General features: G+C 41.7%; 1 protein-coding gene across 1 annotated transcript; it reads left to right on the top strand.

Moving 5' to 3' along the window:
• The first annotated feature begins 14,827 nt into the window (after nt 1-14,827).
• On the top strand, nt 14,828-68,415 carry LOC142100757 (G-protein coupled receptor 83-like). Its single transcript, XM_075184543.1, has 4 exons — nt 14,828-15,748; nt 17,135-17,260; nt 34,175-34,308; nt 67,308-68,415. Exons 1-4 carry the CDS (start codon nt 15,359-15,361, stop codon nt 67,900-67,902), a joined length of 1,245 nt encoding a protein of 414 aa, XP_075040644.1. The 5' UTR covers nt 14,828-15,358; the 3' UTR covers nt 67,903-68,415.
• The last annotated feature ends 3,674 nt before the right edge of the window (nt 68,416-72,089 follow it).

The raw sequence follows: 72,089 nt of genomic DNA, 5'->3' as shown, positions 1-72,089 counted from the left end.
TCCTGTGAATTATGTTCGCAATTCAAATCCTCCCGCAGAACCCCAGCAGGGTTGCTGCGACCACTACCCATTCCGTCCAAACCATGGACCCATATTAGTATGGATTTCGTTACTGACTTACCACCTAGTAAGAACCATAACACTATTTGGGTGGTAGTGGACAGATTTTCGAAGATGGCTCATTTCATCCCTCTGTCTGGTTTGCCTTCCTCGTCTATCCTGGCTGAACATTTCATTAAAGAGATCTTCCGTATCCATGGATGTCCATCTGAGATTGTGTCTGATAGAGGAGTACAATTCGTGTCCAGATTCTGGCGAGCCCTTTGTAAAACCTTGGGCATACGATTAGCACTCTCATCTTCTTACCATCCACAATCCAATGGACAAACCGAACGTGTCAATCAAGATCTTGAGACTTTTATAAGGATATTTTCATCAGCCAATCAAGACAACTGGGTAGAGTTACTCCCTTGGGCTGAGTTCGCCCATAACAACATGTACCATGAGTCATCATCCAAAACTCCATTCTTTGTGGTCTACGGTCACCATCCGTCTTTTCCGGAATTTCCTGCCCTCCCGCCCACCCAAGTTCCTGCGGTGGAAACTGTTTGTCAGACCTTTAAAAATATCTGGTCTCAGGTCAGAACCTGTTTAAAGAAGACATCTGTCAAATATAAATCTTTCGCTGATAAGAAGAGGCGGGCTATTCCACCACTAAAAATTGGAGATCGTGTCTGGTTATCCACAAAAAATATTCGTTTGAAGGTTCCATCCATGAAATTCGCCCCTCGTTTTATTGGTCCATATAGGATCATTCAAGTTATCAATCCAGTATGTGTGAAACTCCTTCTTCCTAAGAGTCTTCGGATTTCTAATGCCTTCCATGTATCTTTGCTCAAACCTCTTATTATCAACCGTTTTTCAACTCCTCCCTCAGCTCCGCAGCCAGTTCAAGTTCATCAGGAGGAGGATTTTGAGATTACCGAGGTACTAGATGCAAAAATTTCGCGAGGAGTCCTCCACTTCCTCGTTCATTGGAAGGGCTTTGGTCCTGAGGAGCGCTCTTGGATCAAAGCTGAAGATCTTAATGCTCCTGCCCTTTTGAAGAAGTTTTACTCCAAAAATCCGGACAAGCCCGGTTCCAGGCGTTCTGTGCCCACCTTTAAAAGGGGGGGTACTGTCACTCACCGGACCGTGAGTGCCTCTTCCCGGACATTTAGGAACCGTGGTCGTCCACCATCCTGAGGGTCTGCGCATGCGCAGCCCTTTTCTATACTTCAGTGTATACCCCTTTAACTCAATTGGCAGATCAGGCAACCTCCCTATATTAAGCACCTGTGGTCAACACCACGTTGCCTGATCTTGGAGTCTCATTCTTCGTGAGTCTCTGAAGGTGTTCCTGTATTCCTCGTGTATTCAGCGCTGCTGATTCCTGTGGTTTCCAAACCACTTCTATTCCTGTGGTTTCCATACCACTTCTACCATCAACTGTATCATCAGGACTGTATGCTGATTCCTATCCGCTGCCTCCGTGCACTACAGCCTTCTAAACCACTTCTACCATCAACTGTATCATCAGGACTGTTTGCTGATTCCTATCCGCTGCCTCCGTGCACTACAGTCTTCTAAACCACTTCAACATTATTGTATATCAATGTGACTGTTTGCTCATTGCTATCCGCTGCCTCCGTGCACTCCAGCTTTTACTTCACTCACCTGCTTCTCATCAAGTCTGTTTGCTGATTCCTATCCGCGGCCTCTGTGCACTACAGTCTCCTGCTTGCAACTCGCCTGTGTTCATCATCGTGACTGCCAGCTGACTATTATCCGCTGCCTCTGTGCACTACAGTCTCCTGCTTGCAACTCGCCTGTGTTCATCATCGTGACTGCCAGCTGGCTACTATCCGCTGCCTCCGTGCACTACAGCCTCCTGCTTGCAACTCGCCTGTGTTCAACATCGTGACTGCCAGCTGATTACTATCCGCTGCCTCCGTGCACTACAGTCTCATCTCATCTTTGCTGTGGCTTCCTCGAGACTGCCGCTTTCATTACCATCTGCTACACTTCGTGATCTACAGCTCCTGCCCTGCGCTGCACTCCTGTTTCCCATCGCTGTTGGTTCCTGTGGTTGCTACTGGTTACCTCCGTGTGCCGCTGAGTCCTGCCGCTGTGGTCAGCGCTATCGTCCATCTCCTGCTGATCCACTCTCCACGCCTTCACGTGTTCCACTGGCCTCTACCCTCCTGTCAGCATTGGATTTGTATTTCATCTACTACCCTCTGCTGGATCATCTCCATTCTCCTGGGTCCCCTATGAGTCCAGTTCCACGTGTTGCTGGCTTCTGTGGATTCGTGTCCCTGCCGGTCTACTCATCTGTGCGCTGCACCTGCTAGACCGCTGCCTCACCTATCCAGGGACTTCCTATCCAGTCGGTCTCCAGCCGCTCAGGTACCGCTGCAATCCCATCTGACTGCTACTGCTGAACCACGGTATGCATACTTCTCATTGATTGTGCTGTGTATTGCATATCTTGCTGGACTGTGTTTGGTTCTCTCTGGAGTCTGCTATCCGCTGAGTCTATTGCCATCATTGACTGTGTTATCATTGTGCTGGACTACTTCAAGAGACTTTCTAGGTTGCAGACCTGCTCAGTCATTTATATCCATATATATATCTATATTGTGCATATTACTGTGGATCGTGTATAAGGTGCCTGTGTATATCCTGTGTTGCAGTCTTCCCCTGTGCACCTCCTCACATATATATTCAGTGGTACAACTTGCTGATGTCAGACCACTGATCCCTGTTTCCGGTATCACCTGTTCCATCATCCTCTCACATAGCAGTGGTACAACTTGCTACCGCAGACCACTGACTACCTGGATACCTCCACTTGGATTCCATTCCTTCACTCAGACAGCGGTGCAACTTGCTACCCGCAGACCGCTGACTCTCATCACCTCCTTGTTTCTGTTGGACATTCCTACTCACTATAGCAGTGGTACAACTTGCTATCGCAGACCACTGACTACCTTCACGTGTCCTTGTCCATACAGTTCCTTGTGTATTATTACCTCATTATTACCAGTGTTGCTAGTCATAGACTTTCCTGAGCATCTCATCAGCCATCATTTCATGTTCCGTGATCACCCAGCTGCCAGAGTACTCTATTACCATCTACATTGCTCTGGTAAGCCTACCATCTGGTGATCCCTGGGTAAAGACTCCTAGTGCCCGTGACAATGTCAAAAGAAGGTGAAAGCAAATGTAAAATAAATCATAAAAATAATCAAAAAATATAAAGAAATAAAAGGAAATAAATATTAATGTACAAAATAACTGTGTGACTCCTATATAAATTCATTAACCAACAGTTATAGTGATTAAAAACTTCCATTTTGGTCAGAGTAGGTCTGGATGCCTAAGGTAGAGTAGTTTGCCAGTCTGGTTGTCTGTTCAGCTCCAACAATGATTTGCTATGCTCATTGAATGAATTGTTTCTGTTCTGTGGCAATGGAGAGCAGGGCTTAGAATCTGCCATTAGAGGGCAGGAGGGCCAGCTTATTGCATGTGAATGAATGTGACATGTTGATGATGTTATACCACACTCATTGTAAGCAGATGAATCTAGGATGCCTGTGGTAGCCTGAACACATCCACAAGATTTGATGCAAAAAGCTACTTACTGTTTCAATGAAGTGGAATGAATTATTACAATGGTAACACTAATTTTTTTGCCATAAAACAGCGCTTTGGGGTAACTGTGTTTTGCTAATTCTGAATATGACATTAGGTTTGCTAGATTGGCTCTAATTTCTGAGATAATTGGTACCTCATTGAAAAACATAAAAATCCAAAAAATATAATGGTCAGACAGAGCCTACTTACAAATCTCATTGAAATTGTCTCAAATCATACAAAGTAAACGCATTAAATACATAATAGCATTGTATGCGGTAACATAACAGATAAACATAGTAAGCTGATTCAGATAATTACAAGTAATGCATAGTAAAACACTGTATGCACGATTTTCTTTTATGTGGGTTATCAGAACAATCACATAGAAGGCTCAAGCAATTGTCAGCCACCATGTGTCTGTCCCATCTGCCTTGATACCTGTCCTTCCTCATCTTTATATCTTAATGAAACCTCTCCCCTTGTTCCTCACATAAAATCACCAACATTATCTGGAAATATGTCTAAGTGGCTATGGAGAAAGTGTACCTTTATACTCATGTTAGTACACCATTTCTAAAATTTGTGAGCATGTTTTGCACCAGTTCTTCATAAATTTTAGCTCTGTGGTTACCCAGTAATTTCTTGACAACTGAGACATGTCTGCACCGGGCAGAAGCTTCAACACCATTCATAAATTTTGAGAGATTAAAATGCATGATAAATAGAGATGCTCAGGCTCAGTTCCCCAAGAACCGGACACACCCTAACTTAGCAGATCCGAATGCCGGGCCAGCTCGGTACTTTCGCGCGCCCACGGATTTGAAAACGAGGCAAAACGTCATTGTTACGTTGTCGGATCTCGCGAGTTCTGGATTCTATAAGTACCGCCCCCTCCATGGCGATCCAGCGCCATTTCACAGAGGGACACAGAAGGGGCAGCACAGTTCTTGGCAGTCGCTAGTGCAGTTGGGCAGCGTCATAGGTAGAAAAGAAAGAAGAAGGGTAACAGTGTTCTTCAAAGTCTCCAGTGACATTCAGGAGAACTCCATTGCTCCATTGATAATTGTCATTGCTGAAATAGAAATAATAGGTCTGGCAGGCTTGGTCTTCTAAATCTGCAGTAACATTGTACTATTGTCACAACTAATGCTTGGGGTGGAAAGTGCAGAGTCTAACGTGCTCCCTGGTTTTCACCAAGAACCCCCGCAAGGGAGTGTGGGCTTTGCTGCAGGGAACACGCAGGTTGCAATCCTTCACTGAGTCATATAGCGAGGTACAGAATGAGAATAGTAAAGTAAGCCAGTTCAGTAACATGCTAGCAACGAGGTACACAGGGAGGAATCCAGGAGAAAGGTCAACAAGCCGATTCAGTAACTTCCAGGAGCAGGTAGTACACAAGGAGAATCCAAATAGAATAGTCAAACAAGCCGGGTCAAATCAGGACATTAGAAAGCAGGAGAAAAGTCAGGACAAGCCAAAGGTAAACAGGAACGCTGGAGCAGGATAGACCTGATACTCTGGTACTAACATGGTGTCTGAGGCTTAAATAGGGCAGGTACACAATGAGAAGAGGCGGCGGCGATGTCATCATCCGCCGCCAGATATTCGAGTGGCGTCCCATTGCCTAGCAACGGAACGCACATGCACCGAAAAACCGGCAGTTCGGACAGAAGTATTGCATCTGGTTGCCTAGCTAACACACCAACAGGACATCTCCATTGCTAATTGTCATTGCTGAAATAGAAATAATAATATACTGTGCCATAGCCAGAAAAAGGAGAGGTGGCAGTGTTTAGTGCCGAAACAGAAATAGAAATAATAGGGCTGGCAGTGTTATTAAACGTCTCTAGTCACATCTTACTGTGCCATAGCTCATACAGAAACAGGAGAGGTGGCGGTGTCCTTGTCACTCTCCAGTCTTCAGTCACTTTGTTCTTGTTACTCTCCAGTCTCAGTCATGATGATACTTATCCCTCTACCACATGTGCTAAAGCCTATGTTCAAATGCATAGTGCTTTGAAGTCAGGGAAAAAAATGTAAATAAAAAATTTGTAACTTTTTATAGAAAAAAACACCTCTCTATAAAAGGTGAAAGTTTACTGTAGAAAAAAATAAAAACACGCCATTCTACCCAAAATATTACCAAGCATACCAGTATCAGCTATCTCCCTCTCTCTCTCAGCTAGTTCTCGGCAACTGCAATCTACAATGTCATGATATTCACCCTCATCAGTGTGTACATCATCCTCAAACAATACTAATTTATCCCCGCTGGAATCCACCATTACAGAAGTCTGTGTACTTTGATGTAATTGATGGTAATGGCCTTGCTCATGGAATTTCTAGTTCATCTTGCGGAAGAGCTGTCACGATCTTCGGGAAATTCTTTTAGACCAGACCAAATGTCAAAATGTTGTGCAGACTCATCTGCATTACCACTGGGTGTCTTGGGAAAGCTAAATTTATTCCTAGCAGCAATTTGTAGAGAAACTGAAGTAGGAGACGTCAATGTGTCATGTATCACTTGAGCTGTCAGCTTGTTGACCAGGAGCTCATTGCGATCTGGGTCAGTTGGAAAGAAAGAGAAGACATAGCCCTTAAACCTAGGATCAAGCACAGTTGCCAAAATGTAATGATCCGATTTCAAGATGTTGATAACTCTTGGACCCTGGCGAAGCGAATAAAGTACTTAATCTACACGTCCAACGTAATTAGTGGAATTGCTTTCTTTCATTTCCTCCTTCAATTTCTCTTGCTGCTTTTACAAAAAGTCTTAATAGGGGAATCACTTGACTCAAGCTAACAGTGTCTGCACTCTCTTCACAGGTGACTACTGCAAGTGGTTTCAGCACTTTGCACAATGCTGAAAGTATTCTCCACTGCGCTTGACTAAAGTACATTTTCCCTAAATTCTATTCTTCTTGCAGCTGCTGCATATTCCTACATGCTGTTGCAGAATCCCTAAAATGACCCTAAATATTTTGGGACACAGACAGCATCTCCTGCATGTCATTGTCATTTTTTTAAAAGTTCTGTACCACCAAGTTGATTGTGTGAGCAAAACAGGGAATGTGATGGAATTCCCCCTGCTGTAATGCTGTAACAATTATGTAGCGTGTACAACAATGTAGCAATGTAGGTAATAAATATGCAATACTTGCCATACTCTAGATCAGCGCTGGCCGGCCGGTGGTGCGGAGTCTAACGAACCCCTGGTGTTCACCAAGAACCGCCGCAAGGTGGGATGGGCTTGCTGCGGAGGATCGCAGGTCGCGGTCCACTGGTCTGCCTCTAGAGGTAAGGATGTAGGAGGTAGCCCACGATAACACTGGAACTGGAAGGTAGTATCAGGATAGCCAATGTCTGGTACACTTGGAGTGGAGATAATACGTAGTCAGCAAGCCTGGGTCTGGTACACGTGGAGTGGAGATAATATGTTGTCAGCAAGCCTGGGTCTGGTACACGTGGAGTGGAGATAATGTCTGGAAAGTCTGCAAGGAACTGTTACACGGAGAGACACACGAGAAGCACCTAGTCAGGGAACATAGGAAGTTGCTCTGACGCTGCCCAGGCGTCAGAGCAGGCCTTTAGTAGGTTTAAATTGCCCGCCCCGAGTGTCACGTGACAGCACCGCGGTGACCAGGAAGAGAGAGAGGATCGCGGCGCTGGAGCGAGGATAGGTGAGTTGTAACAAATGCTCTAACAATATTGGTGGCATTATCAGAAATCACATATACACAGGAGAGTCCAAGCAGGATAAGCCATGTTGCAATGACATCCTTTAGTTTTTCAAACAGTTTGTATTACCTCTGACCTGCACCTTGTTTCTTCTCTGATAACCACCACTCACTGCAGCCTTCAAGACTTCTCCCATACTGCTCCCCACTTATGGAATTCTCTACCACACTAAATCAGACTTTCCCACAGCCTTCAAATGGGTACATGCTGCTGCTGTTCCTGCTGGTGAAGGCGAATCACCAACCCAGTGGGCTGTCACAATCATATAATCTTTAGTTTGCCCAGTTCCGCTTATCCACATATTGGTGGTTAAGTGTACAGTGGATAGAATTGCATTTTGTAGCCCACTAATTACATTTTTACCTTCTGGTAGAGGTGAGGAATAGTTTTTCTAGTAAAATGGTGTTGTGATGGAATTTGGTAACAGGGACAGAATACCTCAAGTAACTGCCTAAAACCAGATGCATTAATAGTGGATATTGGATGCAGATCTAATACTAGCATAGTTGCCATTGCGTCTGTGATCCGCTTTGCGACTGGGTGACAGCTTTCGTACTTGCTTCCTCTTGCAAAGGATTGTTTAACAGTCAATTGTTGTAAACTACTAGTAGTCTTCTTCTTAGTCTGCTTCTGGGTTGAGGATCCACCCCCAGCAGCAAGAGCAGCAGCAGTGGGCCTAACGCTCAAGGATTCTTCTGAGGAGTGCTGAAAAGGGGAGGGGTCATCTCGCCTTAGAAACTTGGATGCAGGACTAACTCTGATCACTTGTGAGGATATTGATGATGATGGTATTGGGGGTGTAGAATGCATTTGCTGGGATCTAGCTGACAGAAGGGAGGTAGCTGATGCTAGTTTGCTTGTTTTTATTTTTTAGCATAAATTTTTGATTTTCACAAATACTTTCCATGAACTCGCTTCAAATGGCGTAAGATGGATGAGGTTCCTAGATGGTTAAGATCTCTACCTCTACTGACAGTGGCATTACAATGCTACAAATGGCTAGACAAATGTTGTCAGGATTTGTGTAAAAATATTTCCACATATAAAAAGTGGATTTTTTTATCTTATGCCCAGGCATGACAATGGCTTTCTTTTATCACTGTCAAGAACTGCTTCCACTGGTGCATGACTTTCTACAGTAGAGTTCATTAACAGCACTTTTTGCTTTGATGCATTAAGCCCATTGTTAGCTTGCTTTGTGGGGGCTCAAACAAGCCATGCACTTCAGCCACAAAAGTGGCACTGCTTGTTGCTGGAGTGCTTGCTTTGTTAAACTGTACATGTCCTTTTCAATATCTTACATAAGGGTGGGTGGGAGGGCCCAAGGACAGTACCATCTTGCACCACTTTTCTTTTGTGCCACTACTGTTTGGCAATATTTCCTAGATGTGATATGAACTGCCGAGTGTTTGTGTCATTGCTCTGTCAGCCAGGTCGTTGCAGTCTTTGTTTGAAAGTGTATGAAATAATATTGTGACTTTTGGTCAAATTTGACTGCAAATGACTTGAAATTAGTGTTATTGAGGTTAGTAATGCTGTAGGAGAAAAAAAAGCAAAAATATGTGATTTTAGCAAAAAAAAAAATCGGAATTTTAGAAAACAAAATCGGGATCCAAAACCAACCCGAAAAGCACGCAAGGGCGGTTTTGCCAACACCAAATCCAAAACACTAAGTTAATCCAGATCCAAAACCCAGGGCCGTAACTAGGGCTGTGTGACAGGGGCGACCACCCAGGGTGCAACGCTGAAGGGGGGGCGCAATTTAGGAATATTTTAATTTAATTTGGTTAAAATTGAGGGCTAGGAGGGCGGCATTTGTCTTTCTCGCCCAGGGCGGTAGAATTCTAAGTTACGGCTCTGTCAAAGCCAAAACCAGAACACCGGGATCAGTGAACATCTCTAATGATAAATATAAATATATGAATTTGATGGTCATCAAAGATTGCAGCTTTTAGTTTTTCCATACTTAGTCCAGGGAACGATATACAAATGTGATAAAAACACAAACCAAATAGAATATTCAATAAAATCAAATGCTGCCGATGGAAGGGGTGCGTTTTTTTTTATAGATCTGCAAATGTATTTGAAGCAATTGTTATAAGGCCTTAACAAATTTCTTCATTAGTCACAGTTTGATATGGTGTGGTGGGAGAATAATTTTTCCTAGTTAACCAATGGCACATTAATGATGTATGCTGCCCCATACAGTCAGGCTTTCTTACTACAACCACTCCATATGCTACTTGACTTACTTATATTAATTACATGTTGAGAAATTAGAATATAGAAGTCATCTAATAATGTGTATTGTGCCTTTATGATTGCTTCAAATATAATATAGATCTCATCTAATAATGTTTATTATACCTTTAAGAGTGCCTTACATTTTAATTATATTTTAAATAATATAAATACTGTATGTGTTGAAAAACAATAGACTTTAGTTTTATTAACAAGTTTCAAGGATATTGAAGAACTGCAACTATGATTTATAACAGTTATGTCCAGTTTCACAGGACATTTATATCTTTCTTTGTACTTTGTAATACTTGCTGATGTTTGATTTTGTGAATCACGCTTGTACAGTGCTAAAATGTCTATGTTACTGAAACATTATATGTAGATGATGATTTGTTTTGATAAACTCAGAGCATATACTACACCCTACCTGTGTGTGTGTGTGTTTGTGTTCTATTGGCCTAGAATGAAGTAAATTTTCCTCTGTTTGTGTTCCAATGGTAATATATTTTGGATTTAATAATGTATAAAAATATATTACACGGACGAGAAACAAGAATAACATAATAGACAATTCGAACCACTCAACTGCCAACTGACTGCTAATTTGGTGAACAATCACTTATTTATGGAAGGGGAATATCCTAGAATGATCATGGAGTGAACATCTAGAATATTCGCTTGTCTCATCTTCTAGAATGTTCTGGTAGATTGCCATATTCACATGTTATGACTAAGTTCCCTATTAATTGAGGGTATCCATTATCTCATGAACTAGAGCCAATTCAAAAAAATACTTACAGTTTTGAATTCAGCAACCACAAAATACCCTAAATTTGTTCAAATATCCTTAGCAACTAAATATTTATTTATCCTCAATACAGACCCCATATCTGTGCAGTTGCAAACAAATCAGCAATCAAAATCTGCCTAATATAAAGCTCATATAAGATTTGATGGAATAAAATTTAGGATAATGGAATTGCCCTATACATTCTAATCAGAACCACAGAACTGTTTAACAATTGGTAGGAAAAACTGTTTCAGGCCCAAATGAAAGATAAGCCTAATAACTGAATTTAAAAAATGTAGGCAGCAACATTCAGCATAAGATCAGTTATTGATTGGAGCATTTAGAATTAAATCTTTATATAAATTGTACTAGAAGACAACAATATTTGAACTGTTACTAAGTTGAAGCTCAATTGATACATAACACTAGTTCTGCATTTTTTATTACACCAAAATATTTTTGTCTCTGATAAATAAGGAATAACATATGTTCAATGAATTGTTAAGATTTAATATTTTAGAAAAATTTTAATAGATCCCACACTGCACCAAACAAAGCTAATTTATTCTCTCTCTTTTTTGTATTGTAATTCATTTTAAAGCAAGAGTGTAATTTCCAGTAAAAATAAATAACGGGGATCAGGCCAGAAAATATGGGTCCCTCACCCTAGGATTAACCAAACCAGTGCTGATAACACTTGGGCTGTTCCCACACCTCTGCTGCGGAGGGTGGGTGTGGTGTAACTAAGTAAATGTTGAGTTAATCTTCCATTTTGTCCATGGTGCACTATAGGTCACAGCAAGTTCACACCCCCTTTAAGTGTTTGGGCATGCTGGTAAATGCAGTACTACAAGTGACAGCATACCCATGGCTGCCAGGGCCCACTGGTACCTGTGGTGCATCAGGGAAAAATGTAGCTCACATACGCATTTAAATAAACAATCATTTAATTGAAATAAAAATAGACTGAGAAATAATCCTTTTTACTGCGTATGTTCAATAAAGAAAAGCAGCTTTATCGCTTGTTTGGGATTTGCATCCAACTCTACATGAGCCTCTCTGTGACTGATTCTGTAGCAAAGGTCTGCATGTTATATGACCTTTTTCAGTGGTTATGATGCCGCTCAATTTACCCATTAACATCATATAAATAATATAAGGTTAATGTCAACATGGCTTGATAATTGCATTACTCTGTAAGACAATGGTTTGGTAGTCAATCTAACGTGGCTCGATTACACCACATATTAATGAATGAAAGCACTGGAATGTGTTATGTTAGAGAAGTTCCTCCCACTAGTATTGTAATTGGCTGCTGCAGTCACAAAGCTCCACATGTTTGCTGGTACTAGTGTGGAAAGATACCTAGTAGCAGCTGGCATGAGCTGTCAGCTTTAGGAGTCTCTGCTGGTTGACTATACAATGCGCTGTGCTCACATATAGGTAAGTGTTCTTAGTGTTTGTATATCTCTATCTAAGATATGTACACTCTATCCATTAGTGTGATGTAAGTGTGAAAGATAATTTCAACAGTATGCTGCTACTGCTTTTCACAGAAATATAGTATAAACTGAGTTCTGCTTTCTTGCAAGCATTCAGGGCTGTGTGTATACAGATGTATGTATGTATGTATGTATGTATGTGTGTGTGTGTGTGTGTGTGTGTGTGTACAAATAGCCCTGACCCCATAAGAACTGACAATGTGATCAATACAATATATATATACAAATTTCCTAAAATGCAATATACATGAACACACAAGGGCATCATAAAGTATGCAGTTTTTTTGTTTTACTGTATTGTTTATTTTGTTTGTAAAATACATTATTCAAAGGCCATTCTTAATATAAAAAGGTGTGTTCTGAAAAACACAGTATAAATAAATGTGTGTCTGTGTGCATGTAATCACTGGACAAGCTACCTGCTCCGATACATAATGTGTTGTGGTGCTTTATCGTGGAGGTTGCATTTTGGAACTACAACAAATATGTAAAAAAATGTTTTAAGAAAACTACTGCTACTGTTTTGTATAAGACTTGAAGTATTTCCCTTGATCCTGCACACAGCTGCTTTGACGATGACAAAATCATAATATGGATTTAGCAGCAGCAGTCCTAAATGCAGCAGGCACAGTACAGAACAGATACATTTTGTGTCAGGCTGGTACCTAAAAACTTATCACAATGCCCACTGCAGCATCTGGGTGCTGCAGTGATTGTTAATATGATCTCAGACATATTCATTTCAAACCCCATTCATATATATTTTATTCATATCACTCTTTGTTTGTATTTATCATGTTTTCCATGCACACCCTTCCCAAATATGTCTGCACATCGTTCTAATAAAGGGAATTTAATTGACCATTGTCTTTTCATCCTATGGTAATTGTGTCAGTATGAATTTTTGTTTGTTCTGAAGGTCAGTTTTCTTACACTTTTGTACAATGTGAATTGTGTATTTTATTTTGTGCCTTGAAGTCAGTCGAAATGAGTGCATGTAGCATGTATGTCTGGTTACACACATTACGTGTCCATTTAAAAAGTTAAAAACAATGTAAAGCTTTGATTAGCAGAAATGTGATGTTAATATACTATAGTGCAAGATAATATGATAATACATAATTTTTTTAATAATCTAAGTGCTTCTTTTGTCATGTAGTAATTACATTTTGCATTATGGACAATATTTGACAATTGAGTTAAATAAAAAGCTGGAGGCGGTTGTCGCACATCTCTCTGTTCACTTGCAAGTGGAATTAATCTTCTGTCATTAATCCATCTGTACAGAACAGTGTGTACATGTACCACAAATATGGAGACTATTAATTATGCAGATAAGACAACAGATAAACTTGCGAGATATCTGCAATTTGAATACAAAGCAGAATTAAAATGTTAAAATATTGTTCTTAAATTTTCTATTTTTTTCTTATGTCTATCTGGATGTGCTACACTACACTCACTAGCTGTGTTACATTTGCCTCAGTCAGTAAAATCTTTAACATATAATTTTCAGAGTAATATTTACCCAGACACTCTGCCTTGGAATCTCATGGTGACAATGAACATGAACAAGTCTTTGCATAAGGTAGTTTAGCAGCTATACAAAATATGGCATGCTGTTCCTCATAGTACCTTGAAATACATGCAATTGTTTTGTCACACACCTGCTTGCTGTTTGCAGTATAAGTAGACTTCATAGTTGTATAACATAATGCTGTATACACAGATATACTGTATTCTATAGCAACTAACTAGAAGTTTGTCCAGCATGATAATGATTAGCATTGCTGCCTCACAGCAATGGGGTCATGGATTCCAGTACAACCATAGTGTGTTCGAGTTTTCTTCCACAATTCAAAAACATAGCGTTAGGTTGATATTGTGTTTCTGTGATAAACAATTTAGGGCACCATTTATTAATGGCCGCATTTCTCCACAGTTACTTATCTCAGCGATTGCTGCTATTTATTAAAACATCATCTGTAGACCTGACCTTTAATGTGCATGCGCGACTTTAGATTGTGCAGGTACAGAGTCAGTTTTATTATTTTATGGTGGGAAAAGCATTAGCGCTGCCAGAGAGGGATCCAAAAATCCCTCTTCTGCCATGCTCTCCCCATAGGGCAGAATGGCTAACTCCAACTTCAGATGATGTTAGCCATCAGAGTCAAACTAGACTTTTTGCAGTGTGATAAATTGGCCCAGAACGCATTCCCCATTAAGAATTGTTTAATGTGATATTTAGCTTAATGCAGAAGATATTTATTATACCATCTGCGATAGGCTTTTGTTAAATAACTCTGATACTTAAAAATAGCTAAACCACGTGGGCAATGCCATTTCCGCATGGTTTAAGGCTTAATAAATTGGACTGTATGCTCCACTGTGGCAATGACTGATGTGAATGATTAAACATACTTTATAAAGTACTAGCAAATATATTGGCAGTATATAATTAAAGGATATTAATAACAATGCTTTCTTATTCTATAATGAACAAGAAACATTATAGTTAGAATAAGATTACTATGGCTCTTTGAACTGCATTATTAAATAAACCCCTACGACTTGCATGATTTAAAACATCAATTTCTACTTGGGAACAGAGCATATGTAACATACTTTGCGGTTAATGGCAATAGAGAATATTGTACATAAATGCTTGTCTTTTTTCATCCTTTGAGACTATTATTTGAATCTGCAGAATTTATATATTTCAAGTCAATGGTCAAGTTTTTCAGTGTATTCTTAAGATCTAAGACCCATATAATATGTATTCCATGACCGCGTAAGTCACAGTATTAATACACTTTTGCTTTTGACAGATGATAAATCCAGGGGATGAGATGCTTCTGTCACAAGAAAAGTATCAATCAAACTGCTCCGACAGACAACCTACTATCTGAGAACAGAGCGTGAACCTTTTCAGAGGATCACATCATGAATGGGAAACAATCTACCCCTAAAAAGAACCTCAGAGCAATACTGGAGTGTCATGTATGCTGAATAATAAGACACAGAACACTTCAGTCAAAATGCAGATGCAATAAAGTTGACATAGAGTATGCTGCCCAAGAGACTAAAGCAAATTTCATATGCACCATCAGGGTTGTGTACCATCTCTTCTGGTAGCCGATAGAAGATGTATAGATTTGTCAGACTGATGCAATCTAACATTTATAATAGATTTTCTCAGCTAAAACCCTTTTTAATTAATATCAAGATTTAAGTTCTGTAGATTTTTCTTGTAAAATGAGGTTGATATATCTGTGGGAATGTTGATAACAACTGGAATGTTACCATTAACTGCATTCCAGAGTCCAGTTTGAGACAAGAGGACACATTTTTAACTTATCTGTTTTACTGATTAAATGTGGTTGGGTTTGGTCAATCTGAAGGAGCTATGACTTACTCTATACTTCCATCCTTAAAGCAAATTCCAGGATTCCAAATAACTTGGGAGAAACACAACATTAACTCATCATTTGGGAATTTGTTATCCAAACTTCAAACCATGAACAAGACATCATTTAACTGGACAGATAGTAGGATTGGCGAGTGGGAAAGATTTGCAGAGCTGGCAAAATATGAGCCTGATTCCCAGAAGCCCACAGTGAAAGCCATGCTAATTGTTGCCTACACTGTTATCATCTTTATGTCACTTTTTGGCAACATGTTGGTTTTCCATGTGGTAATGAAGATCAAGAGAATGCACTCAGCGACTAGCCTATTCATTGTCAACCTCGCTGTCTCAGATATCATGATCACCTTGCTCAATACACCTTTCACTCTGGTGAGATCTTTGCTGAATATTCATATTTGTTGGTCATGGACATGGTGGGTAAATTGAAACATAGTAATTAAGATCATTGAAGCAGCTCAGTAAAATGTACAAAAATTCAAGATTTTTGTTTGGTCAACTTCTGTTTTGACAATAGATTATGTTTTGCACTTGATCTAGTATGAACCTATTGTTCGGTAAACCCACTTCCAGGCATTCAGAAAATTTAGTCCATTATTTTGCCCACATTACTCATAAATATGAAACATATAAGCAAATGAAACAGAAATAGAAAATGGGAAAATTAAAAGGGACAAAAGATGTTTGACTTAACTTGTTTTATTTTTGCATGAATTAACTACTAACAAAGAAGACTTCTTGTGCCTGCTCCCCAACTGTAGTTGACAACCAACAATCCATGCCTATTTGCATAATGTACCTCTTGTAACAGGGCCAGGAAACACCGTCTGTTCACTCTGTATGATATCACTTTGTGTATGGAACCATACCTCAGTTTGAGGTTTACCTCATACAAGCGACTTGTCAGTTCATATGGAATTTGTACAAATATTGTAGCACATGCCGCCAAAACATGGATTGCATTTGTGTTTGGGCTAATGTTATGTCTAAGGTTAATGCTTAGGGTCACTTCAGATTAATAATGTTGGCAAATGTTAGGGTTATGTAAGAGGATAAAAACTATTTGGTTGAGGATGAATACTAATTCATTAAAAACAAAATAATAATTTGACCCAGGTGATTTTTGAAACAAGGGGTCTTCTAATTTCCTTGGACATCAGAGGGCTAATAGTGTCCAGATAGTGGCCAGTCTTATCTCTGAGCAATGTGACTTTATTCCTATTTTTCCACACGTGGATTGCTGAATTTCGAAATCTAAATTCTTAAATCTGATGTTTTGTGAAGTGGTTAGGGGCCTGTTAGAGCTTTCTAAGGGATACCGACTGTTTATGGGTCATACACAGTTATATTGGCCTGCTATTGCCTTGCTTATGGCCACAGTAGTTATAATAGTTAATTGGTGGTGCTATTGGACCTCATCTACCTAGGCTTCATTACTAAGAAATCTAATGTTTGTTCACTTGTTGTGGGGGGCCCAGGCCAAATGTTCCTTATGCTTTTTTTTTTTTATTAAAATGGTCCTGGTTCCATTGTAGGGAACTTGAGAATGTTATTGTTTATAAGGAAAATGAATACTATATTATATTCATCGGAGGCTATGATTGGGGATGAAGAAATGACTGTGCCCACACCTTATTTAAACAATTTGTTTAGGCACAAAGTGTATACTCAGTAAATTCTGTGTTTCAAATACAGCAAGGAAAGTTTGTGATGTAGAGTGTTAGTAGCCATATTAATTTTTCAATTTCCTCTCATTAGGTTCGATTTGTGAACAGCACCTGGGTATTTGGGAAGGACATGTGTCACATCAGTCGCTTTGTGCAGTATTGTTCCTTGCATGTATCTACTCTCACACTTACTGCAATAGCATTGGACCGACACCAGGTACTGTAGGATTAGGATTATAATTCCACTTTAATATTAAATGTACATTTACGCGTTTAATGCTGTACATTACTTTTCAAAGTACATGACCAGTATAAGGGTTCAGAACCTGTGAAAGACCAGCTTAGAAAACAAAATATAAAATATATAAAAAACAACTAGATGTATAAAATCATGTATTTAACAATATCATACCAGTCATTAGACAGAAAAAAATAATTTGCATTAGAGGGTTGATAAGTAGAGCTACTCAAACTGGATACAAACTGTTTCTCTAATAACTTCTTGTAATCGGTACAAAAATGTTAATTTTCTTGAAATTTAGACTGATTTAAAAAAAATTAGCTAGATTTGAGTGTAAATCTTGAATGGTGAGCATGAACAGAAAACCTTGAATGGCGAGCCTCAAACGCAGATGTGAGATGAAATCCGAACTGCAAAATCTAATCAGGGTCTGTTGAAGATTCTACCATGGCCATATTAAAGGGGTGAAATTCAATCCAATTTCAAATCTGTTTGAAATTTTAGAGCATCTCTAATTATAAGGAACTGGAGACCCAGGTTTTTTCTATGCTGTTAACATAATTTTGTTTTATTTCCTGTCTTAAGTATTTAAGGGTAACTCTTTCAAAAATTAAATGTTTAATTTCAAATAGGGTTCAGTAAGTTAATTAAAAAATGAAACTGTATATTTCAATCAACAGATCTGCTGGGGTCTCTGATGTCTGTTACATTCCCACTTCACACTCTACCTTTACATTTTGTTTCATGTATTTCTTGCCATTTGCTCTTAAATGATCACCTAATGTACAGCCAGGTCCCTCATTTGCACAAACAGAAGGCCATTGCCTGGGCTTACATACTTCCTTTTAATGCTAATAGATAGTGTGCACTCCCATACATAGCAAAAGGGCTAAAACATATAAAATAAGTAACAAAGAGGAAAGTCTGTCACCACTGGAGTACTGTTATCCAAGACACAGGCCATTGAATAGGTATGAAATGAAAAAAAGACTGACGTGAATGTGAATCACAATATCTAACTTATGCAAGTAAACTGCAGGATTGTGATATAGGCAAAATAACAAATATATACAATAATTATATCTTAAGAAGTGGGTTGTAAAATAACAACATTCCTTGCTAATAAATTCATGTACAATATTTGGTAATGAATTACAATGACAGCTGTTCAGAGAGCTAGATCAATCTCTTATATCACTGGAGACAAAACTAAAAACACAGTGCATGATTATCACACACAAAGAAAACTAATGCGTCAAATGACACAGGAACACAATAAACCCATACTAGAAATATAAAGAGTAAATATATAAAAATTAGGGCATAGATAACATAGCCGATGACTGGAGTCACAACAGCATAGAGTATACTAAATCATCAAGTTATGAGTAATAGGGAAGTTTAATGTGGAATAACCTTGACTTCTGAAAACAAAACACTTAATTGCAGTGATTCGTAACTAGTGTATAAGGACTCTTTTTTTGTGTCACAAGAATTTAAGGGCAACAGGGAAAACTCTTAAACGTGAAATGGGGTTTATATGTGAATTTTATATTAAATGTACATGACACAAATGAGCTATAATTTACTTTGGATTTTAAACATTTGTGTAGTTATTTTTGAGTTGTAGTTATTAGAATACATATAAATTAATTTTGTGGCATCTATATCAGCAGATGTGTCACAACACCAAAAAGATTGGGCGGCAATGTGTCACAGTGGTAGGGACAAGGGATTGATTATGACCAGGACATTGTCAATGTGAAGTTTATATGTTCTCCCTGAGTTTCAGGGGGATTCCCCTGGGCTCTGGTTTTCTTCCCATTACGCTGTATACGATAGCAACGCTATACAAATAAACAATAAATAAAGAGTGGTTGGGAACTATTTTTTGGGCAGATGACTGTACTTTAGATCAGCTATGTGCCCTACCTACCACACCATTATCTCCTCACAAATGCAAAAGTGTTAACAACTTGTGATGGCAGTGGGAGTAGTACCAAGTAGTGTCTTCACATCAAAAAGCTCTTTTGAAGATCTACTGGTACAACATTTCAGATCAGCTGATGGACCCAATGAGCACAACTGTCATTTATGTTGTAATCTCTGTTCCTCATCTGTGATCTCTCCATAATAGCTAAAAATTGGGGAAAGGGCGCAATAGGATAGGAAAAGGGGTATGAGGAAAAGGGAAACGATCAAGTATGGGCAGCACGGTGGCGTAGTGGCTAGCACATCTGCCTTACAGCACTGGGGTCATGAGTTCAATTCCTGACCATGGCCTTATCTGTGAGGAGTTTGTATGTTCTCCCTGTGTTTGCATGGGTTTCCTCCGGGTGCTTCGGTTTCCTCCCACACTCCAAAAACATACTGGTAGGTTAATTGGCTGCTAACAAATTGACCCTAGTCTGTGTGTCTGTCTGTGTGTCTGTGTGTGTGTTAGGGAATTTAGACTGTAAGCCCCAATGGGGCAGGGACTGATGTGAGTGAGTTCTCTGTACAGCGCTGCGGATTTAGTGGCGCTATATAAATAAATGATGATGATGATGAAGTGTGGATTTGAATAAGATTCAGTTTATGAGAGGTGGGATTGATGGCACTGCCTGAATAGAAGGCTAGTGGTTACTGAAACAATGAATGTACATACACAAAAATATTACTACTGTCCTGTCCAGAATAGATTTAAAATTCCAATGGCAAAGTCTGCACAAGTGTTCCTAGATGCAGAAGCTCCTGGTTAGTATTTTTCGCCTTTGTTCCTCCATTAGCATAACATGTAAAAAAGCGAAATGGAGCATTTAATAGTGTTATATCGTAAAAACAATTTATTAAAACAAATTTGTAAGCATAATGGTGCACATAAAGGTTTCTTTAAACCCTAAGTCTGGAGACTTTTAGCATGGCGTGGGGACACGATAAACATCCTCCTCACACAGCTCGTCAGCCGTTGCATGCTGCTCTATGACTCTGTTACTTTTGGGTTGTTGCTAGGTAACCTTTCTCGATTCTAATTGAACCCTACGCGTTTCGTCATACTGACTTCATGAGGGAGTGCCAAATCTCCGCAGTTGTGCTGTTATGTAGTTGCTTAAACCAATCATATGGATGACATGGTAATACAATTATATATTTCTCATGGAGGTTTGCTAATTGAGAATCTCACTACATTGTAAATACAATGTCAGAAAAAGCTGAACATACCATCAGGGATCTCTGCAAACTCATTGGTGTCTGTAGCTGCCACCACCACTTCTGTAGACCTGGGGAACAAGTATCCTGGTTCTGTTTTCAGATGCCAATGAAAAATACCGGCAACACAGCAACTCCAAGGTGGCATACAACTACAACAGAGACTGTGCAGCACAAAAGAGAAAGCCCCTCCCTACCAAGAGCTACGATTGCTTTTCCAATACATTATGTAGCAATTGTTCTCCACACTTCTTAGATTGTAAGCCTATTTGGGCAGGGCCATCTTTACCGTCTGTTTCACTGTTTGTTATTTGTTTGCATTATGTATTCTGTAAATATAAGTAAAGGATAATGATAATAATAATGAAAAAATGAATGTTGATGATGATGTTGCATATTGCAGGAGAAATTAACCTTAATCAAGATTTGCACCCAAATGTAAAATTATATTTTAGGTGCAAACCACAAAGTCATGTAAAAATATACATACGGTGCTGTAATCATCTGAGGGGGCAACCTTAAAGACCTCCAGCATTGCTCTGGCTTATTTTCAACAAGGAGTGATGTTTTGGATGCCTCTCATCCATAAACTTCCTATTTCCATAAATGAATGGGATCTTCACAGGATGTGGTATATACACCACTGCCTATGCTACTACAAACAAGAGTTCTTTATGAAACGCAATTTTTGAAAACTATTGCGGGAGGCAACTACTTGTTACCATTCCAGAAGAGAAATTTTTCTTCTGCTGAAACTTGCAAATAGTGCATTACAATACTGGTGATCAGTTACAAAAGAGATCACAATAGAAGGTATTGCATTGAATTATTACATTATCCTCCATTTTTTTAATTTGTTTTTGTAAGTGCTGTTGTTAAATGTTGCTTTCTGTGTCTTACCCCCATACACACTTTCATGCACACTTTTTTCCGAGGCATTTTGGAGCTATCCACCAATTTCTGCCGTTATTTATTCATATTTTGGATCAATTTCAACATTTTTGTAGCTTCCAAGGAAGCATCAAATAAAAATAACTCAACATGTATTTTATGGTTGTAATAATCATAAAATAATCTATAATATCCATACTTGACAGTGATACTGGGCAAGATGGATATTACTTTTTTACTCTGTTACTCAACTTTTTCTCTTCCTCACATATGTATAGAATAAATAATATATTTATTATGCATCATACATGTTATATACCAAGAATGCTATAACAGCAGCTCCAAGGTTTACAAAGTTGTGACATAAACATAGTTATCAATCTCAGGTGGTCAACTTGCTTGGGATAAAGATTAAATTAATGAGCAAGTTGTAATTTTAAATAAATGAAATGCTGAAGAAAAGTAATATTTCCTGCACATTATATGTTTAAAAATATTTTTTGTAGACAAACAGGAAGCTCTATTTGTATTACTCAGAAGAGGGAAGTTAGTCTTTGCTTGTATTATTTAACTTTAGAACAGTCACAGTGGATTTTTTTACATAGCAAAATGTATCAAGATTGTCTGTATTTAGCATACCCAGTTAGGCTTTGGAGAATTGTATTCTAACAGTGACTAACTGCGCTGTCTGGGATAAGTTATCATGCTAACAGCTGTATTAGTGGACATACATGTTTTATGTTCTGTATGAAGAAATAAATCCCTATAGCCATTAGCTTTCTTATACTGTGTTTATGTTTTATTTCAATGGGAACATGTATGGTGGGGTTTTCTATATATTATAGTTATAGGTATGTTAGTGGTGATCAGGTAAGACCCTCTTAAATATTGGTGTTAATAATAATGTAATTAAAAAAAAGTACTTTATTTATGAAAACATGGGCCATAGGTCACAAAATCTGACAGCTCTTCAGATGGGAGAAAGTTACGAATTGGGATTCTATAGGTTTGAAATGCTTCTAGTACACCTCTTGGTACTCCTATCAGTTGTTGGCAGACCATGCTTCCATCATTACCTAATATATTTTCTATATCGCTGCCCATTACCTTACACTGACCACTTCCACTCTCTCACACATATACTCTATACATCCAGCCACCAACTTCATGTACAGATAGGTGATTTCTAGATTTGTGTGGGCAATAGTTGTAGTTATGGTTTTTTTATTGTTATAGTTTATAGTTTTAAAATAGCAATAAAAAAAATGATATTTATCAATTTCTTGAGGCCCAACTGATCACACATTACTACAAGATTTTTTTAAGTGTGAGATCTGTGTCTTGTAAGTTAGATAAAACTTGTTGATTGCAAATGTTATTTTGTGTGGGCTGCATACTAAGTTTCCTATAATTATAAAGGGAATGTTGGTTGTTTACTATAGTCAGAGAGGTTTAGAATTGATTTTGTTATTTTATTTAATAATGCATAATCATCATCATCATCATTTATTTATATAGCACCAACATATTCCGTAGCACTTTACAATTGGGGACAACCATAGTAAACTAATAAACAAACTTGGTAAAACAGACAAAGAGGTGAGAAGGCCCTGCTCGCAAGCTTACAATCTATTGGACAATGTGAGTTTGACACATGAGGTTAAGTCTGCTTTTGCAGTTGGCCCAGCCAGACTGCAAAGGTAAAAGTGACTCATAAGCTAAATCATCCTGTCACACAACAATGTTGGTCAAGGGGTAGTTGTATAACAGGTGGTAATAGGGTAATGTATTGAGGTTAAGAGGGTGGTTGAGGAATATTATAAGCTTGTCTAAAGAGGTGGATTTTCAGAGAACGCTTGAAATCTTGTAGACTAGAGGAAAGTCTTATTGTGCGAGTGGGTGCAGCCCGGAAAAAGTCCTGTAATCGGGAATGGGAGGATGTAATGAGTATGGATAAGAGACGCAGACCTTGTGCAGAACGGATTTGCCGAGTTGGGAGATATTTTGTGACAAGAGAGGAGATGTATGTTGGTGCAGCTTTGTTGATGGCCTTGTAGGTTAGTAAGAGTATGTTATATTATATTCGGTAGAAAACAGGCAACCAGTGTAGAGACATACAGAGTGATTCAACAGAGGAACAACGATTTGCAAGGGAAATCAATCTTGCCGCAGCGTGCAAAATAGATTGTAGGGGTTTCAGTCTGTTTTTGGGAAGGCCAGTAAGGAGGGAATTGCAATAGTCAATGCGGGAGATGATGAGTGCATGAATTAAGGTTTTTGCAGTGTCTTGTTTGAGATATGTGCGAATTATGGAAATGTTTTTTAGATGTATGTAACATGACTTAGATATAGAGTCAATGTGGAGAACGAAGGATAGGTGTGAGTCAAGGATTACACCTAGGCAGTGAGCTTGTGGGGTGGGATTTATGGTCATGTTATCAACAGAGATAGAAATGTCAGTTATGCTCTTATTGGTGGGTGGGAATATTATTAACTCTGTTTTACAAAGATTAAGTTTGAATTGGCGAGAGGACATCCAAGATGAAATGGCAGAAAGACAGTCAGTTACACGGGACAACACAGATGTCGAGAGATCAGGAGAGGATAGATAAATTTGGGTATCATCCACATAGAGATGATACTGAAATCCAAAGGAAATTATTAGATTTCCAAGAGAAGCAGTATAGATAGAGAACAGCAGAGGACCTAGCACTGAGCCTTGCGGTACTCCAGCTAATAAAGGAAGTGGAGCAGAGGTGGCCTCAGAGAAATTAACAGTGAAAGAGCGATTAGATAGGTAGGATGAGAACCAGGATAGAACAGTGTCTTGAAGCCCTAGGGATTGCAGCGTTTGTATGAGAAGAGAGTGGTCAACGGTGTCAAATGCAGCCGAGAGATCCAGGAGCATTAGGAGAGAGTAATGGCATTTAGTTTTAGCAGTGATCAGATCATTGACAACCTTAGTCAACGCAGTCTCTGTGGAGTGTTGAGAATGAAAGCCAGACTGAAGAGGATCCAACAGGTTGTTTGCGGAAAGGAAGCGTGTGAGGCGAGTGTAGGAAAGTCTCTTTAGAAGCTTGGAGGGGCACGGCAGCTGAGAAATGGGACGGTAATTTGAGAGAGAGTTTGGGTCGGAATCTTGTTTTTTTAGAATAGGAGTAATCACTGCATGCTTGTATAGTGACGGAAAGATGCCAGTAGAGAGCGAGAGATTACAGACTTTAGTTAGAGGTGAGATGAGCACTGGAGACAGGGATCTACCAATTTGCGAGGGAATAGGATCAAGAGGACAGGAGGTAGAGTAGGAGGATAAGAAGAGAGTAGACATTTCCTCTTCATTTGTGGGGTCAAATGAAGAGAGGGTGTCAGAGATTGGTGGGAAGGAATTGAACCAATTGCTTGTCGAGGAAGAGGATACCAATTCTAGTCTGATCTTATCAATTTTGTCCTTGAAATAGGAAGCAAGATCCTGGGCACTGATAGTGGACGGAGGGTTTGGGGTGGGAGGATTGAGAAGAGCTTTAAATGTCTTAAAAAGGTGTTTGGGGTTGGAAGACTGAGCATAGATATGAGATTGGAAGTATGTTTGTTTTGCAGTGTTCAGAGCATTTCGATAGGAGCGGTAGATAGTATATGTGAAGAAGTCATTAGAGGTGCGAGTTTTACGCCAGTGACGTTCTGCTTTATGGGAAAGTTTTTGAAGATTTCACGTTGCTTTAGTGTGCCACAGCTGACATTGAAGTCGACGTGTAGTATGTAGTGTCGCTGGAGCCACTTGATCAATGGCCGTTACTAAGGTTTGGTGAAAATGAGGTACTGCCATCTCAGGGGAGGAGAATGTAGAGATAGGGGAGAGAAGGTGTTGGAGAGAGGTGGAAAATTGTTGAATATTAATAGAATTAAGATTTCTGCTGGTATGAGTAGGCTTGGTAGAGTTAGACAGTAGAGAGATTAGAGCAGTGGGGGTGAGCGTGTAGCTGATAAGGTGATGATCCGAGAGGGGGAAGGGTGTGTTAAGAAAGTTAGAAAGTGAGCATAGTCTAGAGAAAACAAGATCAAGGCAATGGCCATCGTGATGAGTATATGATTCAATCCACTGCTAGAGGTCAAGTGAGGAGGTTAGAGAGAGTAGTTTGGAAGCAGCTTTGGAAGGTGGGTTATCAATGGGGATGTTGAAATCACCCAGGATGAGGGTGGGGATGTCTGAAGATAAGAAGTGAGGGAGCCATGCAGAGAAATCCTCAATAAATTGTTGGTGTGCTCCAGGGGGACGATAGATCACCGCAACATGTAGAGAGAATGGATTAAAAATGCAAATAGCATGTACTTCAAAAGATGTGAACGTGAGTGATGGGACATTTGGTAGAACTGGGAACATGCACTGTGGGGAGAGAAGTGGTCCAACCCCACCTCCTAGTTTGCCTTCAGGTCTGGAGGTGTGGGTGAGTTGGAGGCCACCATGTGAAAGTGCTGCAGGTGAGGCAGTGTCTGATTGCATGAGCCATGTTTCAGTTATTGCCAGAAGGTTGAGGTTTTTTGAGAGGAAGAGATCATGAATGGAGGTAAGTTTGTTACAAACAGAGCGTGCATTCCAAAGGGCACATTTAAAGGACTTTGAAAGAGAGGGGAGGCAGGTAATGTGTTTGAGGTTTGCTATAGAGCAGTAGTGTTCTGATGTATGTGTGTGTGAGAAGTGTGGGGGACCTGGATTAGGTGATATATCACCGGCTAATAAAAGCAGAGAGAGAAAAAGATAGGTAAGGAGATTGTAAGATGTGTGACCTTTTATTTTCTGGCGACAGGTGGAGGCTTTAATAAATAGTTCATGGGTGTTAATTAGAGGTGAGTGGAGTAATGAAGGTGCAATGTAGACAAATGTTTGTGTTGGTGGAGGGGTGAAACATGACACAGTCCTAAAAATAATGCCATGAAAAGAGACCAAGAAGAGCAATTTGTTAAACATTGTGATGAGGGTAAAAGCAAAAAAGTAAGTTTTTTTTTAAAGAATTACCTCTTTGCAGTGTTCCGTATAGATAGACAAGTATTGCAGAAATAGACTTTGCAGATAGAGCTTTTTCCTATGAGTATTCCAATGTAGTGAAATGTTTGTCCAACTGTGTTGTCTAACTGCATTTTCGTCCACTTTGTGAGAAAATCCCACTTAGTGTAGAAATCACACACGTCTCACCCCACATACGTCACCCCATAATGAAATTAGCTTCAGCCTAGTTGCATCCAAATTGCTGAACTGTCTCCAATGCCCTGTGCCACCATATACCTAATTTCAAGATATCAATATTGATATGACTGAATAAAATAAAAATACTGCTGACTTAAATTTTACATTTCCTTTAACACTAATTCTTGTAAGAAACAGTCATTGAGGAGAGGTAATAAGCTCCCAACATATGTCAGGCAAGAAATCAATATACCATGTTTAACTAGTTCTCATCTACCTTAACTTCTTAGATAGCTGTCTTGGCAAAATTATAGTTAAGATGTGTTTTATAATGGTGCCTTTAGAACTGAGCTGTAATGATAGGTAAACAAAGCACCTAAGGGACTATTTTTGAAGCACAGAAAAGCCCTATGTTCATCATAAAGGGTGTTTTGGACAGAGATAGGACTTCTTCCTATACATCAATAGCTAACATCATGCTATTGATAATTATGCACGTGTTGTCGCTATCCAATAACGATTGTCGAATCTCGATTTGTGTTTCCAACGCACAAATATTTATTCTCAAAAAGTAGCAGAATAATTCAAGCAAAATAATAAGTACAGCCGTTACTTATCGCAGGCACTCTGGATCCAGTGAACAGTCATTCAGGTATGAAGTCTGTGGTCAAGATGACTGAACACTAGATGAAAAGCTCCTGCTTATATGCAAACAGAAATACAGTAAAACAATGCAGATGGTGTGGCTTGCTTCTATTGGTCCAGGCTTCAGGAAGGTCCGGGGGTTGCAGATCATAGGCTAGTTCAAACTAAAGAATCCAAAGGTGGGGGTCATCTCTCCAGGGGATGTGCTCCTTTCTTCCCGCCAAGACTCCAGTTACAACTAGTCCATTAGCATTTTATAGTCAGCATCATATTAAAGGTTTATTCCCTAACATCAATAACTAGAGTATGCAATGTGCGATCTCTTTGCCGAATGAACCGAACAGCTGCTGATGTAAAGGGGATTAATATGATACCAGACATGACACCTTTAACATGTACCATATGTATTACGAATATGCATATAACTTATAATATTACACATAAACACTACTATATTTCAAGATAAATAACTATGTGTTGCAACTACAATTAATGTGTACTATTTACAAATGTGTGTGATTGTGGGAATGTATACAAAAGTGTAAAAACTGTTATTGCCGTGTGTTGCGGCTGGACACGCCCTTCCACGCCGTAGCATGCTCTACGCATATTTTCAAACAAAGACAACCAAGTTTGCTCGATATTAATTAAAATGACTTTATCCAATTTGCTGACTTCAACACCCCCGGCAGTGAATAGATTTGCCAGCTATGTCCGGTGATAACTTTCTCCATGCAATGCATGGACAGTGGTTTTATAAGTACCACTGTAGTCCTTCATCTGAGGATGACAATATGAAACAATGATAGTAAAAACCGCTTTATTATTTAAATGATACATTTCTTCCTAATTGAAATGCTTTAAAGTAATATTTTTTTTCAATTTTTTTCCCCCTAAGTTGAACTGAATGCTGAAATATGGGCTTTCAGTTCTACTGCACAGCAATATGTCAGCCAGTTAGCCAGGTCACACATGCGTATATGCCACAACAGTGGCCCTGCAAAATGGTAAGGTACGTCTTACAGCTTCCAGTCAGAATCACCAGGCAGCTTAGGTATCCCTTAGCTGATCCAATTATATTTTCATAATAAATCCTGGAGTCAATCTGAGTTCTGTTTTCTATGGAAATAGTGTGAAATTATCATAATGTCAGAAGGACATACTCCTCGAACAGCTGTTCCTATAAGGGCAGGAGAAATGTGATCTACATCTCAGTAATGGAAAATTACTGCTAGGCAGCTGTCACACGAGAGAGTTAACTGCTGTAGGTATTACTGCTGAGGGAAAAACTCTCATGTAACACTTGCCTTAGTAGATGAGCTAAAGGGATCAAACATTACTGAGGGATAAGGGACATGTGGCTCAAGTCTCTCTTGCACCCCTGTACCACTACATCAGTACAAATAATTTAAACAAAACATAATGTAAATAAAGACTATGTTAATCCATTCTCTGTGACTGGGATACATTTTACATGAGTCACACACTTGTGCAGTAATGTGTAGATGTCACCCAGCCAGTATTAAAATGCTTAACGGTTGATAACATAATGTCAAACCCTTCTGACTTAACCTTAAACATTATGTGTTATAATAAAATACACCACACCATCTTTTTATTGGCAAATTAAACCCTTTTATTTAAATAACTGCTATAATGGTGCCTTGCCTATCTGTAAGCGCCTTTAGCATTTATATGTTAACAGGACAACCGACCCCAGGTGCCCTGGAACCCGCATCGCTCTGGGCTAAACGTAATGGTCTGCAAGCCAGCCTGGATAAGCTGTACTTGCACTGAACCTAAGCCGACTTTTCAAAGGTAATGGATTCAAAATGTCTGCTACTATAAATTGGCGCTTCACCCACCTTGTTTATCTTGTACAGTGTTCCCCTGACACCTTCAAGCTGCAGCAACGCGTGAAACCAAGGCCGGCACTCTTGGTTTGCCCAACATACATCTGGGGCGTAACCAGCACGCGTACAAAATACTACGGCCCGTGCTCCAGGTCGGCCCAACCTTCCTCCGGGGATTAACCAGCACCCATACAAATACCACGGCCAACGCTCAAGATCAGCCCAACCTACCTCCGCGGCTTAACCAGCATCCGTACAAATACCACAGCCAGCGCTCAAGATCGGCCCGACCTACATCCGGGGCTTACCTAGCACCTGTACCAATTACCAAGGCCAGCGCTCCAGATCGGCTCAACTTACTTCCGGGGCTACACCAGCACACCTATACCATACAAAGGCCCATGCTCCAGGTCGTCCCAACCTACCTCTGGAGATTAACCAGTACCCGTATAAATACCAAGGCCCGCACTCCAGGATGGCTTAACCTCTTGTCTTCGCTGTTTCATCACAGCCTGTGAGATAACCAGGCTTTACATCTTTAAAACAGAAGGTATCAAGACATCTCAACCAGAGAGCAAACCGGATCCAGGAGTCGGGAATGGGAGGGAGGGTTTGCCTTTCCTGGAGTCAAGAGAGCTATTCCCACTCCTCCCAGTTCTTTTAACCTATTCCTCTGTTCCTCCCCTTATGACACTATCCCTGGTTATCACCACACCTTCTTGTTTTGTTAACCCTCAGTGAACCACACCATTATGTACAAACATCAGCTTTTATTTTCACTTCAGACTTAATTCATCCCTCAGTTCGATTAAAATGCTTAACAGTTGATGACATAATGTCAAACCCTTCTTTCTTAACCTTAAAATGTATGTGTTAAAATAAAAGACACCACACCGACTTTTTGTTGGCAAATTAAACTCTTTTATTTAAATAACTGCTATTATGGTGGCGGAAGAACACTGTACTGCCTTGCCTATCTGTAAGCGCTTTTAGCATTTGTATGTTAATGGGACAACCGTCCACCCCGCACCCCTCTGAGCTAATCATAATGCTCTGCAAGCCAGGGAAACCTGGAAAGTGCGCTGGGGCAACAGTGTAACCCATCGCCCTCTACCTAGCTGTGAGTGGACAGGACCACATTTGTAGCTAACATCCCAGAGAGTGGAGTCGACCAGCCAGAGGCTTCAAACTCACTCACACGGAATACGCCGAAGAACATCATAACAAAGGCAAAGCTGAATAGGCTACACTCATAGGGGTCATGTACCACTTGCGAGAGAGAACCTAGGAAATACATTAAAAGCTAGTGACCCACAGGTCTCTGGCCGTCAGGGAGAATGGGGTGCTTTCGCTTCCAACCACGTAGTGCACTAGTAATCAAGAACCCTTTTGTCACATCAGACGAACCATACAATTGGAAGAAAAGGGATAATACTCGCGAGGGAGGAGGACATTACTGACTTTGACTTACCGGTGTTATAGCCAGCCCATATAAAATCCTGAATGCGGATCTGCCCATCTCCACTCCTACTAGAGTCTCCATTTTCAAATGACATCCACTATCCACAGGCGAACCGATAACTCCTCAGAGTAGCTGGCGCTAAAGAGGACTCTGCAAAACTCCTCACTTCAGCTTCGCAATCTGCCAGACATAAGCAGGACATGGGTAACCGGTGAGGGATGCCCGAAGTGCCAGGGCTCGGAATTTGCCCCAGTTACCTCTAGACAAGGTGTCTGCCAGGCTATTCTCCACCCCGGGCATGTGTCACGCACTAAAGGAGATATTGTGGCAAAGGCAGTTCAGTACAAGTCGTCGCAGGAGGCAGAAAACTGGGGGAGGAAACACTGCGCTTATTAATGGACTGCACTACTCCCAAATTATTGCACTGGAAGACCACCTGCTTGTCCCTAAATCTGTCAACCCACAGCTTCACCACTACTATGATGAGGAATAGCACCAGCAGGACAAGGTTGGCTGTATGTCCTGCCCATAACCACTCACCGGGCCAGTGCCACATGCATTGTCACCGGTGAAGTATGTCCCAAACTAGACAGAACTTGTGGCATCCGTGAACAGCTGCAACTCCCAACTAGAAATCGGGGGTTCGGGACAGATACAGACCCCGTTAAAGTCCCAGAGGAAAGTGCACCACACTCCAAGATCATCCCTGATCTCTTGAGATAGGGATCATCTTGTGAATACCTGGCTAGCCAACAGGTCAGGCTAGACAAAATAATGGGAGAGGGGGCCTTACATAAAGACAGGGGGTGCGAGTATGCTGTCTTCAACCCCCTTTCCTGCCCTGTCACAACTCCCGGCCTTGTGTGTGCCACCACAGAGTTAGCAGTTATGGCTGAATCTACACGCTGGTCCATGCGGGCACTGTCCCTTATTAAAGCCCATTGCACAGAAATGTCATGCCAGGCCTTCCTTGCCACGGAGGCCACTTCTTAACTGCAGGGAAGGAACTGACCCGCCCCTCCTTCGTAACCTTAAGCCAGTTTTCGACGTCCTGAAAACCCAACAAAATGGTCCTGTGACCATTGTACTTGGACCTAAACTCATGATCATATGCTAACCAGACACCCGGATTAGATGCCATGTACATTTACTGAATCATTTGAAGGTATTTGAGTACCTCCATGTACGTGACTCCAGATAACAGGCCATAAACAAATATGCCCCGCATAACCAGTTGCAGTAGGTTTTGAAGCTAGCTCCCCCTCCACTGCCTTTCACCATAGCTGCACCGGCGGCTTTTTTAGCCTTGTCTGTGACTGTGAATATGAACCAAGAACCAGCCCTTAAAAATCTTGGCCCTTACTGACGCGCACACACCGCATTATATAGCCGTGTTCTCACAGCGCAGCATCTAAGAACCTGTGAGCCGGCTAGTCCTACCTGATCCACGAGATGGGCCACGCACCAATTGTAGTACAAAATATTTACGTAAAGTTCTAACTAACTTAGGGGGGCAGGCGCCAGAGCGATCAGAGTCCTGACTCATACTTAAGCAATCAGAAAAAACAAGCAAGTCATCATGTACATAGTCATCATCAAACTAACCCAGCCTACGAGAGCCACCAGGTGAACCAGATAGGGAAGCCGGGCACTCCGAGGCCATATCGGATAGATAACTGCCACCTCGGGTGTCATAGCCATCTGCATCCATGACCTGGTCAACCGTGTGTCCTGCTGAGAGAGAGAGGTTAGCATTCTCGTCAAATGAACACAGCAACTCTTGTGTCTTGTGACCTGAAAGATCAGAGGGAACCCTACCAAGCCACTGACTATCTTCCACTGAGGCTGCGCGAGAGTTGCCACTGCCAGTGCCATAGGATGACAGTTGACTGGATGCCATGTGAAGCATCATGTAAGTCTGCTCCAGGAGCGGCCACCCTGGGCGCCCCCGCCACAGCCTCTCCAACTGGGGCAGCATCGCGGGGCCTAGGTATCCTACTGGGGTGCCCTAGAACCTTAGGGGCCGGGGCTGCCACCACCACATTCTTATCGTGCCAGGGAGCACTACTCCCGACAAACCCCAAAACAAAACAAGGTCGCTGGCGGCATAGGGGTGCGTGGACCACTCATGGGACCTGGTGTTCCCTAACCCCCCACCCCTCTCATGGGGCCTGGCGCCAATATCTTCTGTATGGGCTGAATAGCGACATCAGGGAGGAAAGACACTGCTACCAGCAGCTGTCTGCCTCATATACCTGGGGGACTCATGCAAATCATAGGCGGCAGTGGGGAGCTGGGAAGGGAGTGGTACCCCTTCAGCTGAGAAACCTAATTGCCCCTAGAGGATGTCTGCCCCATATACCTGGGGGCTCATGCAAATAATAGGTGGCAGCGGGTAGCTGGAAAGGGAGGGTTACCCCAGCTTCTAAACCTAAATGCTCCCTAGAGGACACGGGGAGAGGGAGCCCCCCTGCTGAATTGAGCGGTAAGTCTATGCCCAGAGCTGTGCAGCCGTGGCACCCGAGATGCGGCCGCATCCCCTGGCGATACGAAATGACGCGCCGGAAGTGACACCCGGTTTCGTGGGTTGTATGGTATCCCTCCTCTGCCATGCGATAAACTAGCCTGCTCAACCTGGCACTTACTCTCCTGACAGGGGAGCAGCAACCATGCATAGTGGAAGGGTGGGCAAAAGCGACAGAGCAGCCATGCTGGTCAGCAGAGGGGGAAGGGGAGGATGAGCTGCGCATAGGGAGGGAAGAGGGGAGATCCATTGGAGAGGGAGAATGGAGGAAAATAGTTAAACAAGGAGAGGGAGAATGAAAGGGAGGGGAGAGGAGAGAAAGAGAGGGTGGGAGGTAAATGAGAGATGGGAAAAAATGGGAATAAAGCTGATAAAGTGAGGGGCAGAGGAGGAGGATAAGAAAGGGGGAAGCAATGCAGAGGCTAAGAATTATGAGACAAAAGGCATGATAAATTAATAAATGAAATGTAGGAATGAAAGTGAAATGAGTGTATAGGGGTGAATAAAAGAATGCCAGCGAGAGAAGCAAAAAGCTAAAACAAACTGGAAATAAAAACAGAAAGTAGGCAGAAAGACAGAGCAGAGGTAGTAGGAGCTGTGATACTTATCCATTTGCCTGTCCTGGAAAAATGAGAGCTATTCCCACTCCTCCTAGTTCATTTAACCTATTCCTCTGTTCCTCCCCTTATGACACTATACCACCACACCTTGTTTTGTTAACCCTCAGTGAACCACATCATTATGTACAAACCTCACCTTTTATTTTCATCCCAGTCTTAATTCATCCTTCAGTTCTATATTCTCTTAAATCCACAAACAAAGCTTCATCCCTTTAATTTTTGACTGTCTACTGATGTTCTATCTCCACTCACTCCCATACTTTGGATTTTTGCACATAGATGGAATATATATGCACCTAATACATTAAAGAAACAATTGGAATTGAAAATCATTCTCCAATGGCTATCAGTCTTTTTGATAATGACTTAACATAACATTGCTACTATACACTAGTATCACATTCTTCATTTTCACTATGTAATTTGTTACTATTATTATTTTAGGCATCCCCTATCTTACTACTTCTGTCATTTGACCTCTAGAACACCTCTTTCATTGGACTAATTGCAAAATACTTTATTTCCAGGTAATACTGAACCCGTTGAAGCCAAGGATGTCTCTCAGCAAAGGAGCCCTCAGCATCTCTTTTATCTGGGTTATGGCAGCATGCTTCTCCATGCCTCATGCTATATATCAGAAACTATTCCAATACAATTACAGGTGAGCTTTTGAAAGCTATTAGTGTATTAATGCCTGTTTCTCAGTATAATTCTATTACTGGCTGTCTTTCAGTATATAACTTTCTAAATAATTGTCTACATATCTAGTTTTGTCTATTGGTTTAACAATTTGTTCTAGTATAAATTTGTGAAATTGACATTTCAGATTAGACAAAATAAGAGTTTTCTGGGAAAACAAAGATGCATGCACTGTCACATGTATGCCCACCACATTAATGTGTTCACCTGTACTCAGTGGCTAGAGGACATGTGTGCAAATCAGAGGTGCTTTCTAATAGGATAGCACACTATAGTTCAGATTAGTGGGGTAGTTGGAACCACAATCAATACAACAATGTGTCTGGTCCAAACAGTGTTCAATAATTAGCAGACAATGAGGTACACAATAGCAATCCAGAAAATATAAGCAGGGGTCATTAACATTTTAGACAATGTCAGAATGCAAAAGAGTAGTCAAGCATCCAAATAAAGGGTCATGGTGTTCAGTAGACAAGCATGTTCGAATAGATAAATTACATACAGGTACACATATGCGTACCAAAATACATGTCTATCTGAATTACAGCTCATCTTACATTTACAGCTCCTTACATCTGGAGAGGCAAAATGTTGCAGGAGTGTATTATTTCCCCTGGAAATGTGTACTAATGAGACTTGGATGCATACTCAGATACACTTCTTGTTGGTACTGGAGGACTGTTGTAAAACTATGTGATGATAATGGTGAAAGCAGCAGCATTATATATCCATTTCTAATTGACTTCTTGCTTATTGACTCCTGCAGTTGTTAGTACTTCATTCATTAGTGTTACGGCTAAATTATGTTGAGTTGCGACTGTCTTTATCAATTTATTATTTGTCTTTTTCATCTGAACTACTTCTGGAAAAATGATTTATTAGGTGTTATTGACGCATGTGGGGTGTTTATAATTATTTACAATTTATATGGAGATTGCGACTTTTGTATTTATTAATAACACTGTCAAGACACTATTCTTTCTTTTGTGTATGTGACACTTCAATACATTATACAGTGTGCAAACAGCGTATGCAATTTTAAATTTTTAACTAACCATGTCAAGACATGTGATCACACTACAATTGGGCATAGATATATACTTTTATATAGAAATACCACATAATTTTAAATTTTTGGGATATGTACGAGTCAACATACAAATATAAGTGCGCAATTCTTGCAGCAGAATTTTTAACGCGTAAATTAGAACCCAAAATGTGCCAGACCCTGAGGCCCTATGTGTATACCTTTACACAAATCCATTTCAGTGATAAAATATTAGAGCATATGTTTAAAAAATATTTGTATATCATTTACATAATATTACCTAATTTATAGAAATGAAAGTATATATGACTGATTCAGAGCGACCTTAAATGAATCAAGTCACAAACAACAAAAGCTGTAAAAATTAGAGTTGCTCACTGACCCCCGTGAAGTGGTTTTGGGTTTGGATCTGGATTAGTTTCGTGTTTTGGTTTTGGCAAAACCACCCTCGTGTTGTGGTTATGGTTTTGGTTTTGGATCTGTATTTTTTTTAGATAAATTGCAAAAATATGCTAAAATAACTGAATTTGGCTCTTTTTTTGATCCTACATTATTATTAACCTCACTAACACTAATTTCAACTCATTTGCAGTCAATTTTGACCACCTCACAGGTAACAATATAATTTTCATACACTTTCAAACAAACATTGCAGCAGTTCTTGCCAGCGATAAGAAAAAGGCCATTGTCATGCCTGGGCATACGACCAAAAATCCACCTTATGTGTGGAATTATTTTTACACAAATTCTGACAACAGTTGTCTAGCCATTTGTAGAATTTGTAAAGCCACACTCAGTAGAGGTAGGAGCCTTAACCATCTAGGATCCTCATCCATGTTACTGCATTTGAAGTGAGTTCATGGAAAGCTGTTGGGAAAATAAGAAATTTATGTTAACACAAGCAGTACAGCATCATCTACCTCCCTTCTCTCATCTAGATGCCAGCAACTGCAATCTACACCTCCAACACCTTCATTATCACTATCCTCACAAGTGATGCCAGTCAGTCCTGCATCCAAGTTGCTAAGCCTAGATGATTCCTCCACTAACCATGATTGCTCTGAAGAATTATTGAGCATTAGTCCCTCTGCTGCTGCTGCTGCTGGGGGTGGATCTTCAACCCAGAAGAAGACTACTTGTAGTTTACAACAATTGACTGTTAAACAATCTTTAGCTAGAGGAAGAAAGTAAGAAAGCTGTCACCCAGTCGCAAAGCGGATCACAGACGCCATGGGGACTATGCTAGTATTAGATCTGTGCCCAATATCCACTATTAATGCAGCTGGTGTTAGACAATTACTTGAGGTCTTGTGTCCCCGTTTCCAAATTCCATCACACCATTTTGCTAGAAAAGCTATTCCTCACCTCTACCAGAAGGTTCATAAAAATGTAATTATTGGGCTACAAAATGCCATTCTACCCACCAATCCACAGATATGGGGACAAGCGGAACTGGGCAAACTAAAGATTATATAAGTGTGACAGCCCACTGGGTCAGTGATTCTCCTTCACCAGCAGGAACAGCAGCAGCATGTACCCAAGTACATAACATTTTTCTGAGGCAGGCTACTCATCTGCTTCACTAAGAGAAATATTATTATTATTATTATTATTATTATTATTATTATTATTATTATTATTATCATAGATTTGTAAGGCACCAGAGTGCTCCACAGGGCCGTACAATAGGGAAGACAAGGACATACACAAAACAAGACATATGTAAAAAAAGAACAGAAAAGGCAGACAAATGAATGGAGACATGAAAACAAAAGGTATGGAGGAGCCTGCTCATTACAAAGCTTACATTCTAAAGGGAAGAGGGCACAGCTGAAACAAGAGGAGTGAGTGTGGCTCAGAATGGAGATTGGGGTAGTTGTGAGGGTGCATTAGTGTGAATAGCGTTATCGAGGATAAGGTGACCTCTAAAAAAGACATGGGTTTTCAAAGAGCATCTAAAGATTTGAAGGCTGTGGAAAAGTCGGATTGAGCGTGGTAGGGAATTCCATAAGTGGGTAGCAGCACGGGAGAAGTCTTGAAGGCGGGAGTGAGAGGTGGTTATCAGACACGAGATAAGGCGCAGGTCAGAGGTAATACCATTGACAACCTGTTTAAAAAAATAAGGGATGTCATTGCAACATGGGTTATCCTGCTTGGACTCTCCTAAGGATATGTGATTCATGCTAACGCCACCAATATTGTTAGATCATTACAGCAGAGGGAATTCCATCGAGTAGGTTGTGTGTTGGAGAGCTCCTGCAAAGCCAAATTAGCTTCTGTGTTATCCAGCAAGGATGGAGGATCCTGGGGGAGGTGAGGAGGAGAGCCCCCAGGCTCCTGGGCCTAGTGCCTCCAGAAGGCCCAGCTTAGATCCAGGGTCTGGAGTGGATTCCGCTCCCAGTCGACCTATTACCAACTTGGCTGGGAGTGTGGAAGGCCCTAGTCTTATGAATCAAGGCAGAATTTCCCTGCATGAAGCCGAATGCAGGGATCCCATGCGGTCAGTCTGTGACAAGAATCTCGCTATGCACCGTGTCCCCAGCAAGTCAACTGGAGGACAGTGAGACAGAAGTACCTGTGCACCTTAACATGGTAGCTTCAGTCAAGGCCGGGCTGAACGAGGAATTACCTGCCCCAGTGATGAAACAACTGGGGGGGATGGCTCCAGGGCATCTGTGAAGAGCAACAGAGAAGCCCTGACTAAACTCGTGCCGGGAGATGTGAGCTTAGCCTCAGTGACGGTACAACTGGAGGCAAACGTGGCATGTGTGCCGGTGATACCAAACAGGGCACCCCCGGCAGGTATGGGAGAGTCCCTAGTGGAGACACAACTGGGGGCTAACAAAGAAAGTATGGCCATAGAAGAGGGTGGCGGCCGTTAAAATGGGTGAGGAGGCCCAAAACGAGGCAGCAGTTTCTGTGGTTAGCGGTGCGGTGGCTGGTAAAGGAGAGGCGGATGTTGACCCGGGAGAAGTCGGCTTACCTGACTCTGATGAAGGGGAGACGGAGGAGTCTGCCATAAAGGCACGGCTGGAGCGGCTCTCTTTGGAAATTCCTAAGTTGAAAAGACAAATCGCGGCATTGAAGAAGAAAAGTAACCGTGCGTTTAGTACAGAACGCGCTGTTATGCGCATAGAAATTGAGGAGTTGAATGCTATCCTCCTAGACAAGGAAGAATCGATGCAGCTACTTACGATAAAGCTACAGGAGATGGAGCAAACAACCTGTTCAGGAACGGAGGTTTCTGCTAACATTGACAGCTCTGAGCACTTACCGGCAAACCTTCCCATGGACCAGTCTAACAGCATACCTGATATTCACCTGTATAACAGCATAAAGCAGCAGGAGGATGAGCCGCCGGTGAGGGAGCCCATGGGGGATACAGATGGTGCAGGGGGGGACGCCGGTCAAGCTACGGTTCCCGTGGTGGACTCGGAGTCCCCATCTCCCGCGTCACTTCCAGTTTTGGCCGATGGTTCCGGTGCGGGTCTCCTGAGGCAGGCAGTGGCATCTGATCCTATTGGCTCCCCTCTTCTGGAAACAGGTAATCGTGATAAGTGTGAAACTGATCCAAAGACTGAGCTAGTCCCGGTGATAAGCACTTTTCCAAAACAAGCTGAAAGTAATATATTGTCTTGCAAGGTGTCTGATATATGCAAGTATAATGTGATCCTCTCCCGCGACACCACGCCAGCTCCATCAAAGGCTGGTAATGTTACCTGTATGCAGGGACCAGAGGCAGCCACCCCTAGCAGCTTAGCTGCTTCTCCGGGGATGTCGGGCCACTGTGTGTCTTCTAAAACAGCTCCCGTTGTGTGTGTCCCTGGTCCTGTAGGCTCCCCGTATGTAAGCTCAGGCGGGCTCAACATGGGTTCTGAATCGGTGGTGTGTCCAGATAGTTCTACTGATATTGGAAGGTCCTTAAGTCATGCCCAGGTTAGAATTATTAACTCCATATACGGGCCCTTGCAGCTAACTGAAAGGGTGAAAAAAGCAGTCGTCTTAATAGACGAAGTAACTAGGAGAAATGCGGAGTTGGCTGGTAATCGTGGTGTTTGGGATAGGCAGCCTGGTTCCGGGGCTATGGGGAATCAATGGGGGGGCGGGTCTTAGTAAGTCTATAATGAATAATCAGGCTGAGGTGGTAAGAGGTGGTCCTGATTTGTCCAATGCTGGGCCCGTTGGTAATATAGGTGATGCCCAGGACGGTTCGGTGCATTTAAATCCTGGGGTACAGGGCTCGCTAAAAAAATCTGTCCCAGGTACATCCTCCTATGCAAGCATTGTGTCTGGTACAGGCCAGAGGTTGGTGGGCTCTCCTCCGGGGGGTCCGTCTCCTAGAGGTCAGCCCCCTAAGCGTAGGAATGTTGTGCAGCTTAAATTCATTGGTGACAATCCCCCGAACAGAGCTGACTTCTTGAAGGCGTTTCTAGACTCTTTTGGGTTCGTGCCCGTGGATCTCTTTGCTTGCATCCACCCCATTGAAGCGTTTGAGTATGACGTTAGCTTTATTTCATATCAGGGCTTGGAGGCATTCTGGAATCGGTGGGGTGGGTGTAGGGGACAAGATCCGTGGGTAAATTTCAGAGCCATAGCCATAACAAGGCAAGAAAGGGTTAAAGTTACAATCCTAGTTAGGAATGAGTCGATTCCCGTGGCCGACTTGGCCTTCTGGTTAAGGCGGTACGCAGGTCTAGTGTCCCTGCTGGTAAAAGTACCGGACCTGAGCTATGACGTCTGGGGTGGTGGGTGGTCTGCCACGGTCGATCTGCGATGCACAGAGGCTGGCCTGACACACATACCATTGGCTGCCTTCCTTGGTAGAGACAGGTTTCAATGTTTTTATCCAGGTCAGCCGAGGATGTGTCATCGCTGAGGGGACTTCCGCCACCTCAGCGCCAACTGTCCGCACCAAAAGTTTTGAGGAACAATTGGGCACCCATTAAGCAAGTGTCAACATGCCTCCCCCAACATAGAAATACCAGATGAGGATATGGTTCAAGCAGCCGAAAGGGTGGAAGGAGATCAAGGGGGTAGGTCCTCTGTAGTACTTCCTGAGCTGGTGCCTGTCCTTGTTCCTGAGGTAGTTGCACAGTCTAGTAACCCAGTGGAGTCCCTGGTGGTGCCTGTTTTAGACAATGTCTGGGAAAAGCAGAGGAAGAAGGGCAAAAAGAAAATTAAAATAAACAGGGGTAAAGACGTTGTCCTGTCTAACAATTTTCAATTTATTTCAAGTGAGGAAGAAATAGATGAGGGCGAGGTAGTCAGGACTGAGGGTGGGGATCTAGTTCTCAAGCTAAAAACAGATAGGAAGAGGAGAAAGCCCAGCGGTCCATCTCTCGGTGAGGCGGGAACCTATTGCAAACCTAGAGACAAATCAAGGATCCCTGGGGATTTTCTGAAGAAGCAGGTAGTTTCTGGGGGCCCCCTTCGGTGGAGGATCTAGCTCCTCCCCCTTTCCCGAACCCTTCTCCTTTTCTCACCCCTCCTGTCCCTGTTCCTGATTCCCTCTCCCTCGCCCTGTCCCTTCCCAGATTCCTGAGCCTAACCTTTCCCTTGCCCATCCCTCTGCCCCCCCCATGTACCCCCTTCCGGTTCTCCCCCTGCTCTCCCTCCTGAACACCCTCCTATCCAGGGACCTAGTTCAGGAATGCAGCCCTTTAGTAGTCCCTCGGCCCCGTGTAAAGCTGAAGTCACTTCTGGGGAGGTGGCGGGTGGTGAAGTTGGGGAGGTGACAGTCGGGTCAGATGAGGCTCCTCCCTCCAGGGAAGTGGTGGTTCTCCGGGAGGGGGAGGCTTTACCGGCCGTTATAAGTTGTAAGCGATATGGTTCCTCCGATGATGACTCTGTTAAACCGGTGAAAAAGAAGTGAGCTGATTCCTGCCTTTAAAAGCTCTGAGGGATTTGCCACTATTAATGTTGCATCTATACTTTCCGAACAAGCTCGTTATATGGCATTTGATTTTTTTCAGCACAGTTGAGGCTGATTTTTTAATTTTGCAGGAGACCAGATTGGGTCAGTTGGCTGACCTTCACAAAGCCAAGAGGGAGTGGAGGCGTGAGCCCTCCTACTGGTCTCTTGTCTCTGAGCCGTACGGTGGGGTGGCGGTGCTTTTTAACGGCATGATAACCATCCAGCGAGTCATTGAACTAGAGGTAGGTAGGTGCATGGTCCTGGATGTCAATCTGAGAGGGCATGACTTGAGGTTGATCAATGTCTATGGTCCCCAAACAAGGTAGGGTAGGAAGTTCCTTTTCGGTGCGATAAAGCCATACCTTTTTTCAGCCTGGCAGATAGTCTTTGGTGGTGACTTTAACACCGTCATTAGGACTAAATACAGGGAAGGCTCAAGGAATTTTCTGGGCTATGACTCCTCTTTTCTAGTTAGTATGATTAGGCAGGCTGGTCTGGTAGGTGTGCATATTCGCCATTTCCCGGACCACACAGGGTTCACCTACTTTAGAGGTAGATGTAAGTCTAGGATAGAAAGAGAGCTTGAAAACCTTGGCTCCGGAGCTGAGGCCAGTAGAGTTCTCTGATCACGTTTACCTCTCTATGTCCCTGAATGCCTCTGAGACTCTTCGGAAGGGTAGGGGCTTCTGGCGCCTGAACTCTAAGCTTCTTGATGAGGAGGTGATAAGACAGTCCTTTTGGGACTTCTTTGAATCCCAGGAAACTCTTTTGGAGGCGTGTTGAAGTAGGTCTGAATGGTGGGAGATGCTGAAGAAGAGGACCCGGAGCTTTTTCCGCAACCTAGTAGCTAGAAATAACTTGTTAAAAGAGAGTACCTACATGGCACTGAGAAGAAAACTTGGTTTCTTGATTTCTGGCCAGGGGGATAATGGGGAGATCCCCCGGGTGAAGGCTCAGATGAGAGAGATACAATATGACCGGTATGCTTCCTTGATTCTGAAGAGGGACTATGGGAAGTACCATTCGCCCGACCCCTTCCAGAGCTGTAGGAACTCGGTAGATGGAAAAGATGGACCAGTTTTTGAGGGAAACTCCTGGTCTTGGAGATCTCAGCTAGTCGCTTGAGTCCTTGGGCAGTGAGGTAACGGTGGACGAGGTCAGGATTATGATAGATAGGTTATCTATCAAGAAAGCCCCAGGCCCAGATGGTCTTACATCTGAGTTCTTTAAAATCTTTGGGGACATCCTAGCCCCGCACCTCTTGGAGGTCTTTAATGAGAGCTTAGGCAGAGGTTTATTGCCTCCCTCCATGAGGGTCTCTGCCCTTATTCTGTTGTCCAAGGGGAAGGATCAGTCGAGTGTTGAGAACTGGCGTTCCATTGCTCTTCTCAATACCGACAGGAAGATTCTGGCAAAGGTACTTTTTAATAGAGTGGTGCAGGTTTCCGGTCGGTTGCTCTCTCCTTCTCAGCATTGCACTGTGAAGGGTCGAAGCACTTTCAGTGCTGTCCTGGGGGTGCGGGAGGCCATTGAGAAGTGGGGGAAGTACCTTTTAGCGTTAGATCAGTCGAAGGCCTTTGATAGGGTTAACCACATGTACCTTTGGGCTCTGCTTCTGCGGTATGGTCTTCCAGTCCGGGTGGTGAATTGGCTCCGTACTATTTACAGACAAGCCGAGAGCTTCCCTCTTGTGAATGGTTGGGTCGGTCCGTCCTTTGAGGTCAGCTCTGGAGTAAGGCAGGGTTGCCCCCTGAGCCCCCTCCTGTATGTGTTTGCTATAGATCCCTTCATCCAAAGGGTTGATGGCAGCTCGATAGGGGGAGTGCTGCTGGGTCCGGAGTGTTCTTTGAAGGTAGTGGCCTACACTGACGATGTTACTGTTGTCTTGTCGAGTCCCGCAGAAGCAATAGAGGTAGCAACTCTGGTCTGTGGGTATTCTAAAGCCAGTGGCTCGTTAGTAAACCAGGAAAAGAGTAAAGTTTTCTGGATGGGGGAGGAGGGTTGTGAATTCAGCCTTCCAGACAGTCTCCCCCGGGCTAGTGATAAGATCAAAATTTTAGGGATTCATTTAGGCCCCAGAGATTATGGCAAGCAAAATTGAGAACTTAGGCTGGAGGAAGCTTCCCGGAAGGTAGAGAGCTTGAAGAGGTGGAAACACTCTCTCCGGGACAGGGTGGACCTGGTCAAGACCTTCCTGATCCTGGTATTCTTGTATATCAGCTATGTGTGCCTTCTGCCAGAATCTTTATGGTCTAGGGTTTATGCAGTTTTTCTTCCAGTTGCTCTGGGGAAGAGGCTGAACCTGGTCAAGCGGGCTGTGACCTACTGCCAGAGGTGGGGTGGTGGCCTGGGTATGGTTAACCCAGTGCTTTCCTTTAGCACAACTTTTTTGAAGTTGCACCTGAGCAGTCTCCTAGTTGAGACCCCCCCCCCTCCGTGGGTGGGTGATTTCAGGGTGCGGGTGGATCCCTTCCTCAGTGCATGGGATGGGGTAGGCGCGAGGAAAAGTTTCAGGGTCCGGCATGGGTATCTCCCGGCCTACGTTTCCTTGGGATTGAAGGTGACAAGGCGTTGGGGCCTGGGGGCGGGAGAAGTCAGAAGCTCTTCTAGAAGGGAGCTGGAGAAGAGAGTCCTGCACTCCCACTTCTGGGTTCCGCTGTCACTGAAGGACTGCCCGGGTGATGTGAGTTCGGTGGGGCTTTCCCTGATTAATTCAGGGAGAATCCCGTTGAAGCTATGGGACATTGCCTGGCTCTCCTTTCACGGGAGACTCTATGTGAGAGGGAACCTCAAGTACAGAAATGCTGATGATCGTGGCTGCCCACGGGAGGAATGTCTAGGGGCGGAGGAGACTATGGACCATTTCTTGCTTCAGTCTCCCTTTAACATAGAGGTTTATGAAAGAGTTTCCGGGTCCCTGGGGATCCCCTGCCTTTCGGGGCTTAGTTACCCTGAATGGGTTTACGGGGCATTCAAGTCCAGGTGGAGGGCTTTTGATTTGTGCACCCTTTTTTTAGTCAGTCTAGTGGTCAGATATTTCACGTGGAATGCACAGTGTCAGGTGTCTATCAAGCATAAAATCCTTCCCTGTGAAGTGGTGGTGGGTAAAATTCTCCACGAGGTGTGGAAGCTGAGGGGTATGGAGAGACGTCGGATGACCAATGCCAACTGTCTCAGGCTGTGGCGGGGCCTGAGACCTCCTTAAGGAGGTCAAAGTCTGGGGTCCTCTTTTCTAAATGGCTTTTCTCGCTGTCCTTTCACTCCCCTAGATTTTGGAAGCAAAGTATATTTTCAAGTATGGCTTACATGCACCCACAGCTCGTTTCTTTGTGGTGGTGTTTGTGTTAGTATGGTGAAATATGTTTGGAAGTTAGTTGACGGTTTAGTGGTGGCACCCTCTTGTTTATGTGTTTTATCTTTTTGTATATTTATATATTTAGGTTGATGGATTTTCCTGTGGGCAAATAGCTCCCTTTTTGGACTTTGAGTTTGGACCTAATATTTTAAGAGAAGAAGGTGCCACCCTTGTAGAGTTGTGTAAAATGTGTTGCAAGATCAATCAATTAAAATATTTCCATCACATTTCCTTTTTTGTTCACACAATCAACTTGGTGGTACAGAATTTTTTTTAAAAATTACAATGACATGCAGGAGATGCTGTCTGTGTCCCGAAAAATGTTGGGTCATTTTCTGGGTTGTGCAACAGCATGTAGGAGAATGCTGCAGCTGCAAGAAGACTAGAATTTGAGGGGGAATGTACTTATGTCCAGCGAAGTAGCACTTGTGAAGAGAGTGCAGACACAGTTAGCTTGAGTCAAGTGATTGTCTTAATTATACTTTTTGAGAAGCAGCTAGAGAAATTGAAAGAGGGAATTAAAGTAAACAAATCCACAAACTATATTGTAATTGTAGATAAAGTACTTAATTCGCTTCGCCAGGATCAAAGAGCTATCAACATCTTGTAATGACGTTTCCTCCTTCAGTTTCTCTGGAAACTGGTTCTAGAAAAAAACTTAGCTTTCACAAGACACCCTGTGGTGATGCAGATGAGTTAGCACAACATTTTGACATTTGCTCTGCTCTAAAAGAATTGACCAAAAATCGTGACAGCTATGCCATAAAATGAACTACAAATTCCATGAGGAAGGCCATTTTTTGCAATTACATCAAAGTACACATGAATTAGTATTGTTTGAGGAAGATGTACACAATGATGAGGGTGAATATAATGACAGTGTAGATTGCAGGTGATGAAATCTATCTAAGAGACGGGAGCTAAGTGATGTTGAAATGCCTGGTAATATTTTGGGTAGAATAGTATCTTTATCTGTATCTATATTTTAATTTTTGTTTCCCTGACTTAAAAGCACTATGCACTTGAACATCGGCTTTAGCACATTAGGCAGAGTGATTACTATCACTATGACTGAGACTGGAGAGTGACAACAACAATGTCACCCCTCCTGTTTCTGTATGAGCTATGGCACAGTACAGTGTCACTGTAGACTATTATTTGTATTTTCATGCAATGAGAATTACCAACGCAGCTTTCCTTTTGTGTGTGACCTATATAACACAGTAGAATTGGACTGCAGAATTACACCAACCCTGCCAACACTAGTATTTGTATTTTTCTGCAATGAGAATTAGCAAAGGAGCAATGGAGCTCTCCTAAATGTCACTGATTACTTTGTTGAACACTGCTACCACCCTCCTCTTTCAATTCTATAACTTTGCCTGCCCAACTGCTCTACACTCTGTGCTACTCCTTCCGTGTTCCTCTCTGAAATGGCGCTAGATCGCGGTGGAGGGCGGTATTTATAGATTCCACAACTCTCGAGATCCAACGACGTAACAATGATGTTTTGCCTCGCTTTCGATTCCAAAAAAAGCACAAAAGCTCAGTCCTCGGATCTCCTAAGTTCGGGTGTATTCGGTTCCAGAGGAACCGAGCCTGAGCATCTCTAGTAAAAATGTTAATAATCAGAAATTATTAACTACCCCATGGTCTAAGCTTACACTTATTATAATTAAGTATTCAATAAATATTCAAAACAAGCAGTTGTCTCCTTATGGGAACAGTTTTGTCCTAACAGGATTTACTTGACATACAGATGTTCCTCTATTAACTATGCTTTTTGTGCAACATAACTTTGATAGAGTGGAACGGAGTAAAGAAAAAGCTCATCTCGCGTTAAGATGTAATTTGCAAGTATTCTTTGTTAGATATGCAATACTGAATTCAAATGGCATGTAACACATATGTAAAACTGTATTGCACATATGAGCTTTCTGCATGGCAAGCATTGTGACCTCTATACAACTCATGATGTAATTTCTATTTACATACAGTACGTGAACTACATAATGGGCCTGATTCATTAAGGAAAGTAAGGCAAAACATTTTGTAAATTTTCTCCTGGACAAAACCATGTTACAATTTGAGGGGTGCAAATTAGTTTATTATTTTCCACATAAGGAAAATACTGGCCATTTTTTCATGTAGGACACATACTTGATAGCTTCATTATTACACTGACATTTGAAGTTGATCTGGGACATGACCTATACCAATAATAAATCTGTCCCCACATTTTAAATTTACCTCCCCCTCTAATGCAGCATGATTTTGTCAAGGTGAAAAGTTACTCATTTTTATTTCTTTACTTTCCTTAATGAATCAGGTCCAATGTGTTCTTTAACTGTGTAGCAGACACACCAAACTCTTGATCACAGTAAATAATTTACTTTTTCTGTCTTGATACGTTGTAGTCCAAATTGGGAAAAATCTGCATAGAAATGACACACTCTCACATCAGTAATAGTAACTTACTTTTACCAGTCAATCACAAGAGGTTTTCAACACTATCTGATTGTGATTGACCCATAGTTAGGGGGAGTGCAAATTACTCTATACTCATGTTCTCCTTGTTATAGATACAAAACCAAAACCAACCAAAGCTGCCTAGCACTGGGACTGGTTAAGAATTTAGGGAAGGAGGCTATGCATCTGATTGCAAAATCATATTCATAAAGAGTATGTAATGTTTATTGCCCTATATTCTATGTAATGTTAATTTTGTCGCTACCAATGAACATTGTCCAATGCGATTATTGTGGTTACAAAGCACAAAGAGATTTAATAGCAAAAGATAGCAGGATTTACAACAAGACACTCTTTTTATAGCAGCCAATTAACCTACTAGTATGTTCTTGGAGTGTGGGAGGAAACCGGAGCACCCGGAGGAAACCCACGCAAATACGGGGAGAACATACAAACTCCACACAGAAAAGGCTATGGTTGGGAATTGAACTCATGATCCCATCGCTGTGAGGCAGAAGTGCTAACCACTTCGCCACCGTGCTGCCATGGTATGAATAGGAGAAGGACCAGAAAGCCCTTTTGAAGAATTCAATAAGGACCAAGGGCTTTAATAAAGATAGGTGAAAGGTGTTATGAATCTTCAGTGTAAGAGGTAGGTGAAGTTTGTAGGATACTGCATTAATGACTCGGGAAATGCGGAAAGGACTGATAAAAGGTAGGGCTAATTTCATAGAGAACATTGCGAGTCAAGAGATTAGCTTCTGGAATGGAAGAAACAGAGGGCTCTGAAAAGCGGTGGTAATCGTTTTTATGATTACCACCATTCCAACACGCAGAATTCCTGCAAAAAAAACAGAAAGAGTGAAAAAACGAAAGAAAATGAAACAGACTTACCTTGAATCCAACGCTAGAGATGACTGATGAAAGCTAAATTTAAAGCGCCAATGTGGGGTTAAGTGTTTAAACACTTAACCTTTGAAATCCCCAGATTGCCACTTTAAATTTAGATTGACAGACGTCGTGAGGACGTTAAATTGCAGTGCCGCATATTTCTTTCATCGGAATGGCTTACTGTCAGCATGCTGTTTCCATCCATCATCTCCAGCGTCAGATTCAAGGTAAGTCTTTTTTCTTTCGTTTTTTCACTCTTTCGGATTTCTTTTTCAGGAATTCTGTGTGTCGGAATTCTCAGTATAGATATATTGTACCCAACCCATGAAAAGGTGGGCAAGGTAGGATGTCTCCCACACACTGTAAAGAAAGAAGAGGTATCGGTAGATTCATGCAGATGGATGTTATGAGTAAATTCAGCCCATGGAATGTATTCACTACACGTAGATTGGTGCTCAGATATTTAAAAGCAGAGAAAAGATTCTAAATCCTGGATTACTCTTTCGGTATGACTGTTGGTCTGCAGATGATAACCTGAAAAAAATTTCAACTCAATCCCGAGATCCTTACAAAAGTGCCTCCAGAAACAGGAAACAAGCTGAACACCTCTGACAGAAATTATATCAGAAGGACATCCATAAATACATAGGATATTTTTAAGGCAGAGGCAGAGGGCAGACCCGTAAGTGGTATATAATGAGACATCTTGGAAAACGGTCAATCACGACCCAGTTGGTGTTGTAACCCTGGCTGAGCGGTAGATCTGTGATAAAGTCCATAGTGATACTATCACAAGGAGCCTCAGAACAGGCAGACCTTGGAGTAAGCCAGCAGAAATGCACCAGGGAACCTTGTGTCAGGCACAGACATGACATGCCTGTATATAATTCTAAACATTGGAACCTATGGAAGACCACCAGTGATGGCAAGACAATAAGGCAAGAGTTTTCTTAGATACAGCGTGACCAGAGAATTTGAAATCATGGGCCTTCTGAGAACTCTGGGACAAAGATTGGGGTCCTCAAACGAATGACCAACAGTAGATGTTTAGGCAGAAGTCTGAGTTATAACCATCACGCTGACACCGTTAAGGATTCGTTGGACCTCGGGAGTGGTATCGGTGTCGAAATCTTTTTGGAACCAACGGACCTGGTGAGGGTTTATACATGGTAAGGTCTCTAACAAAAGACAACAATTCTCGAGAGCTACTTTAATTGCCGGAAGTTCCTTGTCCCTGATGCCATAATTCTTTTTGTTAATGGAAAACTTCTTAGATAGGAAACCAAAAAGCAGCAGAGATCCAGAAGACGAGCTGTGGGACAATAGAGCACCAATACCGACAGCCAAAGCGTCAACTTCCAGGAAGAAGAGTTTACATTGATACGGTTGAATGAGCACTGGAGCATCGGATAAAGTTCTTTTCAAAGTATTGAAGGCAGACACAGCTGATGGAGGCCAGATCACCCGCAAGGGTGAGGGAGGTAATAGGAGCAATGAGGGTAGAGAAATCCTTTATAAATTGGTGATAATAGTTGGCAAAGCCAATAAAACGTTGTGTAGCCTTCAAACCCAAGGGTTGTGGCTATTTTAGAATGGCCTCCACCTTCTTAGGTTCCATCTAGAGATCGTGACTAGACACGAGATATCCAAGGAAGGACACCTGAGGTACTTCGAAAACACATTTTTCAAGTTTACAGAAGAGACAATTCTGACAAGAGAGAACCTCTTTAACGTGTTTGCGATGAGACTGGATATCCTGAGAAAAAATAAGAATATCGTCCAGGTATATGACTACAAAACGGTAAAGCAAGTCACGTAAAATTTCATTGTCAAACTCCTGGAAAACTGCTGGGGCATTGCACAGCCCGGAGGGCATAACCAGGTATTCTTAGCCTAGCACTGGAGACGTGAGGGGACCGTCGGTCGCAATCACCCCAGGAGAAAAACCGGCAGGGGTAGCTGTATCTCGTTGCTAAGCAACAAAACATTCCTGGCAATAAGAGGCAGGCGGCTGTCCCCGAGCAGAGAGTGGACTGCTGGGACGGCGTTTCACACATGTCTTCCTGCCGAATAACCAGTTTAAATTGACCCATAAACAAAGTGTTTTTGAGGATTAATCTCATACCATTCAGAACTTGCGATCGCAAGATGCGATCGCTTCCCTATTGACACTGGATTTCAACTAGTAAAATATAGATAATAAACGTGTACTATTTACAAGTGTATGTGTGAATGTAAATATGTGTGTTATTAATCCGTGCCATTACGTCATTACACTTGGCGTACTAATCGCAAGGTAAACAAATATTAATTAATTTAGCCGACTTCATCCAATTATTTGATTTCCACATCTACTTAACAAGAACATTTAGATCTCAGCAACATGTTAGAGTTGCAGCAGTCTTTAAGTTATATTATAGTTAAATATATGGAAATGTCAGACAGGGAAGTGCAGAAGTTATTGAAAATAAAACTTAAGGGAGTTGCCTACAAATTACTAAAATATACCTAGAGGAACACCACTCGTCTTTTTATTAATTGGATCCAATTTTATAATGTCGTTACCATCCAAAAGGTAATATGAGAGCTATAAAATATTATTAACAGAAAATAAAATGGAAAAAAACATTTCTTAGGTCAATGACTGTTGAAGATGCAATAATCCCCATAAATCTTAAACAGTTAAGCAATAACACATGATATATATTATTCAGCAGCATTCATCTGAATTGACCTTTGGGTAGCTTCATCAGTTTAACAGATGTGAAGAGCACATCCACTTTTCAGCAACCACATGATCTGGGAAAGAAAGATTCATTTTCTTTCTATACAGTTTGGTTACTGTATTGTAAATTAGTACAGCTGTGAGGATACAGCCAGAAATAGAGAATATAGTCTTACTTCAGATGTGATTTCTGTAACAATTTTACCAACAGCTGAAAGTTCCGATGAGCATTTCGATTCATGCCAACACACCTACACGATTTACCATCAGATCTCATAACCATGTGCTGAAAAGATTGTGACTCCATACACACTCTACAGATATACAGAGGAACTATTGCCAGAAGTATTGGACAGACTGTCATGAGTGCATACATTCTTACAAATGTGCCTGACATCATTTCATTGTTGATTGTGATTTTACGGACGTTTATAAAATCAAATGAAATTATGCAATGTGTTTTAGTGTGATAAAACATGATAATTGCATAGGTGTGTACCCAGCTTTTACTTGGCTGCTGACATGTTTCCTGGCTTGTCATTCGCGTTGAGACTTCAGAAGGAGCAGTTGAGCGTCTTCCATGTTTTTTCTCTTGCCATTGAATTAAAAGCTTTAAAAGAAAAGAACCCGTGTGGAATTAGGTGAATGATAAATTGGTGAATGGAAGATTAGGGAAGTCTTTATTTAAATATTGGATTTTTTACAGCATGTGTGTATTTTTTATGTGCTACTACAGTGCAAGTGGGCCCTGAATGCCAGGACATGCTGGCGCCTTTGGTCCTGGCAGCCATGTGAAGTAGTTGTACAAGGCCAGCCTGCCCAAACAGTTATGGCTGTCAGGACTTGCAGGGACTAGTAGTTCCCTATGCAATAATGCTATTTTTAACATTTTTAAAATTTCACATTATTATCCCAACATACACTACAGACAAGAGTTGGGAGGATCCCCAGGGCATTCAGCACGTGGCTGTTTTTTTTACCTAGCAGGGGTCCATTGTGGTTGCGGGCTGGATTCCCCTAGGAATACAGCCCTCGACTGATTAAGCTGGAGTTGTGTCACATTATGACCCACTGTGTCGATTTTGCGGATTTCCCTGTTATAGTGTGAGAAACCCTGTCATAGCCTAACAGAGAAAGCAGCAACATACAAATTCATCTTCAAGTGCAAATAATCCCTACTACAGCCTGTGATTTCAGGGGCGAAACAGGTAAGGGAATGGGCATGTGCATGTAGTGAATGCACATTAATGGTGTGCCTAGCTCAAGCGTGTACAGTATCATACTATTCAAGCTTTTGGGCATCTCAAAGGTACATAATTTTCGGTCATAATACTTGCACCAGCTATAGGTCTGATGTAAGTAGGGATGTGCACCGGCCACTTTTCGTGTTTTGTGTTTTGGGTTCTGATTACCTTCAGGTTTTGGGTTCTAATGTGTTTTGCCAAAACACCCCCTCAAGGTTTTGGGTTTTGGGTTCTGATTTTTTTTTTTTAAAAGCATAAAAACGGCTAAAATCCAGATTTTTTTTTTTTTACTTCTACGCTATTATTAACCTCAATAAATTCATTTCCACTCCTTTCCAGTCTATTCTGAACACCTCACACCTCACAATATTGTTTTTAGGCCAAAAGGTTGCACCGAGGTAGCTGGATGACTAAGCTAAGCCACACAATTGGGCGGCACAAACACGTGGCCCATCTAGGAGGGGCACTGCAGTGTCAGACAGGATGGCAGTTTCAAAAGCTAGGCTCCAAAGAGCACATAATGCCAAAAAAAGAGGTGCAAGATGGAATTGTCCTTGGGCCCTCCTACCCACCCTTATGTTGGTGAAATAGGACATGCGCACTTTAACAAACCAATCATTTCAGCGACAGGGCCTACAAAACTGTGGCTGAAATGATTGGTTTGTTTGAACCCCCACAAAACGAGCTGGCAAAGAAAAAAAAGAGGTGCAAGATGGAATTGTCCTTGGGCCATCCCACCCACCCTTATGTTGCGGAAAAAGGACATGCACACTTTAACAAACCAATCATTTCAGCGACAGGGCCTACCAAACTTCTGTGGCTGAAATGATTGGTCTGTTTGGGCCCCCACAAAAAAAAAGCTATTCATCTTTCCCTGTACAAAGTAAACTGACTCTACTGAGGCAAGATGTCGTCCTCATCCTCATCCTCTGATTCCTCGCCCCCTTCAGTGTGTACTTCCTCATCCTCACACATTATCAATTCATCCCCGCTGGACTCCACAATCACAGGTCCCTCTGTAGTCTCTGGAGGCCATTGCTGGTCTTCATTGAAGAATTGATAATTCATTTTTATAAACATCATTTTTTCAACGTTGTGAGGAAGCAACCTCCTTCGCCGCTCACTGACCAGGTTCCCCGCTGCACTAAAAACTCTTTCGGAGTACACACTGGAGGGGGGACAACTCAGGTAAAATAGAGACAGTTTGTACAGGGGCTTCCAAACTGCCTTTTTTTCCTGCCAGTACAAGTAAGGACTATCTGACATGTCTACTTGGATGGTGTCAGCAAAGTAATCCTCCACCATTTTTTCAATGGTGACAGCATCCAATGCAGCAACAGTAGACATGTCAGCAATGGTTGGCAGGTCCTTCAGTCCGGACCAGATGTTCTCTGCATCCTCGCCAGTGGGTCGTTTAGGAAATCTCAGCTGTTTCCTCGCAGCCACAGGTGTGGAAGAAAATGAAGGAGGAGCTGTTGCCATGTCACGGTCCTCTTCAGATGACAATCTCCTGATCAGCAGGTCTTTGCACTGCTGTAGACTTGTGTCCGCCGGAAACAGAGACACAACATACACTTTAAACCGAGGATCGAGCACGGTGGCCCTGAATGTATTCCTCTGATTTTAAAAGACTGACCACCCTCGGATCCTGGCAAAGCGTACGAAGGGCTTCATCCACAAGAGCTACATGCTTTGTGGAATCGATATGGTTTACCAGCTCCTCCCTCACTTTCTCCAGCTGCTTCTGCAACAGCCTGATCAGGGGAATCACCTGACTCAAGCTGGCAGTGTCGGAACTGACTTCTTGTGTGGCAAGTTCAAACAGCTGGAGAACCTTGCACAACACGGAAATCAGTCTCCACTGCGCTTGACTCCAGCGCATCCCCACTCCTTTGCCTATGTCGTAGGTGGCTGTGTAGGCTTGAATGGCCTTTTGCTGCTCCTCCATCTTCTGCAGCATGTAGAGGGTGGAGTTCAAGCGCGTCACAACCTCTTGTTTGAGGTGATGGCAGGGCAGGTTCAGGCTTTTTTGATGGTGCTCCAGTCTTCGGTAGGCAGTGGCAGAAGGGCGAAAGTGTCCCGCAATTTTGCGGACCACTGCAAGCATATCCTGCACACCCCTGTCACTTTTCAGATAATGCTGCACCACCAAATTTATTGTGTGGGCAAAACATGGCACGTGCTGGAAATTGCCCATATGTAATGCCCGCACAATGTTACTGGCGTTGTCCGACACCACAAATCCCCAGGAGAGTGTAGGTGGAGTAAGCCACTGCGAGATGATTTCCCTCAGTTTCTCTAAGAGGTTGTCAGCGTTGTGCCTCTTACTGAAACCGGTGATACACAACGTTACCTGCCTTGGAACGAGCAGGCGTTTTGGAGATGCTGCTACTGATGCTGCTGCTGCTGTTGCTGCGGAAGGAGATGCATCTACCCAGTGGGCTGCCACAGTCAAATAGTGCTTAGTTTGCCCTGAACCACTTGTCCACATGTCCGTGGTTAAGTGGACAGTGGGTACAACCGCATTTTTCAGAGCACTGAGGACACTTTTTCGTACTTCTCTGTACATCCCGGGTATCGCCTGCCTAGTGAAGAGGAATCTAGACGGGATTTGGTACCAGGGACACAATACCTCCATCAACCGTCTAAATCCCACTCCACTGATGGCGGACACCGGACGCACGTCTAACACCAACATAGCTGTCAAAGCCGCAGTTATCCGCTTTGCCATAGGATGACTGCTGTCGTACTTCGTGCTCATGGCAAACGACTGTTGTACGGTCAATTGCTTAGTGAAAGACGTAGCGGTCTTACAACTTCCCCTCTGGGAAGATGACCGACTCCCAGCAGCAACAGCAGCAGCGGCAGTAGTAGGCGTACCACTGCAGGATCCTCTGAAAGAATCCCGGATTGAAGAGGACTCAGTCATGCCGGTGACATGGCCTGCAGGACTATCTCCCATCCAGATCGAGGAGGAAATTGACGAGGAGGGTGTTGCTGGTGTGAATACAACGGCACCAAGGGATTTAGGTGTCCCTGGACTGCTGACGGTCCTAGCCACAGTTCCTGAACTAAACACAGATTTATGAAGGTTCTTCAGGTGACGTATAAGGGAGGATGTCCCTAGGTGGCCAAGATCCTTACCCCTGCTTATTGCAGGTTTACATAAGGTACATATGGCAATACATTTGTTGTCCGGATTGGGATAGAAATAATTCCAGACCGATAAGGTGGATTTATTGGTCTTCTGGCCAGGCATGATGATAGGCTTTTTCATCCCATGGACAACAACTGTTTCCCCCCCTGGTGCCTCATTTAAGAAAACCACATAAGCATCCTCCTCGTCAAGTCCCTCAGCGCCAGCTACATCAATATCCTCCTCCTGGTGTACAACATTGACACCTTCATTATCCAAATCTGTAACTGCACTGTGGGTGATCCTTCCAACATATGCAGAGGGCGTGCTGCAAATGGTGGAAGGAGCCACCTCTTCCCATACAGTTATGGGAAGGTCAGGCTTCGCAACCACCAACACCCTTGGACTCGCCTTGGGGATTTGTGATGCCAAGTCTTTAGAAGACAGAGTTGTTTGCTGTGTTGTTGATGACACCTTAACTCTCTTAAATTTTTTAGAGGGGGGGGAGGAGGAGGGCTTTGATCGTTGTGTGAAGCTGAACCACTAGTCATGAACACGGGCCAGGGCCTAAGCCGTTCCTTGCCACTCCGTGTCGTAAATGGCATATTGGCAAGTTTACGTTTCTCCTCAGATGATTTTAATTTCTTTTTTTCATCATTTTAGTGACCTTTGGCTTTTTGGATTTTACATGCCCTCTACTATGACATTAGGTATCGGCCTTGGCAGACGACGTTGATGGCATTTCATCGTCTATGTCATGACTAGTGGCAGCAGCTTCAGCATTAGGAGGAAGTGGTTCTTGATCTTTCCCTACTTTATCCTCCAAATTTTTGTACTCCATTATATGCAGCACAAGAGAGCGTACCCCTAAACCACACACACCCGGCAAAGGCTTTAAAAATTATATTCGGCACAGGACAGTACCACTGGACTGGAGTTATATAGCAGTACCACTGGACTTATACTGCAGGATCAGTGAACTTTGTTATATAGCAGTACCAATGGACTTATACTGCAGGATCAGTGAACTTTGTTATATAGCAGTACCAATGGACTTATACTGCAGGATCAGTGAACTTTGTTATATAGCAGTACCACTGGACTTATACTGCAGGATCAGTGAACTTTGTTATATAGCAGACTAGCAGTACCACTGGACCTATACTGCAGGATCAGTGAACTTTGTTATATAGCAGTACCAATAGACTTATACTGCAGGATCAGTGAACTTTGTTATATAGCAGTACCACTGGAATTATACTGCAGGATCAGTGAACTTTGTTATATAGCAGTACCAATGGACTTATACTGCAGGATCAGTGAACTTTGTTGTATAGCAGTACCACTGGACTTATACTGCAGGATCAGTGAACTTTGTTATATAGCAGTACCAATGGACTTATACTGCAGGATCAGTGAACTTTGTTATATAGCAGCACCACTGGACTTATACTGCAGGATCAGTGAACTTTGTTATATAGCAGTACCAATGGACTTATATTGCAGGATCAGTGAACTTTGTTATATAGCAGACTAGCAGTACCACTGGACTTATACTGCAGGATCAGTGAACTTTGTTATATAGCAGTACCAATGGACTTATACTGCAGGATCAGTGAACTTTGTTATATAGCAGTACCAATGGACTTATACTGCAGGGTCAGTGAACTTTGTTATATAGCAGTACCAATGGACTTATACTGCAGGATCAGTGAACTTTGTTATATAGCAGTACCAATGGACTTATACTGCAGGATCAGTGAACTTTGTTATATAGCAGTACCAATGGACTTATACTGCAGGATCAGTGAACTTTGTTATATAGCAGTACCACTGGACTTATACTGCAGGATCAGTGAACTTTGTTATATAGCAGTACCAATGGACTTATACTGCAGGATCAGTGAACTTTGTTGTATAGCAGTACCACTGGACTTATACTGCAGGATCAGTGAACTTTGTTATATAGCAGTACCAATGGACTTATACTGCAGGATCAGTGAACTTTGTTATATAGCAGCACCACTGGACTTATACTGCAGGATCAGTGAACTTTGTTATATAGCAGTACCAATGGACTTATATTGCAGGATCAGTGAACTTTGTTATATAGCAGACTAGCAGTACCACTGGACTTATACTGCAGGATCAGTGAACTTTGTTATATAGCAGTACCAATGGACTTATACTGCAGGATCAATGAACTTTGTTATATAGCAGTACCAATGGACTTATACTGCAGGGTCAGTGAACTTTGTTATATAGCAGTACCAATGGACTTATACTGCAGGATCAGTGAACTTTGTTATATAGCAGTACCAATGGACTTATACTGCAGGATCAGTGAACTTTGTTATATAGCAGTACCAATGGACTTATACTGCAGGATCAGTGAACTTTGTTATATAGCAGTACCACTGGACTTATACTGCAGGATCAGTGAACATTGTTATATAGCAGTACCACTGGACTTATACTGCAGGATCAGTGAACTTTGTTATATAGCAGTACCAATGGACTTATACTGCAGGATCAGTGAACTTTGTTATATAGCAGACTAGTAGTACCACTGGACTTATACTGCAGGATCAGTGAACTTTGTTATATAGCAGTACCCATGGACTTATACTGCAGGATCAGTGAACTGTGTTATATAGCAGTACCACTGGACTTATACTGCAGGATCAGTGAACTTTGTTATATAGCAGTACCACTGGACTTATACTGCAGGATCAGTGAACTTTGTTATATAGCAGTACCACTGGACTTATACTGCAGGATCAGTGAACTTTGTTATATAGCAGTACCACTGGACTTATACTGCAGGATCAGTGAACTGTGTTATATAGCAGTACCACTGGACTTATACTGCAGGATCAGTGAACTTTGTTATATAGCAGTACCAATGGACTTAAACTGCAGGATCAGTGAACTTTGTTATATAGCAGTACCACTGGACTTATTGGAGGAAACTGAGTAACAAGAATCGCTGGGGTTATGTGAAATACCCTACCTAGTAAAAACTGGGGAGCGATTCTTGATTGAAATAAGAGGCAATGAGGATAGGTGAAACAAAACGCTAACGCTTCTTGGCTTTTTCAAGGCAAAAGTCTGAAAGCTGTTTTCAATCCATGCTCCAATGCCCGAGTGAAGATTGCGACGGGCCTAATATTAATCCGGATCTCGCGAGATCCGACGCCGGGATTATGACGTTAATCCTCGTTTTCAGTTTTGCGATCGGCGGGAATACCCGAACAGTGCTCGGATTAGGCTCGGATCGGCACTGTTTGGGGGTGTTCGGATTGAGAGAATCCGAGCCCGCTCATCCCTAGATGTAAGTGTAAATTACTAGTGTTGACGGCTATGTATGTATGCTGAATGTTATATGTTTGCAGTCAGGACCAATTGGAAAAATGGATTTTGTATACAGTAGACATTAAGAACATCCTAATAAATGTATATTATGGAATAACATTTTTTTTTTATGTTTTGTCTGAAGACATGTATGTTGATGAATACGGGCCTATGTCCTCTCTGCTCTAACAGACAAGACACTGCAGGATATGTCCAATACATATGTGGAATATCAAGTAGCAAAAGCAAGCACAGAAAAAAAAAAATGAATGACTATATTATCAACAGGTGACATTAACAGAACTTTTTTTTTCCTGAGCGTACTTATACCCAGTAACGTATTTTGAGATTCACTTGGATTTGAATATGGGCGCACATACACTCAAGTTCCGTGCTCATTTTGAAAATGGCACTTGCGTTCGAAAATGAATCCGACCCAGTATTCTGAGTCGCACAGATCTTCTGCAACTCAGAATAGACACGTAATTGCATAATATTTTATCAGACATTTTACAACTGCACACATATGTACATGAAGTCCATTGTTTGTAACACTCATGCAATAAGATGTGAATGTCAGAAAGATTATAGTCACCACCAGCATAATTATTTGAGTGTTGCTTCCTCCTCTATTCATTCAAACCTGTTTATTGATTAACGTCTCGCTTTGCAGTTTTCCATGAACCAGTGGTGCATTTATGTTATTAGGTCGATCATTTGTCTTAAAGCTTTCACTAGGATGTCACTTGTACCTGTTTATGAGTTTTAGTCATTGTCCATAGATAATTTATTCATATGAAACAATATATACCCATATGTAAACATATGGGCAGTTATTGTAAGCCTTCAGCTGGTTCTCATCACTCCATATGAAACACTTGATCCTTTAACAGTCTGTTTATGTCTCTTATTGTCATAAGTATTTATGAGAACGTGATCAAAATGTTCTGTAATGTCTCATATTTCATGCAGATAAAGCACAGAACACATTGTGTTTGTTAGGAACACTGTATCCCAGCAACACCTAATCAATTTCCTTAATTAACAGAACTGTATGAAAGCTTATTAATGAAAATAATGAACTGGCTTCTGAATCGCTTAGAAAATGCTGTATGACCACAGCGCCTATATAGCTGTTTAACATAGATATGTCCTCAGGAAAAAGGGCTTGTTCACACATATTCAATGGCTATACACTAAAGGTTTTTCAGCCAACTAATGGGTCAGTCTACCAAAAAAACGACCATTCGGGCTACTATCGCATTAGTGTCTAAACTTGAACAATGAACGAATGCCGTTCCAAAGTACTGATCGTTGTTTCATTTGATTGTTCAGTGGAACTATAAATCTTGTTCCAAATGCCTTCTGGTCCTGCAGTGCATAGGAAATCACGACCAATTGTTCGACCAACTACCTACAGTTCCTCAAACATCAGTACTACAAAATGGTTTCCCTTTCAGAAGTTAATAGTAACTACTCCGACTCATATATATATATATATATATATATATATATATATATATATAGTTATCTGGACTGCAGCACCTTTTATGCTATTAAACTACTTCCCTTATCATCACCTGCCGCTGTTCCGCTTCCTTATATACCTGCCTCAAACTTTGCTCTTTGCAGATTGTCAATTGCTTGCTGCTTCTGGTCCCTGGCACTACTCTTGTGAATTGTGCCTGGTATTCTGCTGATTATCTGACTTCTGCGTGTTCCACCGTTTTGCACATTTGGCTGTGACCCGGACTCTGGCTTCTTTTTGACCTTGTTCCTGCTTACTCCCTAGTATATTGTGGACCTCCCAGCTTCTGAGGAGGTCCACAATATACTAGGACCCTCCCTTTGTCTGAATCTCCCATGAATCATTCAGTGCCTTGTGTCTCCTGGCTAAACACAAAATCTTGACACCTGTGGATCATCCTGTGCCTGATGGCTCCTTGCTAAACTTGGTAAATCAGTCTCCTTGAGCTTGCATCTCTTCTGTTACACCTGGCAATCCTGGTATCCAGTATCTCCAGCTCTCAAGCTATATCTGGTATATCCTGATATATGTATCTGCATTTAACAATTGACTACAGCTACTGAATACCTGTGAAATCTATGCTATAATAAAGACATTTTGTCTTTACTATCAATACTTTCCGCTGTATCTGTAATTGAAAATGTTCACAATATTGTGTGTGTGTGTGTGTGTGTGTGTGTGTGTGTGTATGTGTATATTGGTTGTTCATTGGTTGTTTGATCTAAACCCAGGTTATCTAGTAGGGTTTTTGGCAAACATATGTTTTAGCTTTTTTGGCATAAGGTATAATTTTTGTCCTGGGCCAAATAAGAAAACTTATGGGTAATATTAGTATCATTTAACTTATTGCTCCTATTAGATATCAATTTTTAATAATAGGATATAATTACAGTTATTGTGAAGTCAGGTTGATCACGCATATCATGTAGTGATTATGTTCTCCATATCTGGTATGTTATGACCAGATTTTAGTTTATTAGCATTGGATATTAATTTGATCAGCATGTAATTATGTGTATATGTTTTCATTATGTTAAGTATGTTATGTATTTGTATATTGTTATAATTGTTTTTAATGCCTCTATAGATGCTATATTTGAGTGTGTCTGACGCTATGGGAATTATACAATGAGAGTGATTACATTTCTTAAACACATAGGCTTTGTTAGGATGAGGAGAGGAAATATCCTGATATAGTATCATTCTCCCATTTGGGGGGCATATATATAGCTCCATCAGGTTTTCTATCCGCTTTGATCCGTTCAGTGTTTCTGTTGATATCTATAAAGTTATTTTGACGCATGCGCGGTGAGTGGCGGCAGCCGCGCATGCGCCAAGATGGCGTCTGGGCTCTATTTAAAGCCTGCAGTTTATCGGTACATACATCTGCTGTTTCTTGCTCCTGAGAAAGTCCCGTTTTACCGGGACGAAACGCGTTGAGCCTATCACCCTGCATCCATTTGCACTCCCTGATGTAAGTGCATATATTTATTTTTTATTAAAGCGCTATTGTAATATTTACACCTATCTCTTGTCATTATTGCTGCCAATGACTGAGACTGGAAAAGAGGGATCACACAACTTATGACCTAAAGAACTTATCTTATGTCAGTTTGGAGAGATTATCTGGTACGCAGTTTTTTATTTGCATATATTTTATATGGCTGATACACACGGGTGTCCTATATGTTACAACTGCTGACTCTTGGGCACTAGTGTGTTTTTTGCACGATAAGGAAGCCCTACAGGTGGTGTATACCTCACAGGTGGTGTGATTGCACATCCTGACAATACTACTCTATGTTGTGCTCTGTTTTTTGCATTGTCCATTACTTGAACAACTGGGAGGAACAATCTATGAAGATGACCATCACTCTCTGGCTAGACGACCTACCAATACCTCATGGTACGCATGTTATTACATCTATTCACGTTACATAAGTGATAATACACATTGAGGCGCCCCGCCTGTCTTCTGTTACAGTGTCTTCATTTTCCGGATTAACCATCTGGCTACAGGTCTCGTGGCTGCCGCTCACACTTGAGCTATCTTCATATCTGGAACTTTTCGATTTATTATACTGCACTATTGTGATTACATTGTGGTTGTAAGCGCCAGTGTATATCTGTTTGTTAGTTGTTCATATATATATATATATTTATATTGTGGCAAGAGCCCGCTACTGCAGAAGCACACGCGAACAACTTCTTCCTTTTTATGGTTCTTTATTGTCAGGATGGTAAATATTTCGACACCGTATACTTGCACAGCAATCATGGAGACCCTAAACGCTAACTATACATAGACCAGCTCTCTCTCAGGACCAGCCAGCTATCCCAGCGTTGGTCTCCCTGAACAAATGAAACAAACAAGCTTTTATACATGATGCTCCTCCCCCAGCCTTAGCTTGATGGGCAGGTGACACACCCACCTTCTCTTTAAAAGAAAACACCCATCACTGGCTCTTGTTTGCACAACCAGACACGCCCTGTCTGTTTGCTGAGAGGAAGGTATTCAGATCATGTAAGTTTAACCAAATTTAAACTATTGCTTTTCATACATAAATCTTCACTCTAGGTGCATTACTGCACAAATGTTTTACTCTACTTCCCTGCTTTCTCTGCATATTGCCAGCTAAATGCCTCCTTTTGTTACAATATATAGTGAAAAAGGGAGTAGTTTTTCAGAGAGTGCACCTAGTTCAAAGATATACAGGAGGAGGACATATGTGTGACAATATAATAGTATATGGCGGCGGTTCCCAAACTGTGCGCCACGGCTCCCAGGGGTGCCGCGGCGCTGTCACTGGGGTGCCGCGTGCCAGACATAAAAAAAAGAAAGAACACAGAAACTTACCAATCCGCCGGGCGCCGGGACCCAGCAGCCTCCTCTCTCCCGCAGCTGTCACTGAATATCGATGTCAGTAACAAGCTGCGGGAGAGAGGAGGCTGCTGGGTCCCGGCACCCGGCGGATTGGTAAGTTTCTGTGTTCTTTCTGTTTTTTATGGCTAGCGCGGGGCAGAGAAGGGGGGACAGAGAGCACAGGATGGGGATGGCGGGGCAGAGAAGGGGAGACAGAGAGCAGAGGATGGTGTCAGCGGGCAGAGAAGGGGGGACAGAGAGCAGAGGATGGTGACAGCGGGGCAGAGAAGGGGGGACAGAGAGCAGAGGATGGTGACAGCGGGGCAGAGAAGGGGGGACAGAGAGCAGAGGATGGTGACAGTGGGGCAGAGAAGGGGGGACAGAGAGCAGAGGATGGTGACAGCCGGGCAGAGAAGGGGGGACAGAGAGCAGAGGATGGGGACAGCGGGGCAGAGGATGGGGACAGCGGGGCAGAGGAGGTGGACAGAGAGCAGAGGATGGGGACAGAGAGCAGAGGATGGTGACAGCGGGGCAGAGGATGGGGACAGAGAGCAGAGGATGGGGACAGAAAGCAGAGGATGGGGACAGAGAGCAGAGGAGGGGGACAGAGTACAGAGGATGGGGACAGCGGGGCAGAGAAGGGGGGACAGAGAGCAGAGGAAGGGGACAGAGAGCAGAGGATGGGGACAGCGGAGCAGAGGAAGGGGACAGAGAGCAGAGGAGGGGGACAGAGAGCAAAGGAGGGGGACAGCGTGACAGATGGCAGAGGAGGGGACAGCGTGAGAGGGGCAGAGGAGGGGGACACAGAGTGAGAGAGGGCAGTGGAGGGGGACAGCGTGACAGAGGGCAGAGGAGGGGACAGCGTGAGAGAGGGCAGTGGAGGGGGGCAGCGTGAGAGAGGGCAGAGGAGGGGGGACAGTGTGACAGAGAGCAGAGGAGGGGGCAGTGTGTCTGGATGCAGAGGGGGCAGAGTGCCTGAGGGCAGAGTGTCTGGATGCAGAGGGGGCATTTTTGCATACAACTAAATAAGTATTTCTGTCCTGACCTAAATACTTATTACAATTTTTTGACCCAACTACTTCTAAAACAGGACTGCTCAATAATTATTTTGGAGGGGTGCCTTGAAAAAATTTGGAGACTCTAAGGGTGCCGCGAACTGCAAAAGTTTGGGAACCACTGTTATATGGTATTATTTAACTTACATATTTTGAGATAGGTTGCAGTGTCAGGATGAGAGCATAAATCTGATATGATGAAATAGAATAGTAAATGTCAGGGTCCAAATAAAATATTGCATTAATACATAGAAGTGAACTTAATTTTCAACTCAGATAAATGTTTGATCAAATGTTTTTAAAAAGGAAACAATTAGCCCAGTAGTAGGTAATTAGGTTGACCTGCTTATCTGCTTAAGATATGCAGATCAGACATCCATTATTTTGATCATGTATTCCACTTCCTAATTGGTTTCCTTTCAATAGGTAGTGTAAACACAAGGAACCACTAAATGTAAATGACAGAGCCATATGCTGAGGTAAGATCCTTGTAGACAAAGATAGCTTTTGAAGACTGCATATACAGGTATATAGAAATATGGGCTTCAAAGGAAAATATATTCATAGTTCATATTTTGGTAAAATTGGGTGCCACTCCATACCAATGAGCAGAAATCACACCAGGGTTGTGAATGACAGGTACTGGTGGTATCCGGGAACAGCTGTAATCACATATCTTTGGAAAAGGTATGTCACATTGTCATAATTCCATCATGTTTGGTATCTACATGTGCAGGAGATTATGACCGGTTTATTAAAGGGGAAGTTATATCTCTGGGATATATCTGTGAAGAATTACCCAAAGGTCAAATCTTTGGGAATATTTATGAGAAAACTATAGTAACACTCAGCGGACATCCCTGCCCCCTATTAGCATTAACGCTGCCCCTGTGAAGAATGTCCCATTTCATTTTGCTTAAAAAAACTGTGTTGAGGAGGGGCAAGTTGTCAGCTTCTTGGGGATCAATCTAATTGAAGGACTGCCCTTCTTTTCTGCCTGCCCCAGGCATACAGATTATTATACATAAGTGATGCTCTATACTTTCATCCCATTTGTTTTTATAACTGTTTGCAATTTTTTTCTTGTATGTCAAATCTTTATCTAATTGTTTTTTTATTCTCTGTAAGCATTGTACTTTTTGTATATTAAATCTAACAATTTAATAGTTCTGTCCTTATTGCTCTAAAACAAATTCATTGCCTGTTTAGAAGAGACAGATTGCTTGGCTGGATTAACTCTTTAGAAACCAGTGTGTGAAGGTTTAAATGTTTAGCTACCAGAGCACAGAGTGAGCGCAATTGGGTGATTAAAACATAGGCTTGCTACGGGCCTTAGACCTAGCTGGTGGCAGTTGTTGAGAGGTGTGAAGTGTGCGTATGTGTTGGGAAATGGACCAATAAAATCTGTAGCCTGAACGAGAGGTGAGTTTGAGGCTTAGGCTGGAATCCTGTGTGTTCCCTTACAGTAAGCTTCGCAGTCACAAGTGCGCAGAGGGCGGTTTGTGACCAATAAAGGGGTTCAGGAGCGGTTTCCTTACAAAATAGAGTTTATATATTGTATGACGGTTGTAATATATCATAAGATATCTAATCAGGGAGTAACTAGAGGGGCTAATCCCTGGCATGCAGTTATTCACTTCCACAGCTAACATCAGCTGACAGGGTGTGTCTGCAATGAGGCTAATCAGCAAGAGCACCTGATGTGGACTCCTCTATAAACACAAGGTGGGAGTGTCACCTGTCCATCAAGTTAGGGCTGTGACAGCAGTGTAAAGTATTGATGCCTGTGTTGTTCATTATATAACCATGATCAATGATCAATAATTTGTCTAGTAACTAGGGAGGTGGACTCCGTGAACATAGCATTAGAATCCTACAAAAGTGTGTGGAACTTTGTGCTGTAAGTTACTTTGCCATCCTGACAGTTAAAACAAAAAACAAAGCAAGATGTTGTTTGTGTGCGCATCACCAGAATGGTGCATATATATGTATATATATATATATATATATATATATATAAATATATATGCAGTGCTTTTTTGTAAGAAACTCACATCACGTAGTCAATCACTGTACACACACCTACACACGTCAGTTGTGTAACAAAACATAACTGTCACTGCCCGCAGTAAGCTCTCAGCATGACCAATCACAAGATGAGCGCCACAAGCAGAGCAGTACCATCACAACCAGCGCATGCATCGGACTGGACACACAAGCAGCCGCATGCACCGTTTTAATGATTTTTCCGCCGACCTGCTATGCTCGACTCAACTCAATTAAAGTGCACAACATCAAATGTTCAAAAGTTGTTTTTAAAACTTGGAAAATCCATTGAAAAAAGGTGCCGGAACTCAGTTCTGTGAGTTTTATGACAAAAAAAGCACTGTATTTATGTTTGTGTGTATATATATATATATATATATATATATATAATATATATATATATATATATATATATATATATATATATATATATATATATAATTATATATATATGGGGGAACAGTGGGTAGTAGAAGTCTCCTTGACATTAGCAGAGATTGCCTTTGCAAATATGGGGCTCCCATCCCCTTGAAGGGGGTGTGTCTACTACCTAACATGGTCTTGGTTTTACTGACCTCCTCTAATTCCTTAGAGGAGTTCTGGGAACTTCACACTGAAGTTTTTCTTGGGGCTCTTACCTTTTTCTGAAACTGATCCTAGCTTATTCGACTGCTTAAAATGTTAACCAGCCAAATATGTCTGCCAGATGTAGTCCAACCACACAGATCAATAGGCCATATGATTTCTGCTTGCTCGTTCTTATTTGTCTGTATAGTTTGCTGGTGTTATGCTACAGTAACGCTGGAGCTTTCAGTTTGCAGTGCCCAGGTTCTATGAAGGGAAAGGAGCAACTTGCTTAAATTTTAAAGTTTTAAAAGTCAACCTGCAAAATTCAGCGTGGGTCAGTATTGTATTCTAAAATGGCAAATGGTGCATATGGAAGGACTAGCTGTTGCGATTATAGATAATGTATTTATTTCCTGCATTGTCCAAAATGACTTAGGGGTATATTTACTAAAACTATGGGTTTGAAAAAGTGTAGATGTACCTATAGCAACCAATCAGATTCTACCTGTCATTTTGTAGAATGTACTAAATAAATAATAACTAGAATCAAATTGTTATCTTGGTTGCTTTAGACACTTGAAACATTTCAAATAGTTTTTTTTATGTTTATTCCTCAAGGATTGCGATGGTCCCATGGCAATAGATTTTGTATGAAATAGGTTAGCTAATGGTAATAATGAGAGGTATGTGTATCTAATGATGAGTACTAATGACAGTACAAGAGTGTAATGTCATGTTTTTCATACATGCCATTTTTATTTTCTAGAGAAACCACAGTAAGAAGCTTGTGTATTCCAGATTTCCCTGAGCCTGCAGAAATGTTCTGGAAGTACCTGGATCTATCTACCTTCCTTCTCCTTTACTTGTTGCCTCTCCTTATCATCACAATAACATATAGCCGACTGGCCAAGAAGCTGTGGATGAGAAATGCCATTGGTGACATCACCACAGAGCAGTACATTACACATCGCAAAAACAAGAAGAAAAGTATTAAGATGTTGGTTTTGGTAGTATTTGTGTTTGCAGTCTGTTGGTTTCCATTGAATTGTTATGTGGTTCTTATATCTAGCTTGGGCATCAAGACTAAAAATGCTCTTTACTTTGCACTGCACTGGTTTGCAATGAGCAGCACCTGCTATAACCCATTTATTTACTGTTGGCTAAATGAAAGCTTTCGATTGGAGCTAAAATCTCTGCTATACATGTGCAAGAAGGTTCCTCAGCCTCATGACAATGCCCTTCCACCTGTTATCATGCCTTACCGAGAAGCCTGGGTAGAACAGGCTAGCTACAAGCAAGATCCATCCTCTGAAAGCATTAGGTCCACAGTAAATGTGCAGACTATAAACACTGATCTCTAAATTATTCATAGTCATTGTTAAACAAAAAAGAATGTGCAAAATGTTGAATTTCTTAACATTCATTCATTCTGACTCCAAATATTACTAACATCTAATTAACTGCCTTTATAACCTCCAACTGGAAACAGAAATTGGAACCACAGCCAACATTATATGTTTGAGTACGGAAAATTGATGGATTGTTTTTACCTGCAACTTATGATATAAAACATATAAGCCATACTGTGACACTTATTTCAATTCCTAGGGTCAAGGGAAGTAAGTTGAAGTTCAGGAGCAAAGCATTTTCTAAAAAGTCTATATGGTTTTGTTAATGGGTTTTGTCATGGCTAAGGATTTATTGGAGAACTCATGTAAGCTTGTATCATATCTCTTTCCAGTGTACCTGTAAATGCTGTAGGACATTCATGTTTTGTAAACCATTTTGTACTGTTTATTGATCATCTGTATGATTGTGTGTACTTTTTTTTGCGGTATTTACTTAATCCCTTAAAGAACCTCTTACACCTCAAAGTGGCTTACTTCACTTATTACTAAATGCATTGGTTTTTTAGTCTTGCTTCACTATATTTTTGACCATGGAATTTTGTAAAAAGACTTGTTCATTTTCATTTCACTTGACTATTACACAAAACTGCTCTGTGGATACAAATGTATAGAATACATAAAGAAAAACTGAGCTGTGTTATACGTAATGACAACAAAACTAAGCAAATCTGCTTAGATTATACAAAGAAAAAATTAATAAATTCAAATAAAAATATAAACCTGTATAAAGTGCTTCACTCCCAAAAGCAGCACAGATAATAACCAAAAACTCAACTGTTGAAAGGTAAAATTATATAGAAAGAAAATATTGGAAATAAGTCTGGCACTTCTAGTTCCTCAAATATAAGGTAGAAAAATACTTAACTTCCACTCTAATCCAATGGAAATTCTTCACAATTCCTCCAATAGATTATAACAAAGAAACAACAAGAAAAATAATAGTGCAAAACTGCTAAATTAAAAGACCACACAGTATGTCAGGAAAGTTCAAAGTAGTTATTGTGACTTCCAAAGTAGTTATTGTGGACAAATCACCACCGATTTTCCTTCTTAGAAAGGTGCTTGTATTCAAATGTGAACTCAGGTGTCTTAGTAATCACCAAATGGCATGTCTTTACCCCAATGGAAATGCACTTACATCAACCAATCTGGAAACCGCATATATTAAATACTTTGCCGATAATGTGCCTTCGTCAATCCATCCGTAAGGAGGGAACAAATCTCCACACGATAACGTGAAAATAAAATAAAAAAAGAGAGAATCTAGTGCAATAGGGTATTTTAAAATAAAACAGCAATTTATTATAAAAACAACAGCATAAAAAACGGGGGATTTTAAATACTCGTACCAAATAATGGAAGAATGCTTGCATGTAGATAATAGATGTTAAATCAGGATCATTATACTGCCGCCCTCCTCAACCTCCTTCAGAAAAGAGTAGTCTATCAACCCCTGGTACACTTTTCAATGCGTTTCGACTTTAACCAATAAGTCTTTTTCAAAGTAGTGTATCATGTAATAAGATCCTCCCTTTTATATTCTCTAACGACCACATGACTCTCTCCGGCAATAGCAAACTTACATCTTCGATACAAAGTGTCAAACTTCTTAATTATTATATTAATAGAATCTATGCAGAGACTTTGAAGCTGATTGCACTACAAATGCCTATTGAGAACTGTCAGTATACAGGGTTGGACTGGCCCGCCGGGGGACAGGGCTATCCCCCGGTAGGCCCCGACCCTGAATCTCTCCCCTCTTCGTTGGTGGGGGGAGCGAGAAACTTTAAAAAAAGAAAAAAAAAAAAACTCACGCGACCGCGGCGCCGGCTCCGTTCGCACTGAATGTTGGGTGTGACGTCATCACACCCGACGTTCAGTAAGGAGCGCCGGCAAGACAGAAGAAAAGGAAGAAGCGGATAGAAAAGGTGATAGGGGAGCATGGTAGAGTGAAGGGGGAGCATGGCAGAGAGAAGAGGGAGCATGGCACAGAAGGAGGAGCATGGCAGAGAGAAGGGGGCACATGGCACAGAGAAGGGGGAGCATGGCACAGAAGGAGGAGCATGACAGAGAGAAGGGGGAGCATGGCAGAGTGAAGGGGGAGCACAGACAGCATGGCAGATTGTGAAGGGGGCCAGGAGAAGGGGGGAGCAAAAGCAGCATGGCACAGGGTGATGAAGGGGGGCCAGGAGAAGGCGGAAGCAAAAGCAGCATGGCAGATGGTGATGAAGGGGGGAGCAAAAGCAGCATGGAGGGTGCAGTGTGATCATAAGGAGGCACAGCATGGTGATGAAGGGGCGCAGTAATGTGTGTGTGATGGCACAACGGGCTTGTGGCAATGTAATGTGTGTGTGTGATAGGTGGTGGCTAAATAATGGGTGCTATTTTCTTTGTTGGGTAAAGATGGGGCAATTTAATTTTATAGTGGGGACTATTAATTTAAGATGGGGTGGTTTGGATGCTATTAATTGAATGCAAGGCTGAGTTTGAGGAGCATGAGGTATATTTACTAAATGTGAATATGAATTATTTAATGGCAGTGACGGTTGTGGGAAATAGGTATATTTATTATACGTAAATGTGATTGTGTCTGGAGGGAGGGAAATAGGTTTATTAAATGGGAATTCTATTACTTTTATGTTGGGGCTGGAGGAAGGCCTAAGTATTAATTGTGGGTCCAATTGATTTAACGCTGGGGCTGGTTGAAATTTTCTAAATTAACCAATTATTTTTTCCAAATAGGGCCCTCAAAATTAAAGGATCCAGACAACCCGCTACTAAAGAAACCAGCAGCCACAGGTGGTAAAAGTGACAAAAACAGATAGGACAGTCTGTCAAATGTTCTGAGTCTAGTGCAGGCTTGGCTAACCTGTGGCACTCCAGGTTTTGTGAAACTAAAAGTCCCAACATACCCTTCCAGCAATAGGCTGCTATATATTTAGCCAAGCCTGGTCTAGCGGAATAATCCCGATGTTAGGTGACTGTTCTGCCCAATCTAAGGTGTAGGTCAAGACTGTGTACTCTTTATACACACACTGCATTCTTTATATACTACACTATGGTGCTAGCTGTCCTTTGTGGCCTGACAACTCCCCCTCTAGTGTCTGGTCTCACTTCTGTGATGGTTGGCCACACCCCCTCTGGTGGGCCCCTAGCATTGCAGTCCCCCGGTGGGCCCTTCATGCCCCAGTCTGACACTGTCAGTATATACAACCAGGAAAATGTTATGGTCAGAAATTTTTAATGTTCTAGTTATTTGACAGATTGATGGGAATAACCACAGCATTGAAAGTTGCTGAAATAGATACTTGGATTCACAAAGCCCACTGCAAGAAGGTAGTCGATCCGACAGTGACCTGGAAAGACGCAGAGAATAATAACGTTTTGGAACCTGAAAATGTGTAAAGTGGTATGACAGAACGAGCAATTAAACTAAGTGTTGGATATTTACACACACACTACATGGATACCAATATGTTGAATTGTTGCCAGAATCTTTAAATCTTACAGAGTTGCTTAATTTGCTAGAGGGAAGACCAGTTGCTGGAAAATATAATGAAACACGGCCTCTATACTTAAAATTGCTGTCACATGTATTGACTGAAAGTGTTATATGTATAAATGTTACTAATAGACCTATAGATGAGAGAAATGAACATCTAGGTAAAATGGGGAAAAGTCCTGCATTAAAAAATAAATCTAAAATTTAGATATGTTGGACCAAAGAGATCTTTGGGAACAATAGCATCAAAATACAATACAAGATGGTGATTGTAAATAACAGTTAGAGAATAACAAGTATGGAAAGTTTATAGATATTTTATACATAGATATATTATATGTAGCAATACCATGTATTTTATCAGATAATAAATTACAAATTTGGAAGTAAGGCATATAAGTATATACCACTGAATTAAGGTAGAATATGTTATCTAGGTGTGGTGATTTCAGTTGTTAATGTATTTACACATAACGATTTAAAGGAAATTGTATCGCAAAAGTATTTAATAGATATTTGACTATAAAAAGAAAGAAAAGAGGTGATGAAAAGAGTGAACAACAACCAGTATCACAACTTATTAGTGAATCAACTTGTGTACAAGTATTTCTTTTCCAGGTGTTTTCTTTTGCAGCGG

Source organism: Mixophyes fleayi, chromosome 9 (assembly GCF_038048845.1).
Source record: "Mixophyes fleayi isolate aMixFle1 chromosome 9, aMixFle1.hap1, whole genome shotgun sequence".
NCBI lineage: Eukaryota > Metazoa > Chordata > Amphibia > Anura > Limnodynastidae > Mixophyes > Mixophyes fleayi.
This window is presented reverse-complemented; position numbering and strand designations above follow the sequence as displayed.

Coding starts and splice junctions, on each gene's coding strand:
- LOC142100757 (XM_075184543.1), top strand. CDS start 15,359: ATGACTTACTCTATACTTCCATCCTTAAAGCAAATTCCAGGATTCCAA. Junction 17,261..34,174: donor TAGCATTGGACCGACACCAG/GTACTGTAGGAT, acceptor CTTTATTTCCAG/GTAATACTGAACCCGTTGAA. Junction 34,309..67,307: donor CTATTCCAATACAATTACAG/GTGAGCTTTTGA, acceptor TTTATTTTCTAG/AGAAACCACAGTAAGAAGCT.